The following is a 72089-nucleotide window of genomic DNA, read 5'->3' on the forward strand; positions in this document are numbered from 1 at the left end:
TTGAATGCATGAATGCATGTGAAGTGAAGCTGGTTTGTGAGTGGTTGACCTGGCAACAGAGAAAGTCCAGGGGGTGACAAGTTGGTCCTCGGTGGCGCGATCCTCGCCGTAGACGTCCTCGACGCCACCGCTGACGGTGGATCTCGGGCTGAGGTCGAGGACGGACTCGCCATCTCTGAGGGGCTTGAGTATGCTCTCCATGTCTTCTTGTTCTTCTTGTTCTTGTTCTGCAGTTACTACTCTGTGTGACTGTGAAATCTTCCTCTTTGAGGTTCCAAAGAAGCCACAAATCCTGGATTTGATGGAGAAGCCCTGTCTCTGCTACAAAACAAAGCAAAGCAAAGCACGCCAATTTTTAATAAAGCCGCCAAAGTCAAAGGGAGAGGCAGATTATTATGGATATTATTTTTCCAAAGTGGTGGGTGCATGCGTTTGTCGTTTTCTAATTCTAATATTTCTTTCAAAACAGAGTGAAGTGCTTCTCTTTCTGATCTCTCGTGTTATTGGACACGTCGATGACGGGGTGGTGATTTTTGTAATCACAGCATTAAAATTATAAACAACAAAATATATTCCTATGAGGTGGTGTTAGGGAGAGATAAATACCGTTATGGGGGGGATGTTGAATGAAGTCATTAATTGAAATGAATTTGAAAATGATATGAGAAACAAGTAGAAGTAGTTGATTGAAAAGACAGACTAGAAGATCAATTTGTCTGAGAGAAGAGGACAGCGTGGTGTTGTAGGTGGCGGTCTCTCCTTTCATTTCTCAGTTGGGGAACTTTTGTTGTCGCTTATTCCTTTCTTGTACCTGTAACGTGGTGGTCCATTAGGAAATATATATGCCATTTTTATTTGGATTCAGAAAATTGTGTGTCGCATGAGGTGTTATTCTTGAGTTGTCAAATTATTATTTGATTGATTTAAGAATTATAAAAAAAAAATATTCCGTTCTTGGCCGTTTCAATTGTTTGTCTAATAATATATTGAAGCATATTGCCAACAATGAATGATAAAATATCATTATTGAATGTAATCATTCAATTATATTATTAAAGAGCATCTATTATCGTGCAACGGTATGGATACGATGTATAAAGGAAAACTTTAGTTTTAGCTTTTTTTTATTAAATTCTGTTTTTATATATCCGTAAAAAAATTATTAGCCGAGGAACAGTCGGATATCTCCACTCTTAGTTGAAAGCGATAATATAGAGTTATCACACTTATAATTTGTTGATGACACTATTTTATTCTATCCGCCAGAAGAGGAGACAGTGAGAAATTAGCAGAGACTGTTGAGATGCTTTAAAATAATATTTGGGTTGAACATTAACTTTGAGAAATTCAACTTGATACCAGTGAACTGCAGCCAAAAGTAGGTAAAACGAATGTGTCAGTTACTTGGTTGTTAGGAGCCAACCTTACCGGTGAGATATCTTGGTATTAGTCTAAGAGCAAATTCGCGGCTGGTAAAAATTTGGAAGCCGGTTATAAATAAGGTGGAAGAGAAACTCAGCTTGTGGAAAACAAATGTCTTAAGACTGGAAAGTTGGTACTCATTAAGTCGGTAATCAATAGCCTACTTGTTTATTACTTGAGCTTGTATAAGATGCCGAATGCAGTTGCCCGAAGAATCATTTCTCAAAAGAGGAGGTTCTTCTGGGGAAAGGAGGATAGACGGCCTGGAATGGCTCTTGTGAAGTGGGAGATGATTCAGGCACCTAAGAAGCTACGAGGATTGGGGTGGGTGATGCGGTAATTCGTAATGCGGCTTTATTGTTTAAATGGTGGTTGCGTTTCTCAAAGGAAGATTGTTCCCTATGGAATAAGATTGTATGCTCCTGTAATAGCTTGAACCCAAATCACTTGCTGTCAACTCAGAAACTACCAGAAAGAGGAGGACCGTGGAGAGACATATGTCAAGTACAAATAAAAGAGCAACATGTACGGCAGAAGATGATTGATGGTCTTGCTATGGAAGTAGGGGATGGTAGATCTACCAGATTTTGGGAGGATACATGGCTCCAAGTAGGAAAGTTTAAAAACTCTTTTCTGAGACTCTTCTTGGTTTCAAACCAGAAAGGATCAGTAATTGGAGATTGCGGGTTTTGAGATGAGATTGAGTGGGTTTGGCACTTCCAATGGAGGAGAGAACTACGTCAATGGGAGATAGATACTTTGGACCAGATGCTTCATGTCTTACAATCTGTTAAATTGATAGCAGAAGTGCAGGATAAAGTGGTGTGAAAATTTGATAAGAAAGACGTTTATTCAACTAACTAATTTGTGCAGGTCGTGCAGGAAGAGACTTTGGATGCGAAACTTCTAAGATTCAGATTCACAAAGAAAATTTGGAGAGGTCTAGTTCCACTTCGAGTCGAGTTGATCACTTGGTTTGTTTTGGTAGGCCGGATCAATACGAAGGACCGGTTAAATAGGCTGAAAATCTTGCCACAGAATGATAATATGTGCGTGTTGTGCAAGAAAGATATTGAAAATACACAACACTTGTTTGTTACTTGTGAGTACTCTTGACAGGTGTGGTGTGCATGGATCTGGAATTTGGATAGGTGTGGACTGCCCCTGGTACTCTAAAAGAGCACTTTGAAAGTTGAAGATCAATGCCGATGAGAAAAGAGAGGCGCAAGTTTTGGCTAGTTAAGTTTTTCTAAGTTATATAGAATATTTGGTTACGTCGGAATGATGCTATATTTTAGGGCAAGACAACAAGAGTCATTAATTGTGTGGCTCAAATTTTCTCATGTGCTGCAGCGTGGTGTAGTAAATAATCCATGTTGTTGATGGTTATATCAAAGATGACATCAAAATTATTTTTCTTTTCCTGTTTTGTTTTCTTTACTCCACCTAAGTGTTGAGCTCTTTCATTCAAAAAATTTTTTTAATATTTTAATTAAAAATTACTATCCTCACTATTAATTTTACATTATTATAAGTACATTATAATTAATGATAAATATTATAGTGCCTATACATTATGCATAATTTATTAAAAAGGGCTAATAAATAATATTTAATAAATTTTAAATATTTTATTTTTATTTTATACATTTTAATTTTTACTTATAGAAATAAGTTAATCAATTTAAGTAGTACAATAAAAAACATTGTAGAATTCACCATAATTAATAACATATGCATATTAATTCTCTATAACAATAAATATGATATAATTACAGAAATAAAATTGTATGGATTTTATCATGATCGAAAATGAGCAATAAATGACACTAAAAAAAAATAGTCTCTTAACAAATTTAATATATTCGAATATGAGATAATTAAAAAGGTTATAAATAATTTTAATAAAATTTACAAATTTTAAAATAAATAATTATATATTTTTAACAAAAAATAAAATAAATAAATATAGATAAATCATGTATGTGATATATAGAATATATAACGTTTAGGAATACAATAAAAAATAGATATCCATTGTAAATAATTATTTTTAAATAGAATGACTCACATGTTCAAATAATTATTTCTGAAAAATATTTTTTTAGAAAAACAAAATAAATTTTATTATTCAGTGACTAAACAATACATTTATAATTCATATGAGACCATATAAACATTATCATAAAAATAGTTCTATTTAAAAATAATAATTTATATGAATAAGTGAATTAATAAGGGAGTTTTCATACAGAATCAAATTAAAGGTCTACACTTGGACGGCTCTATCTCTATAGGTAATCTTTTCCTCTTGTATGTTCAAATAGAATAGCAGATCTAATGTGTGATCTATACGTTAGGCTAACAACACCCCTGCTAGTTGGGATCTGAATCAAATGCATTTAAGCTAACGTCATAATCACTGTACGAGCCTCCCAAACTAATTCAAAACATCTAATTTCAAATATAACAAATTTTTCGGTCTTTCAAACATATGAGATATCAAATCAAATCAAATAATACTTTTTCATCCACATCCTTTTCAATCATATTTTATCAATCTTAAGGCATTTCAATCATATTTCATAATTTTAAAATAAGTGAGTACCAACACATAATTCAACACTTCAAAAATACATATTCGAATAAAATTAAATGTTTTAAAATAATATAAAACTTCATCAAACATACATATAGTTTCATAATGTGCATATTAAAATGAACTTAACAAGGATAAATATTTAATTCTAACAAATCGATTATTCAAGCCAATTTAAAATTATATGACAGTAATATTTGTAAGTATAATTATAAGTTCAAAGCACCATATAAATAATTATAGATGCAAAGCCAAACAATTATAAATATAAACCCTACTCACAATTTAGTCCGTCCCAAGAGACCGAAGAAATCGAATCTGAAGTGCCAAGTTAAAAGGTGAAGAGGGTCGATGTATAATGGAATGAAAGGACATAGAATTTGGACCATGACAGCAAAAAGTTACGGTTGCAACAACAGCCGTTTTATACAATGGCGTCGAAGCAATTCTGCGGCATTTTAAAACAGCAAAGGCAGTGATTCTAGCAACCTCAACGGCAAGCTCCAACGACAGCGACGGTAGCAGCAGCGGCAACACCCACCGCCATCGCTTCATCTCTTCCAAATGACGAGCTCCATCACGTTCTCCTTTCCCTTTCTCGAAGTCTTCCTCTTTTTGTGCTCTTCGGTGACGACAGTGACAGAAGATTCAGCGGTGACAACGAGACACGACTTGGTGGCAGCAGAAGCGGCACCTCTCTCGGATGAGGGACGGTCCTACCTCCGTCGGTGCCATCCTCTCCCTTCCCCCCTCTTCTCTTCTTTTCCTTCTCCCTTTGCAACTCTCCCTTTCTTTTTTTTTTTTTTTACTTCTCTTCCGTTTCTTCTTCCTCTTTTTTGAAATGTATAGGCGAGGAGAAGAGTATGAGTTTAATTTGGAAATTAGGATTAGAGTTTGATAAAAGAGATAAGGATAAAATAGATGTTTTGATAAAATTAAAAGATAAAATAATAATAGTTTAAAATTAATTATAATTCATTAAAATTATTTTAAGAATACTGTTTATTCATAAATTCACTAATTAGTTTTAAAATAAGCACTCTAATTTAAAATTAGAGATAATTTAATTAATTTTTCTTTTAGCTCATAAAAATTAATTTAAAGACCCTTAAAATTAAATTGTATAATATTTTTATTATTTTTGAACTCCTAAAATTTTAAATTTTAAATAAAAAATATTTAATTATTATAGAAATTATATATAAGAGTCCTAATAAATTTTTAAATTCAAAGTATCATAAAAGTTGATTTAATTACTACTAATAAAATTAATTTTTGAAAATAAAATTCTAAACAAAGATAATGATTTATTTACTTTGCAAAAAAACTCGGATGTTATAGATTTTATCTATGTAAAAGTTCATATCTATTTTTTTACCATTAACGAATGATATCTTTTTTATTTTATTCTATTATCACATAAGTTTTTTTTGTCAAATTATAACTTTTTTTACAAAATTTTAATTTTATTTTTATTTTTTCTTCATCTAATGATCTTTACTAGCATTATCTCCTAATTAATAATAAATTTAATATCATTATTAGGTTATTTTATAAGAAAAAAAATTGTCATGTTATTTATTTGTTATTAATTATATTTATTAAAATATTATTCTATTCTTATAAATTTTACATTATAGATCAAATAATCTATATATTATATTTTTTATAAATTTTTAAAATAAAATTATAAGTTGTGAAGTCAATTGATATTCAACGATATTAAGAGAAATTATTAAGAAAGTACCTGAATTTATCAAAACCAAATAGAAAAAGATTGACTTTTTTTATACTTTATCAAAAAAATCTTCTTAAACAATATATATATCGACTATATTATATGTACACTAACATCAGTTACCAAAGTCAGTTATCAGTATAAAATATATAGTAGAATATAAATAAACATTAAAAATAAATTAAATTATACATATATTTATATATAAATATATTGGTGATTAATTTTAATATACAAATAGTATTTCTGTGTATATATAAGGAGAGAGATTAATAAAATTAGATTTTATTATACTATAGAATTTATGAGGGGCGAAGCTAGGTTAAAGTTGAGGGAGGGGCCAAAAATTAATCTTGTAATAAAAAAAGAGTAAAATAAATTTTTTAAGGGGGCTAAAATAAAATTCAACTCATAAAAATTGAGTTTATTTTTTAATAAGTTTAGCCCACCAAAAATTCATGAATTAGTTCAAATAATAGGAGCATAATCTATAATTCTATATCAGTAAATTATACCTTATATATTTTAAAAATATTTAAAAAGATCAATTTTATATATTTTCTATCTATCAATAAATTATAAAATTTTTATTTATATTCTACATCAAATTATATATAAAAAAGTTTACAAAATTAAGATCATATATATATATATATATATATATATATATATATATATATATATATATATATATATATATATATATATAATTGAGCCATCTTATGAGCTAGTGAGTTGAACATATCCAAGTTCAAGCTCGACTCATTTAATTTATGAGCTCAATTCCAGACTCAAATTCGACTCATCAGCTCACGATTTTAACTTATTAAGTTATTAACGAGTCAAACACGAGCTGACTCATGAGCTGGCTTGACTCACTTCCAACCCTAACAGCAAGTATTCAATCACGAATGAATTGGTCACCATCGCTGCCACATGGATCTCGTCTCTGCGCTAGGACAAACGAGGCTGACAAATAAACTCTTAAAATATTAGGTGAATACTATGATACCTAAAAAGTAGTGCTTATTTGCTAAAAAAAGTTAAAAATTAATATTTAATTTAAAAGATATAAAAATAAATTATTTTTAAAAAAATTAAAACTTACCATAAAAGGTAAGTTAGGCAATAATTGATAAGCACAATTCTTTACATTATTTAGTTAATTAAAATAAAATTCATAAATTATATATTATCAAATCAAAAATATTAAAAAAACATAAAAAATAATTCAAAAATACATGTTATAGATTTATATAAAAGATCTTATATTTAATAGTGATATTTTAAATCAGCCTTTCGATTATATGGAGGACTGATATGAATTTTAAAAATTCTTAAGTATTATGGTTGTATTAACTAATGATAAAAATTAATTTATCTAACTTTTTACGATATTTGATATGAAAATTAGTTTGTCTAATAAAATAAAATATTAAAAATTAGTTTGGTTATTAAAATTTAGAATTGAACTGTTTGATAAAATATTCCAAGGGTTTAATTTGGAGTATTACTATATATTTATTCTACAAATTTTAAAAAATAATTTGTTAAAATAATAATACAGAACATTCATCACAGCGCCTTAGCAATCTATTTTGGACTTTGAAATTAGAAGGAAAGAAAGAATAGTATCATGGAAGCAGAAGTAAGCATAGATTGTCCCATTGCAATAGTTAACTGTTAACGTCATCCAGTCAGCGACAAGACTTTGACCTATTAGCATTAAGCATTAACTCAATCAAAACACGCCAGAGTTATATAAATAATTAAGCTGCTATGTACAAATTACAATAGAATTTTGTACATGCAGGTGTAGTAATGTAATATGTATTATAGTTTAAAGGATTGAAAAAATTAAAGAAAAGAATGGGATATCACAAGAATGAATTTCTGTACCTAAATCATGTTTTTACGATTTTGATGAAAAAATAAAGCAAGAGATGATGCCATCCCACATTGAGAAAACTCGAGCATGCAGCAGTAACGATTACATGCATTTGCAGGTTAATCTTGAAATGTTAACACCAGATGTAGGGCCTTGAATTTTTTTTTTCCCCATCATAAGATTAGTCATGGTAATTCGGGTCAGAGAGTCCCAAAGATTTTGCAACCTCTCTAACATCCAAATTGTGAGCTTGCTCCTACACAAGGGGAAAAAATAATATACCCGTAGTTAACGGAATTTGATACAAGTAAGTTATTTCGTTAAATTAATGTAGTGTTGTTTAGATCATTGGATTTTAAGATTCTATATTGCGAAATTGCAATTAGCATATGTATTTCTTCTACCTGAAGGCAATGCAAGAGATACATCAAGAAGAGATGTACAAACACCTGCTTGCAAGTTCCCATGGTCAGCAAACAACTCAAAATCCTTTTACGGTTATTTCATCTCAGATATTGGACTTTTAAATGCCCAACGAACTGATCTCACCAGATAGAAAAATAGACCAACTCGAGCCGTTGGATAACGCCAGAGAAATCTTGTGGCCCTTACGGCTCCTGAATCTAATAGTTTCACTGCTTTCTGCAACTGGATGAAGTATTACAAACTAGTGAAACTAATGCTAAAAAAGAAAAAGCATTACCCCCATTATTATAGTGACTGAATACCTTTTTTGTTACCAACATAATACCTGAATACTTGCCCCAACCAAATGGCGATTATGCAAAGGAAGTGGCCTGCAATTCCGTATATGGAAATGAAAACAAGAATAACAGAATAAAAAGCCTATTTATGGTACTAAGTGATTGTCAATGATTTAGTTTTTTAGAAGATTTGGATCCTCTAAAGTTTGAATTTCACTTTAGAGAGTAAAGTGTGATCTTCTACCTTTGAATAGTTTTTCTTTCATAATCTTTTAGGTTCAACTATAATTAATGTAGTAATGATCAAAATGAAGCTTGTGCTAAGTTCCATCAAAACGCGTGCATCATAGACAAAAATGAGAGAAGCTATCGTAAAGAGACGAAACATACTCGAGGGTTTTCATTTCAGTATCTTCTTCCCAAGATGAAGATGGTCGACGAGAAATTCTATTTTTTTCAGTCTCAGCCTATTCAAAAGGAAAATGATGTTAACTCAATCAATGATGGAGTTCACTCAACCATTAATCCAGTTGCTAAAGGATCCCACGCACAACCTGTGCTTCTTGTAGACGCTTATATTCTTTCTGCAATTGAAACTCAGCGGCAGCTTTTTCGCTGCTCATGGCTTCTAATTGTGTCTGTTTATAGTACTGAAACGAAACGATGTATGCGAATAACACAAATTAGTTGAGAGTAAACCATCAAAAATGCATCCGAATTATTTTCGTCCAAACATATTTTTAAATTTTGTTATCGACAAAAATACTTTTAAATAATTTTAAAATATGACAAAAATATCCAACCGTGTTTAGAGATATGTTTGAGAAAAAAATGTAACGCTATTCACTTGTCAATATCAGAATCTCATATGTCACATAGAAAGCTTTGTTTGTTACGTCACTTTTTTTTTATTAATATAGAACATTTTAGTTCACCAATGTGCATTTGTGTTATATTTTTAAATAATTTAAGGATATTTTTATTGATAACAAAATTTGGAGACTTTTTTATCAATGACAATAATTTGAGTGTATTTTACTATTTTTTGTGATTTACACATTCCTTGAACATCAAAATTAATTGCACGAAACATAGGTAATGCAAGAATTACCAAAAGGTCCGTAAGTTCGCGATAGCGTTTCTCCAATTCCACATGCTCCTGCTTAGCAATTATTATGATAGTGGTTAAAATACCAACTTTTCAATAACACACACGTTATTGCAATTTTTATTGTTATTAAGAAAAAAAATTCAACATTATTGCAACAGATGGTCATTAAGAAGCTATACTATTAACCAAGTTGGGTTGGTCTAGTGGTTAGCTCACTAGTCCGCTTAAACAAGTGTCGGGGGTTCGAATCCCGCCTTGTGCATGCAACAACTCATTGGCCAGCGACAAACCCTTAAATGGAGCTCAGTACCGCGACGGATTAGTCCTTGACCTGTCGAGTTGGGGGATACCGTAGGAAACAAAAAAAAAAAAGAAGCTATACTATTGAAATTTTGAAATCTTTTGACAAGATGCAAATAATTTCATTTCAGTACCTGACGGGAGTAATGCTCAGCATCCCTCTTCATGGCTGCCATTTCCACTCTCATCTTTTCCAGCTCAGCCTGAAATTGGAATATAGTAAGTAAAAGAACAATAGAATCAACCTTGACCAGCATTACGTTAGATCATTTTGTCAATTAACATCATTAGAAAGTAAGGTCATGATCACCGGTCATTACACAGTTCATGGTGCTAAGGCTCACTCAAACAATATTCAGGAGATGACTAAAAAACAAAAAAAATGAACAGTTGCCTCTATTGAAGAAATCTTGTTTTCAGCTTCTCTCTGACTCCTATATGCTCGCTCTGTTTCTTCCTGCCATGCCTGCATCTCAATAATTAACACCATCATTAGAGCATTATTTATTTATGTATTTATTTATTTCAAAATGTGACACTTGCTGATAGACTTTACACCTAAAGCTAAAAAAGTTAAGATAAACGTAGTTTTAAACTTCAATCGGAATATGCAAAGAACCAGAAAGAATGCTTCCTTCTTAAATATGTTACACTCATATTCTCACAGTACAATTAAATATAGTGAAAACTCTCCTTTACCCTTGAGACTCAGAGAGTATACCTGAATTACTTGATTTGCCTCTTCTGGTGACTTCTTTTGTTCACGGCGCACGCGATCTCCAATATCTTGCAATTCTTGATTTAGGAATGCACACTCAACCTGATAACAGATGATGTCACACTATTCTTGGTAGAACTTTATTTCAGAATAATAATTAGTCTTCCCATTTAAAATGTGTGTACCTCAAGAAGTACCACCTTCTGCTCCAATTCTGTGGCCTTCAAGGTCCTCTCATCTGCTATTCTCTGCAACAGAAGCAACCAAAAACCAACTAATCAATGCATATGGTCAAGCATGATGTTAAGAAATGATGATTTATACCAAACTGAGGAAGCCCGAATGACAGTTTTTTTGATAATATTTATACATAATTACAAAATTAAAATGTATGATAGCTTACATTACCTGTATCCTTGCAAGAGCTGTAGCTGCCTCAATAGCTCTGTGCTCCAATTTCACTTCTTTTTCCATAAAAGCCTGTTTTACCAAAGACAAACCAGAAATGGTTATATGTTGGAAGAAGAAAAAATTAATGAGAAACTAACAATTTTGACTGCAGACCATTTTGGTAGCATTATGTGCTGCATGCTCTTCTTCTGCTCTTCGCTCAGCAAATGCTAGTTCCTCTCTTAGAGCCTACAAGAGATTTTAATTTATGAATATCAAACTGCATTAAAATAACAGGAATCTTATATACTGGGGAGAACCTACATGCCTGCATCATTCTTGTCTCTATTTGATCTCGGTTTTTCATCATAGACTCCATGTTTGCCTGGTAGTATGTGAAATGTGTTACCAACAGCTTGGAAAGCTAAACATCAAACTCCAATGCATGAATATACTGGTCAAGTACAACGAAAACGCAAATCGCAAATCGTAGAAGAAATTACAAACAAAACTGAAAGATGGTGTTTACTCAATCAAAGATATTTTACCCTAAGTTTTTCCTAGCATCTATCTCACTTAAGGAAAAAAACTCCCTAAATAGACATTAGAGAGGAGTAAATTCTAACCTACAATGTTACAACAAAGATACATGGAGAAATTCACATGTGTAGCTTTTGATAGTTTTCTTATGAATAGGAATTAGATAGGTGAACATGCATTTCTAGAAGCCAGTATCATACATAACCAAAACATTCTTTCAGGGGCTAGTGTTATAGGGCTTAGGTAGTACGAATGAGTTCAGAAAGTCTAGAACTCGTTGCCATTGATGTACCACCAAATAATAATAATAAGATGCAAAACCTTAAAATCCTAAATAAGTTCGCCAAAGGAGAAAGTATCCACGAAAGAATCAACGCAAATAATGCAGACTAAAGCACACGGGCATTCCATAAATTAACTATTCTGAACCTGAAGGGAAGCTATATTTTCTTCTGATAATGCAGCCTGCTTCTTTACTGCATCAATCGAACTAAGAAGTGCCTCAATTTCAGAATTTTTTGCAGCCAAGGCTTCAGCCATGTTTGATTCAACTTTTGCTACTTCCCTTTTATTTTGAGACAAATCCTTCTGTAGCTGTTCTATGCGAACTTCAAATGATTTATTCAGTTCTCTCTGTACATTTAGTATTCGTTTAGCGATATAATTGTGGAATTGTTTCTATGTCAAGATATGATAACACCTGGGAACCCTTACAGTAGTATCAGTAATGGAGTTTCACCTCTGCACTAAGCAGTTTTTCTAACTCTGCATTTCCAGATTTGTATTCCTGAAGACTAGATGATAGTCCAGCACAAACCTAACCATAATAAAAATAAATAAAACAAACACATATCAATCAGACATCTCACTGCAAATGAAATTAGGATTAACTCTCTCAAGGATCCAGACCCAATATACAGGATCTGCCACTAGGATCAGGCTTCTCCCATTTAAAGAGGCTTACGCTGATGAAATAACACTCTTACCCTAGCTAACCTTGCCTCATTGGACTGACCAGTAGATTTTGCTGCTTTGAGTAGTCCTTGAGCCTGATCAAGTTGATCCTGTAGTTTCTTCGGAGAAATGTCAGTTTTATGATTTTCTTGAGTGCTTCTATTGACAAAAGATTCAGCTTTGATATCAGCATCTTGAATTATAGTGTCACCACTACGATTGGAACTTTTGTCATTGGCCACAGATTTAGTTCTCTCTTGATCCATATTCACATCGGAATCCGAATTCTCAATCTTGATAACTTGTTCAGCATTAGTGGGTTTGTCTTCAGTGGAGCCTTCAATTCCTTTGTTATCCGGAGAAGGATTCTCCTTATGCATATCTAAAGCATTCTCTTTTACGGGCTCCCCATTAAATGCCTCTACATTGTCTTTGATTGGTTGATTTGTAGGAGTGAAAGCACTCCCATCGTTTTCTACTACATGATCAGCCGGTGCTTCTGGTGTGTCACCTTTCTCTTTGGTAGTATCAGTATTTGTAGGAGATGAGTTTTTAGATTTTCCCTTTTGAGCCTGAAATTCGCAACATAGTAATTCAACTACCAAGACGAGTGTGATGTGAAACAGAAACATACTATTCAAACAACACCTGTGCATGGTGATGGAAATACCTTGGATTTTGATTTCCTTCTCTTGCCATGTGATCCTTGCCCAGTAGAAGCTAATTTCCAGAAATGTAACAAGTTGCAAATGATTTTGGGAGATTTTACAGAACATATATTGGAAATATAATAATCTAAAAGGAAGAAGGAGACGAAGATACCTGGAGAATTAAAATTAGATTGTTCATCTGATAAATCAGTCACAACAGATTTCGCTCTTCGATCCACAACTTCAAATAAATCTGATCAATCAAAAACAGGAAAAAGAAAAGAATGTAGTTCAGAGAGTCCTAACAATTGAAGAAAAAATGAAGTCCATATATCCATATTCGCCTGGGCAGTTGTAGCAGTGATGAATTTCAGCAAAAGATGCAAATACCTTCAGCCGCTTTGAGCCAGTGTGCCATTGCCAGCGTCGATCAATGGAACTGGATTTGAAAGCTGATAGATGGAATCACTCGGAGAATGGCGATGGCGCCACGCATAATAACGGTTTTCTCTATCGCCTTTCCGTTACGTATTCATTAAGTGATCATCAGCACCCAGCACCATTCTGTTTTTTTTTTTTTTTTTTTTTTTTTTTTTTTTTTTTTTTTCTAAATAAATAAATAAATTTGGCATTGGGATGGAGCAAATGAAGAGATTCAGGTAGTCACCAAAAAAAAAAAAAATGAAGAGATCCAGGCCCTTTTTTTTTTGATAAATACAGACCCACTATTAATCTACACAGCAAGAAAAGAAAATATGTAGGAACCAAGCGGAAATCAACCAACTCTTTTACATAACTAGAGTCCGAAACAATCATTTCCATGTCCAAAAAAAATTAATTTTAATGCATTGTCTATGTATAAAATAATTTTATATGTGTATTTAATTACGTAATATTATATAAAAAAATAACTATTTTTTTATATTGGCCGCATAAATAGTTATCTAAAAGAACGAATACGATTATACGATCATATAAAACATTTTATAAATTAAGTTCGTCTGAAAAACACAACCAACATTTTTATTTATGTGCCAGTTGTACAATTATTAAACTATATTAATAATAGTTTATTAATAGTAAAAAAAATCAAAGATTTAGAACAAAGTTAATTGAGTAAGTGTGGAATTATTCTTATCATGAGTTGTTAGGAAAAAATATTATTACTTAAAAAAAAGAATTATTTTAAACAAATAAATATAAGATAATATTATTGTCAATATATGTTATATTATGGGTTAAGTTTAATTTTGGTCCCTAACGTAGGGGTCAAAAATTTGTTTCGTCTCTAAATTTTTTTTTTTAAACAAAATCGTCCCCGAAATTGACAGTTGTATTAAAATGGTCTTTTCGCACCAAAAAAAATTTAATGACAACTATGCCCTTTGCGGTTTCTCTCCCTTAATTTTTATTCCCGCGGAGTGTACACCTCCTCATGAAGCAACGCCTAAACTTCCTTGTAACACTTGATAACTGTGACGTTGGTGAAACCCTCAGACGTAGGTGAAAACAGAAAGCATTGTCGCCATTGGGGGGTTGGTGGACGAAATTGTGATCATCAATGTTGTATTATTTGTTGTTGTATGGAATAATTATAATAGCTCTTTACTATGTGTGGTCACAACTCCGTTCAACTAACCAGCAAGTGTACTGGGTCGTCCAAGTAATAAACCTTACGTGAGTAAGGGTCGATTCCACAGAGATTGTTGGTATGAAGCAAGCTACGGTCATCTTGTAAATCTCAGTCAGGCGGATTATAATTGATTATGGATTTTCGAATAATAATAAATAATAAGCAGAAAATAAAGATAAATAACATAGGATAGAAATACTTATGTAAATTAATGGTGGGAATTTCAGATAAGCATATGGAGATACTGTGCCCTTTCTTTTTCTACTTTCCTACTTCTTCCTTCAATCCTTCTTACTCCTTTCCATGGCAAGCTGTATGTAGGGCATCACCGTTGTCAATGGCTACATCCCATCCTCTCAGTGAAAAAAGGTCCAAATGCTCTGTCACAGCACCGCTAATCATCTGTCGGTTCTCAATCATGTTGGAATAGAATCCCTTGATTCTTTTGCGTCTGTCACTAACGCCCAGCCTTCAGGAGTTTGAAGCTCGTCACAGTCATTCAATCCCGGAATCCTACTCAGAATACCACAGACAAGGTTAGACTTTCCGGATTTCCATGAATGCCACCATGAATCTAGCTTATACCACGAAGATTCTGTTTAAGGAATCCAAGAGATATGCGCCCGGCCTAAGGTAGAACGGAAGTGGTTGTCAGTCACGCGCGTTCATAGGTGAGAATGATGATGAGTGTCACGGATCATCACATTCATCAAGTTGAAGTGCAACGAATTTCTTAGAATAGGAATAAAGAGAATTGAATAGAAACAGTAGTAATTGTATTAAAACTTGAGGTACAGCAGAGCTCCACACCCTTCATCTATGGTGTGTAGAAACTCCACCGTTGAAAATACATAAGTGAAAGGTTCAGGCATGGCCGAATGGCCAGCCCCCCTAAAACGTGATCAATAGCCTCCTGATGAGCGGATATTTTATACGCTTTTTGGGGGTAATTTCATGTAGATTTTAGTATGTTTTAATCAGTTTTTAATAAAATATTATTAGTTTTTAGGCAAAAATCATATTTCTGGACTTTACGATGAGTTTGTGTGTTTTTCTGTGATTTCAGGTATTTTCTGGCTGAAATTGAGGGAGTTGAGCAAAAATCTGAGTTAGGTTGAAAAAGGGCTGCTGATGCTGTTGGATCCTGACCTCCCTGCACTCGGAATGGATTTTTTGGAGCTACAGAAGTCCAATTGACGCGCTCTCAACGGCGTTCGAAAGTAGACATCTAGGGCTTTCCAGCAATATATAATAGTTCATACTTTGCGCGAAGATAGACGACGTAAACTGGCATTCAACGCCAGTTTCATGCTGCTATCTGGCGTCCAGCGCCAGAAACAGGTTACAAGTTGGAGTTCAGCGCCCAAAACACGTCACAACCTGGCGTTCAACTCCAGAAACAGCCCAAGCACGTGAGAAGCTTTAGTCTCAGCCCCAGCACACACCAAGTGGGCCCCAGAAGTGGATTTCTGCACCAATTATCTTAGTTTACTCATATTCTGTAAACCTAGGTTACTAGTTTACTATTTAAACAACTTTTAGAGACTTATCTTGGACCTCATGACATTTTCAGATCTGAATTATACACTCTTTGGCAGCATGAGTCTCTAAACCCCATTGTTGGGGGTGAGGAGCTCTGCAGCATCTCGATGAATTAATGCAATTACTTTTGTTTTCCATTCAAACACGCCTGTTCTTATCTAAGATGTTCATTCGCGCTTAATTATGGAGAAGGTGATGATCTGTGACACTAATCACCTTCCTCAATCCATGAACGTGTGCCTGACAACCACCTCCGTTCTACATCAGATTGAATGAGTATCTCTTAGATTCCTTAATCAGAATCTTCGTGGTATAAGCGGGATTGATGGCGGCATTCATGAGAATCCGGAAAGTCTAAACCTTGTCTGTGGTATTCCAAGTAGGATTCTGGGATTGAATGACTGTGACGAGCTTCAAACTCCTGAAGGCTGGGCGTTAGTGACAGACGCAAAAGAATCAATGGATTCTATTCCAACCTGATTGAGAACCGATAGATGATTAGCCGTGCTGTGACAGAGCATTTGGACCATTTTCACTGAGAGGATGGGAAGTAACCATTGACAACGGTGACACCCTACATAGAGCTTGCCATGGAAGGAACCTTGCGTGTGGGAAAAGGATTTCAAGGAAAAGTTGAAATTCAGAGGACAAAGCATCTCCAAAACTCCAACATATTCTCCATTATTAAAGTAACAACTATTTATTTTATGCCCTTTTTACTTTATACGAGGCTAAAGAATCCTATTGGTATCCTGACTAAGATTAATAAAATAAACATAGCTTGCTTCAATCCAACAATCTCCGTGGGATTCGACCCTTACTCACGTAAGGTATTACTTGGACGACCCAGTGCACTTGCTGGTTAGTTGTGCGGATTGCAAAAAGTGTGATTGCAATTTCGTGCACCACCTCCTAAGATGAAGAATAAAATAAAACTGAGACCAAAGATGTCTAATACAATAGTAAATTATCCTATTTATACTAGACTAGCTACTAGGGTTTACATGAGTAAGTAATTGATGCATAAATTCACTTCCGGGGCCCACTTGGTGTGTGTTTGGGCTGAGCTTGATCTATCCACGAGCTGAGGCTTCTCTTGGAGTTGAACGCCAAGTTGTAACGTGTTTTGGGCGTTCAACTCCGGGTCGTGACGTGTTTCTGGCGTTTGACTCTAGACAGCAACATGGAACTGGCGTTGTGCACCAGTTTACGTCATCAATTCCCGAATTAATTATGGACTATTATATATTTCTGAAAATATCTGGATGTCTACTTTCAAACGCCGTTGAAAGCGCGCCATTTGGAGTTCTGTAGCTCCAGAAATTCCATTTCGAGTACAGGGAGGTCAGATTCCAACAGCATCAGCAGTCTTTTGTCAGCCTCCTATCAGAGTTTTGCTCAATTCCCTCAATTTCAGCCAGAAATTACCTGAAATCACAGAAAAACACACAAACTCATAGTAAAGTCCAGAAATGTGAATTTAACATAAAAACTAATGAAAACATCCCTAAAAGTAGCTTGAACTTACTAAAAACTACCTAAAAACAATGCCAAAAAGGGTATAAATTATCCGCTCATCACAACACCAAACTTAAATTGTTGCTTGTCCCCAATCAACTAAAAATCAAATAGGATAAAAAGAAGAAATTATACAATAAATTTCAGAATATCAATGAATATTAATTATAATTAGATGAGCGGGACTTGTAGCTTTTTGCTTCTGAACAGTTTTGGCATCTCACTTTTTCCTTTGAAGTTTAGAATGATTGGCTTCTCTAGGAACTTAGAATTTCGGATAGTGTTATTGAATTTCCTAGTTAAGTATGTTGATTCTTGAACACAGCTACTTATGAGTCTTGGCCGTGGCCCTAAGCACTTTGTTTTCCAGTATTACCACCAGATACATAAATGCCACAGACACATGACTGGGTGAACCTTTTCAGATTGTGACTCAGCTTTGCTAAAGTCCCCAGTTAGAGGTGTCCAGAGCTCTTAAGCACACTCTTTTTGCTTTGGATCACGACTTTAACCACTCAGTCTCAAGCTTTTCACTTGGACCTTCATGACACAAGCACATGGTTAGGGACAGCTTAATTTAGCCGCTTAGGCCTGGATTTTATTTCCTTGGGCCCTCCTATCCATTGATGCTCAAAGCCTTGGATCCTTTTTACCCTTGCCTTTTGGTTTTAAGGGCTATTGGCTTTTTCTGCTTGCTTTTTCTTTTTGTTTCTATATATATATATATTCCGCAAGCTTTTCTTTTTTCACTGCTTTTTCTTACTTCAAGAATCAATTTTTTGATTTTTCAAATTATCAATAACATTTCTCTTTGTTCCTCATTCTTTCAAGAGCCAACAGTTTTAACATTCATAAACAACAAGATAAAAAATATGCACTATTTAAGCATTCATTCAGAAAACAAAAAGTATTGTCACCACATCAATATAATTAAACTAAATTCAAGGATAAATTCGAAATTTATGTACTTTTTGTTCTTTTGAATTAAAACATTTTTCATTTAAGAGAGGTGAAGGATTAATGGAGTTATTCATGACTCTAAGACATAGTTACTAACTACTAATGATCATGAAGTAGAGACACAAAACATAGGTAAACATATAATATAAAAACCGAAAAGCAAAAAGAAATAAGAACAAGGAATGAATCCACCTTAGTGGCGTCTTTTTCTTGAAGGACCAACAATGTCCTTAAGCTCTTCTATGTCCCTTCCTTGCCTTTGTTGCTCCTCCTTCATTGCTCTTTGATCTTCTCTTATTTCATGGAGAATGATGGAGTGCTCATGATGTTCCACCCTTAATTGTTCCACATTGTAGCTCAAATCTTCTAGGGAAGTGTTGAGTTGTTCCCAATAGTTGTTGGGAGGAAAGTGTATCCCTTGAGGCATCTCAGGGATTTCTTGATGATGAGCTTCCTCATGCATCTCTTGAGATCCGTGGAGGGTCTCTCTTGCTTGCTCCATCCTCTTCTTGGTGATGGGCTTATCCTCTTCAATGAGGATGTCTCCTTCTATGATAACTCCAGCTGAGTAACATAGATGACAAATAAGGTGAGGAAAAGCTAGCCTTGCCATGGTGGAGGACTTATCGGCTATTTTGTAGATTTCATGGGAGATGACTTCATGAACTTCTACTTTCTCTCCAATCATGATGCTATGAATCATGATGGCCCGATCCACAGTAACTTCAGATCGGTTGCTAGTGGGAATGATGGAGCGTTGAATGAATTCTAACCACCCTCTAGCTACAGGCTTGAGGTCCAGTCTTCTTAGTTGAACCGGCTTGCCTTTGGAGTCTCTTTTCCATTGAGCTCCTTCCACACATATGTCCATAAGGACTTGGTCCAAACTTTGATTAAATTTGACCCTTCTAGTGTAGGGGCGTTCATCTCCTTGCATCATGGGCAAGTGGAATGCCAACCTCACATTTTCCGGACTAAAATCTAAGTATTTCCCCCGAACCATTGTGAGATAATTCTTTGGACTCGGATTCACACTTTGATCATGGTTCCTAGTGATCCATACATTGGCATAGAACTCTTGAACCATTAAGATTCCGACTTGTTGCATGGGGTTGGTTAGGACTTCCCAACCTCTTCTTCGGATTTCATGTCGGATCTCCGGATACTCATTTTTCTTGAGTTTAAAAGGGACCTCAGGGATCACCTTCTTCTTTGCCACAACATCATAGAAGTGGTTTTGATGGCTTTTGGAGATGAATCTTTCCATCTCCCATGACTCGGAGGTGGAAGCTTTTGTCTTCCCTTTTCTTTTTCTAGAGGATTCTCCGGCCTTAGGTGCCATTGATGGTAATGGAAAAACAAAAAGATTATGCTTTGACCACACCAAACTTAAAATATTGCTCGTTCTCGAGCAAGAGAAGAAAGAAGAGAAGAAGAAGAAGAAGAAAATATGGAGGAGAGTGAGGGAAGGTGTTTCGGCCAAGGTGTAGAAGAGGGGGTTTGTGTTATGTGAAAATGAAGTAGAATGGAAGGGTATATATAGGGAGGGGAGTGGGTGTAGTTTCGGTCATATAGGGTGGGTTTGGGTGGGAAAGATTTTTGGATTTTGAAGGTAGGTGGAGTTTATGGGGAAGAGTGGATAAATAGTGAGAAGAGGGGAGAAAATGTTAGGTGGGGATCCTGTGGGGTCCACAGATCCTGAGATGATCCTATGGGATCCACAGATCTTGAGGTATCAAGGATTTACATCCCTGCACCAAGTAGGCATCTAAAATGCCTTTGCACACCATTCTGGCGTTTAAACGCCGAAGTGATGCACACTCTGGGCGTTCAACGCCCATGTATAGCATGTTTCTGGCGTTGAACGCCAGTTCCATGCTTGTTACTGGCGTTCAGTACCAGCTTTCCTCAAGGCACATTCCTAGTGTTCAAACGCCAGGATATTGCTTGTTTCTGGCGTTCAGCGCCAGAAACATGCTCTGTTCTGGCGTTGAACGCCAGCCAGATGCACCTTACTAGCGTTTAAACGCCAGTAAGTCCTTCCTCCAGGGTGTGATTTTTCTTCTGCTATTTTTGATTCTGTTTTTAATTTTAATAATTTTTTCGTGACTCCACATGATCATGAACCTAATAAAACACAAAATAATAATAAAATAAAATCAAAATTAGATAAATAAAAGTTGGGTTGCCTCCTAACAAGCACTATTTTAATGTCACTAGCTTGACAGTGGCCTCTCATGGAGCTACAAAGGTGATCAGGTCAATGTTGTATAATCCCAACACCAAACTTAGAGTTTGGTTGTGGGGATTCAACACCAAACTTAGAGTTTGGTTGTGGCCTCCCAACACCAAACTTAGAGTTTGACTGTGGGGGCTCTTCTTGACTCTGTACTGAGAGAAGCTTTTCATGCTTCCTCTCCATGGTTGCAGAGGAAGGTCTTTGAGCTTTAAACACAAGGTAGTCCCCATTCAATTGAAGGACTAATTCTCCTCTGTTAACATCAATCACAGCTTCTGCTGTGGCTAGGAAGGGTCTTCCAAGGATGATGCATTCATCTTCTTCCTTCCTAGTGTCTAAGACTATGAAATCAGCAGGGATGTAAAGGCCTTCAACCTTTACTGACACATCCTCTACTAATCCATAAGGTTGTCTTACTGACTTGTCTGCCAATTGTAATGAGAATAAGGCAGGCTGTACCTCAATGATCCCTAGTTTCTCCATTATAGAGAGTGGCATAAGATTTATGCCTGACCCCAGGTCACACAGAGCCTTGTTAAAGGTCATGGTGCTTATAGTACAGGGTATTAAGAATTTACCAGGGTCTTGTCTCTTTTGAGGTAAAGTTTTCTGAATCCATGTATCTAGTTCACTAATGAGCAAGGGGGATTCACCTTCCCAAGTCTCATTACCAAACAACTTGGCATTTAGCTTCATGATAGCTCCTAGATATTGAGTAACTTGCTCTCCAGTTACATCTTCATCCTCTTCTGAGGAGGAATAGTCTTCAGAGCTCATGAATGGCAGAAGGAGATTTAGTGAAATCTCTATGATCTCTATATGAGCCTCAGATTCCTTTAGGTCCTCAATGGGGAACTCCTTCTTGTTTGAGAGATGTCCCAGGAGGTCTTCCTCACTAGGATTTTCGTCCTTCCCCTCCCTTGTGCATTCGGCCATATTGATTACATCAATGGCCTTGTACTTTCCTTTTGGATTCTCTTCTGTATTGCTTGGGAGAATACTGGGAGGAGTTTCAATGATTTTCTTACTCAGCTGGCCCACTTGTGCCTCCAGATTCCTAATGGAGGACCTTGTTTCACTCATGAAACTTAAAGTGGCCTTTGACAGATCAGAGACTAAGTTTGCCAAATTAGAGGGGCTCTGTTTAGAATCCTCTGTCTGTTGCTGAGAAGATGATAGAAAAGGCTTGTTATTACTGAGCCTATTTCTTCCACCATTATTAAAGCCTTGTTGAGGCTTTTGTTGATCCTTCCATGAGAAATTTGGATGATTTCTCCATGATGAGTTATAGGTGTTTCCATAAGGTTCACCCATGTAATTAACCTCTGCCATTGCAGGGTTTTCAGGATCATAAGCTTCTTCGGAAGCTGCCTCTTTAGTACTGTTGGATGCATTTTGCCATCCATTCAGACTTTGAGAGATCATGTTGACTTGCTGAGTCAACACTTTGTTCTGAGCCAATATGGCATTCAGAGCATCAATTTCAAGAACTTCCTTCCTCTGAGGCGTACATGAATTGGTTATTTGCAACCATGTCAATAAGTTCTTGAGCTTCTGCAGGTGTTTTCTTTAGGTGAATGGATCCACCTGCAGAATGGTCCAATGACATTTTTGAAAGTTCAGATAGACCATAATAAAATATATCTAATATGGTCCATTCTGAAAACATGTCAGATGGACACCTTTTGGTCAGCTGCTTGTATCTTTCCCAAGCTTCATAGAGGGATTCACCATCTTTTTGCTTGAAGGTCTGAACATCCACTCTAAGCTTGCTCAGCTTTTGAGGAGGAAAGAATTTATCCAAGAAGGCCATGACTAGCTTATCCCAGGAGTCCAGGCTATCTTTAGATTGTGAGTCCAACCATGTTCTAGCTCTGTCTCTTACAGCAAAAGAGAAAAGCATGAGCCTGTAGACTTCAGGATCTACTCCATTCGTCTTAACAGTCTCACAAATCTGCAAGAACTCAGTTAAAAACTGGTAAGGATCTTCAGATGGAAGTCCATAAAACTTGCAGTTCTGTTGCATTAAAGCAACTAGTTGAGGTTTAAGCTCAAAATTGTTGGCTCCAATGGCAGGAATGGAGATGCTTCTTCCATCAAATTTGGACGTTGGTTTTGTGAAGTCACCAAGCATCCTCCTTGCATTATTGTTGTTGGGTTCGGCTGCCATCTCCTTCTCTTGTTCAAAAATTTCAGAAAGGTTGCCTCTGGATTGTTGTAATTTAGCTTCTCTTAGTTTCCTCTTCAGAGTCCTTTCAGGTTCAGGATCAGCTTCAACAAGAGTGCCTTTTTCCTTGTTCCTGCTCATATAGGAAAGAAGAGAACAAGAAAAGAAAGAGGAATCCTCTATGTCACAGTAAAGAGGATCCTTATTGTTAGTAGAAGAAGAAAGGGAAGAAGAGTGAAGAAGAATGGGTAAGAATAGAGGTGGTGATCTGAGATGAAGAGAGATGAAGAGAGATGTTAGTGAAAAAATAAATAAATAGAAGGAGAAGAGAGATAGAATTTCGAAAATAATTTTGAAAAAGTGGTTAGTGATTTTTGAAAATAAAAGATAAGATATAATTCAAATTAAAATTTAAAACAATTAAAAAGAATTTTTGAAAAAGAGAGAGATATTTTCGAAAATTAGAGAGGGATAGGTAGTTAGTTGGTTTTGAAAAAGATAGAAACAAACAAAAAGTCAAATAGTTAGTTTGAAAAAGATATTAAAATTAAATTTGAAAAGATAAGAAGATAAGAAGTTAGATAAGATATACGGATAAGATTTTTAAGAAAAAGATATTTTGAAAAAGATTTAATTTTTTTTAAATTAAAATTAATTACTTAACTAACAAGAAACTAAAAGATAGGATTCTAGAATTTAAAGATTGAACCTTTCTTAACAAGAAAGTAACAAACCTCAAATTTTTGAATCAATCACATTAATTGTTAGTGTAATTTCGAAAATTTGATATAAAGATAAGAAAAAGATTTTGAAAATATTTTGAAAAAGATTTTTAAAATTTTCGAAAAAAAGAAAAAGAAAAAATAGAAAAGGTATGATTTTTGAAAAAGATTTTTGAAAAGATAGGATTTTTAAAATTGAAAATTTGACTTGACTTGTAAGAAACAACTAATTTTAAAAATTTTTGACCAAGTCAACCCAAAATTTTCGAAAATTTGGAGGAAAATAAGGAAAAGATATTTTTTTATTTTTTTGAATTTTTAATTATGAGAGAGAAAAACAACAAAAATGACTCACAACATGAAAATTATGAATCAAAACTCATGATGCATGCAAGAACACTATGAATGTCAAGATGAACACCAAGAACACTTTGAAGATCATGATGAATATCAAGAACATAATTTTGAAAAAAATTTGATGCAAAGAAAATATGCAAGACACGAAACTTAGAATTCTTTAATGCATGGACTCTAACAAACGAAGAATGCATATGGAAAACAACAAACAACACAAAACAAGAAAACATCAAGATCAAACAAGAAGACTTACCAAGAACAACTTGATGATCATGAAGAACACTATGAATGCATGAAATTTCAAAAAATGCAAGAAAAAATTTTTAAAGCATGTAATTGACACCAAACTTAAAAATTGACTCAAGACTCAAACAAGAACACAAAATATGTTTGGTTTTTATGATTTTATGATTTTTTTGTATTTTTATTAATTTTTTTCGAAAATATTCTTTAGAAAAACGAAAATAAAGAAAAATTTTTGAAAACTTTTTGAAAAGAAAATTACCTAATCTGAGCAACAAGATGAACCGTCAGTTGTCCATACTCGAACAATCCCCGGCAACGGCGCCAAAAACTTGGTGGACGAAATTGTGATCATCAATGTTGTATTCTTTGTTGTTGTATGGAATAATTATAATAGCTCTTTACTATGTGTGGTCACAACTCTGTTCAACTAACCAGCAAGTGTACTAGGTCGTCCAAGTAATAAACCTTACGTGAGTAAGGGTCGATCCCACAGAGATTGTTGGTATGAAGCAAGCTATGGTCATCTTGTAAATCTCAGTCAGGCGGATTATAATTGATTATGGATTTTCGAATAATAATAAATAATAAGCAGAAAATAAAGATAAATAACATAGGATAGAAATACTTATGTAAATTAATGGTGAGAATTTCAGATAAGCATATGGAGATACTGTGCCCTTTCTTTTTCTACTTTCCTACTTCTTCCTTCAATCCTTCTTACTCCTTTCTATGGCAAGCTGTATGTAGGGCATCACCGTTGTCAATGGCTACATCCCATCCTCTCAGTGAAAAAGGTCCAAATGCTCTGTCACAGCACGGCTAATCATCTGTTGGTTCTCAATTAGGTTGGAATAGAATCCCTTGATTCTTTTGCGTCTGTCACTAACGCCCAGCCTTCAGGAGTTTAAAGCTCGTCACAGTCATTCAATCCCGGAATCCTACTCGGAATACCACAGACAAGGTTAGACTTTCCGGATTCCCATGAATGCCGCCATCAATCTAGCTTATACCACGAAGATTCTGTTTAAGGAGTCCAAGAGATATGCGCCCGGCCTAAGGTAGAATGGAAGTGGTTGTTAGTCACGCGCGTTCATAGGTGAGAATGATGATGAGTGTCACAGATCATCACATTCATCAAGTTGAAGTGCAACGAATATCTTAGAATAGGAATAAAGAGAATTGAATAGAAACAGTAGTAATTGTATTAAAACTTGAGGTACAGCAGAGCTCCACACCCTTCATCTATGGTGTGTAGAAACTCCACCGTTGAAAATACATAAGTGAAAGGTTCAGGCATGGCCGAATGGCCAGCCCCCCAAAACGTGATCAATAGCCTCCTAAGATGAAGAATAAAATAAAACTGAGACCAAAGATGTCTAATACAATAGTAAATTATCTTATTTATACTAGACTAGCTACTAGGGTTTACATGAGTAAGTAATTGATGCATAAATCCACTTCCGGGCCCACTTGATGTGTGTTTGGGCTGAGCTTGATCTATCCACGAGCTAAAACTTCTCTTGGAGTTAAACGCCAAGTTGTAAAGTGTTTTGGGCGTTCAACTCCGGGTCGTGACGTGTTTTTGGCGTTTGACTCCAAACAGCAACATGGAACTGGCGTTGTGTACCGGTTTATGTCGTCAATTTCCGAATAAAGTATGGACTATTATATATTGCTGGAAAGCTCTGGATGTCTACTTTCCAACGCCGTTGAGAGCGCGCCATTTGAAGTTCTGTAGCTCCAGAAATTTCATTTCGAGTGCAGGAAGGTCAGATTCCAACAACATCAGCAGTCTTTTGTCAGCCTCCTATCAGAGTTTGGCTCAATTTCCTCAATTTCAGCCAGAAATTACCTGAAATCACAGAAAAACACACAAACTCATAGTAAAGTCTAGAAATGTAAATTTAACATAAAAACTAATGAAAACATCCCTAAAAGTAGCTTGAACTTACTAAAAACTACCTAAAAACAATGCCAAAAAGCGTATAAATTATCCGCTCATCAGGGGTTAAGGTTGAGAATCAGTGTGCTGAGACATTGGTGAGTGATCGTCATCCCTGCAGCAGCTGATTGTTCAAGTACGATTACTTTCCATCCCTCAAGCAATCACGTCAACTGTTCACAACATATTGTGGGTTTGGTTTTGATCACGATGTTGCTCTGTCTGAGTATTTAGGGGTTGAATGCAGGCTTTTGAGTCTGCTGCTATAACTAGGATTTGTGAGTAATGTATTCTGCTGTATATGTGTTTGTGAGTAATGTATTATGCTGTATTACAGGGTTGACTGAGCAGAAGATGGTGTATATGAACGTAAGGGTGCATCATGGGGGTGCTTTCGGATATGAGGAGGGGGTTTTTAAGTACCTAAAGGGTCAAAGTACCATCATCGAGGACATTGACAGTGATCGTTGGTCTTTGTTTGAGGCCTATGAAGAACTAAGGCAGTTTGGGTACTTGCAGGCCAACATTGTTGCGTTGTGGTATAAAGATCCAAGCTTTGATTATTTGGAGACTTCCCTGAAGATGCTGAAGGGTGACGCAGAAGCAATCGAGATGTGCAACATTGCTGGGTTACGGGGCTTGGTAGAGTTGTATGTGGTCCACGATGTTGGCGATGCCGAGCCGTTTCCAGAAGTGGGTTACGTTGACGTTGGGGGAGTTGCAGAAGAGGGAACAGATGATGGGCTGGGTTTGGTTGTTTTCGAAGGGCACGGGGCTGAGGCAGCAGGGGCCAGTGCCGAACCTAATAAGGCAACCAAGGGTGGAGATGTGGGGGATGAGTTTCAGGTAGATGGAAGTGAGTCTAATAACGAAGACAGTGAGGACCCTGAGTACATGCCATCTGATGAGGAAGGGGACAGTGTAGGAGAGGTGCATTTCGCTAATAGTGATGAGGATTTTGAGGGTGATAATGGATTTGATGATGGTAATTCTGTGCCGGAAGAAGTTACTGCTTGCAAGGAAAAGGGTAAAGGTATAAATCAACTTAGTGATGAGGATAGAGTAGATAGTGATGAGTTGGAGATGGACCACATGATTAGTGGGGATGAGGGGGATGAGGACGAAGCTACCAACATTAAAGGTTCTGGTCCCGTTCTCGCTTTTCATTTAATTCAAAGTGTGACTCCCTTGTTAACAACATGAGTGAGAGTTTTAATGCTGTGATAGTTGAGGCTAGAGAAAAACCAATTGTCACTATGTTAGAGGACAGTAGGGTGTATATCATGACTAGGTGGGCTGCCAATAGAGCTAGGATTCAGGTTTACCAGGGTAACATTATGCTAATGATATTGAAGAAGCTAGAGAAAAGAGTAAAGCATTCTAGGGACTGGAGGCCATTTTGGTCGGCTGCTAGTAAGTATGAGGTTATGTGTGGGTTAGACAAATTTGTTGTAGATCTGGCTGCTTCTGAGTGTTCATATAGGAGGTGGCAGATGAGCGGGCTACCCTGTCCTCATGCCATTAGCTGCATAACATTCAAAGGTTTGGACTTGGAGTCATTTGTGGATGACCATTACAAGAAGGATGCTTACCTGAGGTGCTACCAGGAAGTGATACATCCTCTGAATGGGCCAAATTTGTGGGAGAGATCCCAGTATGATGATGTCATGCCACCATCATATCGGAAGCCAAGTCACCGGCCAGTCAAGAAGAGGAAGAGAGGACCTGGGGATGATGATAACAGAAGCCAAAAGAGTAGTGCAGCAACTTCCTCCACTAGCAAGAAGCCATCACACAGTCAACCAATTCAGAGGAAGAGGCCTTTCTCTGTTATCCAGACTGGTGCACCTCATATCCCAATGCAGAAACTCAAGCTAATGGCAAAATTGCCTCCTAGTGCATGGGGCAATCTTTAAAGAGGATTAGTTATGTGTTTTGGCTGTTATGCTGTTTCATTAGGTCTGAAACAATGTTATGTTGGTGTTTTGTTATTTTATTATTTTGTTCCATGTGGTGGACAAATTTTAAGTTTGTTTATGCACTATGCTGGTCTGTGTTTTTTCTGTTTAAGTGCTAACTATAACTCTGTAATTGGCCATTTTGGCTTATGGATGTTGTTGTGAACTTTTATTGTCAGTGTTTTAAGAATCATTACTTAATGTTTTATCCTGGTGCACATAAGTGTTCTTTCCATGTTTTCAACACATTTTCACTGCCTCATGGTTGGAAATTTGCACAACACATTTTCACTGCTTCAACACTTTCATTCATTCATTCAAACATCTTAATAGGGAATACATCACATTACATCATTGTAGCAATAAAAGTTACAGCATTAAATAACCAAAACAACACACAAAAATCCTACAAATGATGTTTTAATCATCTCTTGATTAGATGCATTCCATTTGTGTGCCTCCCACTGTGTGGATTATGCAGCAACAAATAGAGAAACCTAATCCACCCAACTACCCCTAAAGCAGCTACAATCCTCAGCTTCCATTCGACATCCTTCAACCTTGTCTTCAACGTTGTAATCTTTTTCCTGCATCTTGCAATCTCAAAATCCCCCAGCGCTCCTCGAGCTTCTGGGTCTGCCCACCTAAAAAAATCACAGCCATCCTGAACCTATCACCACCCAGAACTCATCAGATGAAGGAAACCCAGATGGAAAACCTCAATTTCATAAATTACAGGCCAAGAAAATACCTCATAGTAGACACAACCCAAAAATCGTCGGCCTGGGTTGTCCTTCGTCATTGAGGTTCGCAGAATCGGCCTCTCCCCATGCCCACATACCATCTCCTTCACAGGTGAGTTCGAATTCTGCCCGATCTTGAACCCTGGGAAGCCATCCAATCGGCGTCTCTGTCCCCGTCCTCCACTTCGTCGAACCCTAGCGCGGCTTTCTTCCTCGTAGCCTTCGACCCAACATCTTCTCCTCCTTCTCCCACCGCGTTCTCTTTTATTATTATTATTATTATTATTATTATTATTATTATTATTATTATTATTATTATTATTATTATTATTATTATTATTATTATTAACAAACAGTTAAGGAGAGTAACGAACTCAGGGGCATAATTGTCCGTCGGACCATTTTAATACAACTGTCAATTTCGGGGACGATTTTGTTTTAAAAAAAAACTTAGGGACGAAACAAATTTTTGACCCCTACGTTAGGGACCAAAATTGAACTTAACCCTTATATTATTTATAAAGAAAAAAAATATATTTTTGTTTATAAAGTTTGTTAAAAATTTTAAAAATATCTCTAAAATTTTTTTTAAGTTTGTCTCAAAATTTTTTTATTTATATTAAATATACCATTGATAATTAAATTTTAAAAAAATTTAGGACTAATTCAATAATAATAATACGTACATGATAAATATATTTGATGTATTTGTATTAAAAGTTGTTCTTATGAAGTTATTTCTGAATTGATCATAATTTTTTTTAAAAATTAGTCATTAAGGATAAATTTGATGCAAATAAAAATTTTTTAGACTAAAATTAAAATAAAATAAAATTTAATTATATTTTTAAAATCTTTAACAAATTTTTTAAAAAAATATACTTTATTCCATTTTAAAAGTTATTTAAACTTTTAATATATTAGAAGAACCTTTCAATTGGCATTAATAAAAAAGTAGTTTTAATTAAAATTTGAAATACGCCTGAAGTATGGGACATGTTATGTCAAAGATGTGAGTGTCAATGGTAACAATAGAACGTCAAGATAGAAAGTGTGGAAGCGATTGTGAACGATAGCAATAGAGCATCAAGGGACAAAAAGTGCACTAATAGTTACTAATTCAAGTTTGAAAATTAGCGAAGATATTATAAGAGTAATTCTGAATTGACATTAGTTTAGTTTATAAACAGAAATTTTGACAAATATTATAATCAGTTGAATTATTTTTGAAAAACATCTATAAACTTAAAAATAATACTCTTAAATTTTTTGGCATCGCAAAGTCAAATTAAAAATCTTAAATAATTTTCTGAAGTCTAAATTTAAATTTATATTTTATTTTCTACTTTTAATTAAAATTCTTTACTTTTATTTATTGTTATTTATCTTCATCCTTTCTCTTTAGTTTCTACATTTTATTTTATCTTACATTTTGCATGTTTTTTTATCTTTAAAATTTACTTCTTTAATTTATAACACTATAATTAAGACACTAAAACACTTACAACAGAAGTTATTTTTGTTCTTTAAATTAAGATTATAAAACAAAATTTAAAAATTATTAATTTATTTATTGTTAATGATAAAAAAAATCGAATAAAACATGCCATGAGATAGAGTTATACAATTTGTCAACTCGCTCGTTACATTACATACCTATCATATCGTTGTTTCTACTTGTTCGATTGAATGAACAAGCTCTTCCTTTTATTTTTTCTTTTATTTAAGTAAATATTCTATCTATTTGATACTTATCAATTATCATCATGCGCTTTCGCCCTGCTGCTATGCCAAGTGTCGTTAAAAATTAAATGAAAAATAATACTCTAAATAGATTTTTAAAAAATTTACGATCTAATAAAATTTATTTCTAAAACAATTTAACTAAAATTTTAGGTCTGACTTTTTATTATACATCAGATACATTATCAGTCCATTTTGAATCAATTAAGATTAACAACGATATTTTACGTGTCCGTTATAATTAGTATCACATGTAAGACACTTCGATTTTTGACCATTTTAAAATGGACAAATTAGTTCTTAGAGTAGCCAACACTTTGTCGTTGCATCATCTTCTTCTTCTTCTCTTCTCTACTAATCTCTCTCGTTTGGCTCAACATCTTCGTCCTTCTCCATGCCTCCACCAGCATATTAACATCGCCATCATAGCATGCACCTAAATACCTCATCTTCTCCTTCATGGACCTCTTAACAAACTCATTTCTCCATCTAATCTGCATTTACGTTTGTGCACAGGGCATCACCTACCCTCTCACGCAAGCCTCCCTCATTTGCACCCTTCTCTACCTCTCTTTCAGCTACATCCTTGTCACGCACCTCTGCCTCAGGGTCGTCGGTGTTATCGTTGCTTCCGTCGCCTCTAACATCTCCATCTTCCTCTCCTTCATCGAACGTGTCTGGCTCTCCGGTCTCCACTACCCCACGTGCTCATTCAAATCACTTCATTTATCTATGTGTTTCCTTCTTCCTTTAGAGTTTGTAATCTCCACTTGGGTGGAAAATGAGTTTGGCACCAACCGTCCCTTTAGAGCTGAGCCCTTTATAATGGTTTTTGTCTTCTTCACCGTCATGATGAGCTTTTCGTTGAAGGAGTTGGTCCCTTTTAAAATATCATCATTTCGCTTTTTTAACTTCTAAACTAGAGACTAATTTGTGCACTTCAAAAACGATATCGTTCTATTTTCATATGATACGACGTCTTTTTGTTCACGTGCCCAGAGATCAAATTATCCTGTGCGTGACACGTTAGCTAGTCAGCTGACACATAGGATGTTGTCGTTAGTCTTAACCGTTTTAAATTATGTTAAAAATGTATCTGGCATATCATGAAAAAAGTTAAGCCCAAAATTCTAGTTAAATTTTCTTGGGAACAAATTTATCGAATCGTAAATTTTTTGGAGACCTATTTAAAGTATACTCATTAAATTAATAAAAACTTTATACATAGCAAAATAAAAACAATAATATTAAATATCAAAAGTATTATTTATACACTAAAATCAATTATAAAAAATAATTATCATATATTTATATATAAATATATATTATTTAATTTATTTTTAATATATATTTTATATTAGTGATTGATTTTGACAATTAATTTCAAGATAACTACTTAAATAAAGATGTCAGAAATATCTTGTTATCATGATCTTGATTTAAAAAGTGTGATTTATTTATTTTGTCATATTTTAAACAAAGATAACATTTTTATAGCATATGAAAATTAAGTCTTAAAATCTATCATCTAACGATAAAAGTAAAATATCTTTATATAAAGACAATTATAAAATCTTCATTGGAGTATCACCTCATTTCAATGTACCCATGCCATAATTGATTTAAGGGAGCCACTCATATAAAGACACTTAAAACGTCTTTTTTTAAAGATGTTTTTTAATTATTAAAATTTAATATATATAATCAATTAAACTGTGTTATTTTTGTCAAAATTAGACCAAACAAACTGATTTGACCAAAAAATCGATAAATCAAATCTTGAATCGATCTAAATTAATATTCTTTTTTTTTTTATATAGAAAATGGCTAAATGACTAAAATATTCTTGAATCGATCTAAATTAATATTCTTTTTTATAGAAAATGGCTAAATGACTACAATATTCTTATTATATATATTAATTTTAAAAATTTTAAATTCTAATTCAATGATGGTATAAAAAAAATTAGGATTTAGAATTTTTAAAATATATAATAGAAATATTTTAAGTCATTTTTTATAATAGAAATATTATAATCATTTTTATAAAAAATATTAATTTAAATTGATTCAAGATTTGGTTTATTAATTTTTCGGTCAAATCAATTTATTTTGTTTAATTTTGACAAAAATAACACAATTTAATCGATTATATTAATTAAATTTTAATTATTAAAAAATATTAAAAAAAAAGACGTTTTAAAAGCCTTTGTTCATGTGAGTGGTTCCTTATTTAATATATAATCTGAACTCGTGCAAAGCGCCCTCCGGAACTTCAATCTTTAATCTTCTACTATATATAAACAGAGCAAACCATAGCCAAAGGAAAAGTCTTGGGGGCCAGCAGTTTTTTGAAAACTTGGCCAGCATTTAACCATTAAGAGAAAATTGAATGATCCCACACCATTGGATTTAATCTCACACCATTAAAAACATTCTTGATGGCTACTTGATGGTTAAAAAACACAAAAAATGCTGCCCCCTAGCATTGCTCATAGCCAAATTCTATAGTAAAATTACCATAATTGATTTAATATTTAACCTGAACTCGTGCAAAACGCGCGCTCCGGAACTTCAATATTTTAATCTCCTACTATATATAAACAGAACAAACCATAGCCAAATTCTATAGTAAAATTACCAACATTGCAACAACAATGAGCAAGGAGAACCGCGAACTCCATGTTCTTTTCTTCCCGTTCTTTGCTAACGGTCACATAATCCCATGCGTTGACTTAGCCAGAGTCTTCGCCGCAAGAGGAGTGACATCCACCATAGTCACCACCACACACAACGCACCCTTCGTCTCAAGAACCATCGGAAAATCCCAAATTACCCTCAGAACCATCAAGTTCCCGCCACCGGAGGAAACTGGCTTGCCTGAAGGATGCGAGAATTCAGAATCGGCATTGGCACCGGATAAGCTCATCAAGTTCATGAAAGCCACCGTGCTCCTTCAACACCCATTCGAGCAAGTGCTGCAAGAACTGCATCCAAACTGTGTTGTTGCAGACATGTTCTTCCCTTGGACCACAGACTCCGCCGCCAAATTCGGGATTCCAAGGATCGTGTTCCATGGGTTGGGCTTCTTCCCCTTGTGCGTTTCCGCTTGCATCAGAACTTACAAGCCACAAGACAAGGTTTCATCCTACACAGAACCTTTCTTGGTTCCTAACCTTCCCGGCGACATAACTCTGACCAAGATGCAGTTGCCACAAGTCCCTCGAGATGACGAGGTCTCTTATTATGCGTCGAATACAACAGTATTAGAATTCAACGTATTAGAATAAATTATCATCTAACGGTTTTAACTATCATCTTGATATGAAAATAACTCTACATAGTTTCTACCTATCTTCACCTTCTTAAATTAGCAAGTTGTTTAATATATTGTATTTAGTATTCAGTACTCAGTAGTTGTATTTGTGCAACATAGGTATTTTGCAAGTTGCTTGATGATTCTAACGAATCGGAGTTGAAGAGCTTCGGTGTGATCGCCAACAGCTTCTACGAACTGGAACCAGTTTACGCCGATCATTACACCAAGGTGCTTGGTAGAAGAGCATGGTCGTTGGGTCCAGTTTCTCTATGCAAGAGGGAGACAGAGGAAAAAGCAAGCAGAGGAAACGAAGCAGGGATCGACAAGCAGGAATGCTTGAAGTGGCTTGAGACAAAGAAACCAAACTCCGTTATTTATGTGTGCTTTGGAAGCATGACAACGTTCCCAGACGCTCAGCTTAAAGAGATTGCTATGGGTCTAGAAGCTTCGAATCATCCATTCATCTGGGTAGTGAGTAAAGGATCAAAAAAGAACCAAGAAGAAGATGAGAAGTTAGAGTGGCTCCCAGAAGGGTTTGAAGAGAGAATGGAAGGGAAGGGGATGATCACAAGAGGTTGGGCGCCGCAACTGATGATTCTTGAGCACGAAGCAGTTGGCGGGTTTATTACGCATTGCGGTTGGAATTCGACGCTGGAAGGTGTTTGTGCCGGGGTGCCGATGGTGACGTGGCCGATGTATGCAGAGCAGTTTTATAATGCGATGTTTCTGAGGGACATAGCGAGGATTGGGGTTGGTGTTGGGGTTCAAACGTGGGTGGGGATGATGGGGGGCGAGCCGGTGAAGAAGGAGGTGATAGAGAAGGCGGTGAAGAGGGTAATGGAAGGTGAGGAAACAGAGGAGACGAGGAGAAGGGCGAAGGAGCTTGGGAAGAAGGCTAAAGAAGCTGTGGAGGAAGGTGGATCGTCTTATTCGCAATTCAACTCTTTGATTGAGGATTTAAGATCGCGTGCTCAATGAGGTAGTCAAATATCTGCAATCATGCATTCATTAAGTCATTTGAGAGATGCAATTGGAATATCCCTGTGGCCTTAAGTCTATCATACATGCTTGTATTGTATGTATTCACCATTTTGAAATAATAATAATTTTTCTTTTGGCCTTTTTCATATATATTTCTTATCGATTTCAAAAAAAAAAAAAAGGTTCTAAAATAATTAAATAATTACTGTGGAGAAACAAATCCAATCCTTTCAAATTATAATTCTTATGAATTATTTAATTACTAAATTATATTTTTTTTGTGAATTGAATTATTAGAAAGTTTTAAAAACTATTTTTTTAAACTTTTGACTTATAAAAAGTCATATTAATGTTGTTTGGTAAAGTTTTTAAAATATATTTAAGAGCTTTTGAAGAAATAAAAAAAATAATTTTTCTACATTTCAAAAACTATTTTAACTCTCTTATTTATTAAAACAACTTTAAAACAAGTACTTTTAGGATAAAAATTTAAATATAAAATAATTTATTTATAAGCTACTTTTAATATAAGTTCTTATGTTTTAAATTCTTTTTTCAAAAAAATCTAATTAAATTGTATACCAAAACTGACTATATACAAAAAATAAGAGTTAATAGTCAAAATCCTCCCTGAAAGATACCCCGATCTTCATTTTAGTCCTCAAAAGATAAAGTTAATCGAAATCGTCTCCGAAAGATACACGACTTGGTCACGTTAATCCTTCCGTTAGTTGGATGATGATGTGTCACGTTAAGTGTCATGTGACATATGATGACGTGGTGGGTTAATGTCACGTGTCAGATTAGTGACACATGTAAAAAAGTTATTTATAATCAAAATAGTTCTTGAAAATTTAGACGTAACTAATTTTCATCCTTAAAATTTTAAAAATTAATCAAATTAGTCCTTATATATATTTTTTAATTTTTTGATAATATTAAATTTAAAATATTTTTTGATATTACTAATTTTAAAAGAAATCTAATTGACAAACAAAAAATTAATAATGTATCTTTTTTTCTTAAAAAATTTTCAATAAAATTATCTCTCTCCTTTAATTCTTATCAAAATCTTTCTTTTTTTTTTCTATTCTAAAACTTTTTTCTTACATTATTACATTTTGCTGGAATATATATATATACTCAAAATTAAAATGTATGTATTTGTTAACCTAAACAAAGTTATATGATCAAAATCAAAATTTATGTACATTAACCTAAACAAAGTTATGTATACCACTATTTTTTTTCTACTACATCTTTTTTTTTTCATTACGGTATTACTTACATATAGAATGTAATGGTAGTGATATTAAAAGTCAAACTTCAAGAAGATCCACAAATTTTGCTTCAATTTCAAACTTTACAAAATATTGAAAAATTGTTTCTTAATTATTATTATTATTATTATTATTATTATTATTATTATTATTATTATTATTATACGCTAAACGAATAGCGTACTACATGCAAAAATCATAATAAATTTTTGTGTGTTTCATATGTTTGAGATAGATTATATAATTTTCTTTTAATATCACTACCATTACATCCTATATGTAAGTAATACCGTAATGGAAAAAAAAGATGTAGTAAAAAAAATAGTGGAATAATTTTGTTTAGGTTAACAAAGTTAACATACATATATGATTTTTTAGCTTTTATATATATATATATATATAAGCTCTCCAGCTCTTCTTCTTCTCCCTTCTTCTTTTCAATCATATTTCCAATCAATAAAATATAATTTTATATCAAAAAGCAAAAAGAGTTATAATCCTAGATTCAAAAATTTGAGTGATAGTTTAGTGATAATATAAATATTCTATCTGAACCAAAGGAGGACAATGATATCAGATATTTTTTTGATATGTCTAACCTCTTCCTTTCACTCTCTAGACATCTCTCCATTAGAAGATCTTTTCCGTCTTTTTCATGCACCTCTTCACCACATTCTTCTTCCAATCATCTTACTGAGAAAGTAACTCGGCTTGAGGAACTTTCTCCCAAACAGAATACGAAGAAGAAGTTTGCTTCGAAGATATCAATCAAGCCATAGACAATTGAAAAATACACAAAATCCCTCAAGATGAGTTATATGTCCCTGATGACAACAAAAGAAAATCGGACTATATTATCAAAACCGCTAAAAATAATATTCCTTTAAGACCAGACTCCGGCGAGGAATTCCATCTTTTAACCAAGCAATCTGTTAGAGAATATACCCGTTGGTGCACGAAATTGTGATCATCAATGGTGCCATCAACATGGTACGCTTAATTGCAATCTCAACTCTTTATCACAACTTCGCACAACTAACCAGCAAGTGCACTGGGTCGTCCAAGTAATAAACCTTACGCGAGTAAGGGTCGATCCCACGGAGATTGTTGGTATGAAGCAAGCTATGGTCATCTTGTAAATCTCAGTCAGGCAAATTCAAATGGTTATGAATGATTTGTGAATAAAGCATAAAATAAAGATAGAGATACTTATGTAATTCATTGGTGAGAATTTCAGATAAGTGTATGGAGACAAATTCCTGAATCACTTTTACCCTCCAAAGAGGATGACACAGCTAAGGCTGGACATCCAAGGCTTTAAACAAGAAAATAATGTATCCCTTTATAATGCCTGGGAGAGGTATAGAGGTATGCTAAGAAAATGCCCCTCTGAAATGTTTTCAGAGTGGGTACAGTTAGACATCTTCTACTATGGGCTCAGAGAAAAAGCTCAGATGTCTTTAAACCACTCAGCTGGTGGATCTATCCACATGAGGAAGACAATTGAAGAAGCTCAAGAGCTTATAGACACTGTTGCTAGAAATCAATATTTGTACTCTAGCAATGAGTTCTCTCCAAAAGAGGAGGTCACGACAGTAGTCACTGATCCTAATCCTCAAGAACAGATGATTGAGCTTAATCAACAATTGCTCCTGATGACAGAACAGTTAGCAGAATTTAAAGAGATGCTCCATGAAACTAAAGTTGCTAACAAGAGCATAGAACTGCAGTTGAAGCAAGCAAAACAGCAAATATCCAAACAGATAACAGAGGAATGTCAAGCAGTTCAACTGAGGAGTGGGAAGACACTGAATAACACTGCTCAGAAGAGCAAAAAGCCAAACAAGGAACAATTGACAGAGGACAACCAAACCACTGTTCAAAATCCCTCTGAGGACAGTAAGAGCCCAGAGAGGAATGTTATTGGCGTTCAAACGCCAGAAAGGGAAGGAAAGCTGGCGTTAAACGCCCATTCCTTGCCCAGTTCTGGCGTTCAAACGCCAGAAAAGGGGGAAAAGTTGGCGTTAAACGCCCATTTTCCACCCAATCCTGGCGTTCATACGCCAAGGGATGATCAGACACCTGAAAGTGCTGACAGTAATCCCTCTAACAAGGCTTCTTCAACCACTTCTGTAAGGAATAAACCTGCAGCATCTAAGGTTGAAGAATATAAAGCCAAGATGCCTTATCCTCAGAAACTCCGCCAAGTGGAGCAGGATAAGCAATTTGCCCGCTTTGCAGACTATCTAAGGACTCTTGAAATAAAGATTCCGTTTGCAGAGGCACTTGAGCAAATACCTTCTTATGCTAAGTTCATGAAAGAAATCTTAAGCCATAAGAAGGATTGGAGAGAAACTGAAAAAGTGTTTCTCACTGAAGAATGCAGTGCAGTCATATTAAGGAGCTTACCAGAAAAGCTTCAAGATCCAGGAAGCTTTATGATACCATGCACATTAGAAGGTGCTTGCACCAAGACAGCCCTATGTGATCTTGGAGCAAGCATCAATCTAATACCTGCATCCACTATCAGAAAGCTTGGGTTGACTGGAGAAGTCAAACCAACCCGGATATGCCTCCAACTTGCTGATGGCTCCATTAAACACCCATCAGGCATAATTGAGGACATGATTGTCAAGGTTGGGCCATTTGCCTTTCCAACTGACTTTGTGGTGCTGGAAATGGAGGAGCACAAGAGTGCAACTCTCATTCTAGGAAGACCTTTCCTAGCAACTGGATGAACTCTCATTGATGTACAAAAAGGGGAAGTAACCTTGAGAGTCAATGAGGATGAGTTCAAGTTGAATGCTGTAAAAGCTATGCAGCATCCAGACACACCAAATGACTGCATGGGCGCTGACATTATTGACTCTCTAGTAGAAGAGATCAATATGACTGAAAGCCTAGAATCAGAGCTTGAAGACATCTTCAAAGATGCTCAACCTGATCAAGAAGAACCAGAGGAAACAAAGGAATTTTCGAAAATTCCTCAGGAGGAGGATAAGCCTCCCAAACCTGAATTCAAACCACTACCACCATCCCTGAAATATGCATTTCTGGGAGGGGGTGAAACTTTTCCAGTGATTATAAGCTCTGCTTTAAATTCACAGGAAGAGGAAGCACTGATTCAAGTGCTAAGGACACACAAGACAGCTCTTGGGTGGTCCATAAGTGATCTTAAGGGCATTAGCCCAGCTAGATGCATGCACAAGATCCTATTGGAGGATAATGCCAAACCAGTGGTCCAACCACAGAGGAGGCTAAATCCAGCCATGAAGGAGGTGGTGCAGAAAGAGGTCACTAAATTACTAGAGGCTTGGATTATTTATCCTATTTCTGATAGCCCCTGGGTGAGCCCTGTCCAAGTTGTCCCCAAAAAGGGAGGCATGACAGTGGTTCATAATGAAAAAAATGAACTGGTTCCTACAAGAACAGTCACACGGTGGCGTATGTGTATTGACTACAGAAGGCTCAATACAGCCACCAGAAAGGATCATTTTCCTTTACCATTCATAGACCAAATGCTAGAAAGATTAGCTGGTCATGACTATTACTGCTTTTTGGATGGCTATTCAGGCTACAACCAAATTGCAGTAGATCCTCAGGACCAAGAGAAAACAGCATTCACTTGCCCTTCTGGCGTGTTTGCCTACAGGAGGATGCCTTTTGGTCTATGCAATGCACCTGCAACCTTTCAGAGGTGCATGCTCTCTATCTTCTCAGATATGGTAGAAAAATTTATGAAAGTCTTCATGGATGACTTTTCAGTATATGGAGATTCATTTAGCTCCTGTCTTAATCACCTAGCACTTGTCCTGAAAAGGTGCCAAGAGACTAACTTGGTTTTAAACTGGGAGAAATGTCACTTTATGGTGACTGAAGGAATTGTCCTTGGGCACAAAATTTCAAGCAAGGGAATAGAGGTGGATAAGGCAAAGGTAGAGGTAATTGAAAAATTACCACCACCTGCCAATGTTAAGGCAATCAGAAGCTTTCTGGGGCATGCAGGATTCTACAGAAGGTTTATAAAGGATTTTTCGAAAATTGCAAAACCTTTGAGTAACCTGCTAGCTGCTGACACACCATTTGTGTTTGACACATAGTGTCTGCAGGCATTTGAGACCCTGAAAGCTAAGTTGGTCACAGCACTAGTCATCTCTGCACCAGATTGGACATTGCCATTTGAACTAATGTGTGATGCCAGTGACCATGCCATTGGTGCAGTGTTGGGACAGAGGCATAACAAGCTTCTGCACGTCATTTACTATGCCAGCCGTGTTCTGAATGACGCACATAAGAACTACACAACCACAGAAAAAGAGTTACTTGCAGTGGTCTATGCCATTGACAAGTTTAGATCCTATCTAGTGGGGTCCAAAGTGGTTGTGTATACTGACCATGCTGCTCTTAAATACTTACTCACAAAGCAGGATTCAAAACCCAGGCTTATAAGATGGGTGTTGCTTCTGCAAGAGTTTGATATAGAAATAAGAGACAGAAAAGGGACAGAGAACCAAGTAGCTGATCATCTGTCCCGAATAGAACCAGTAGCTGGGGCGTCCCTCCCTTCTACTGAGATCTCTGAGACTTTCCCAGATGAGCAACTCTTTGCCATCCAGGAAGCTCCATGGTTTGCAGATATTGCAAATTATAAAGCTGTGAGGTTCATACCCCAGGAGTACAGCAGCGTGCAAAGAAAGAAATTAATTTCAGATGCCAAGTACTACCTCTGGGATGAACCATATCTCTTTAAGAGATGTGCTGACGGAGTGATCCGCAGATGTGTACCCAGAGAAGAAGCACAAAGGATCCTATGGCATTGCCATGGATCACAGTATGGAGGACACTTTGGAAGTGAGAGAACAGCCACTAAGGTCCTCCAATGTGGCTTCTACTGGCCTACTCTCTATAAAGATTCCCGAGAGTTTGTGCGTAACTGTGACAGTTGCCAAAGAGCTGGTAACTTGCCTCACGGATATGCCATGCCTCAACAAGGGATACTAGAGATAGAATTGTTTGATGTATGGGGAATTGACTTCATGGGGCCATTCCCACCATCATACTCAAACACTTACATTCTGGTGGCAGTGGACTATGTATCTAAGTGGGTAGAAGCAATTGCTACACCCACTAATGATACCAAAACTGTGCTGAAATTCCTCCAGAAACACATCTTCAGCAGATTTGGTGTTCCCAGAGTACTAATCAGTGACGGGGCACTCATTTCTGCAACAGACAGCTATACGCTGCTATGGTTAGATATGGAATTAGCCACAAAGTGGCAACTCCGTATCATCCACAGACAAATGGGCAAGCTGAAGTCTCTAACAGAGAGCTAAAAAGAATCCTGGAACGGACTGTGATAGCCCGAAGAAAGGATTGGGCAAAGAGCTTGGATGATGCTCTGTGGGCATACAGAACAGCATTCAAGACTCCTATAGGAACCTCTCCATACCAACTGGTGTATGGGAAGGCTTGTCACCTGCCCGTGGAGCTGGAACATAAAGCCTACTGGGCAACCAGATTCCTAAACATGGATGCTCAGTTAGCTGGTGAAAAAAGATTGCTCCAGCTAAATGAACTAGAGGAGTTCAGACTCAATGCCTTTGAAAATGTAAAAATTTATAAGGAAAAGGCAAAGAAATGGCATGACAAGAAGTTGTCAACCAGAGTCTTTGAGCCAGGACAAAAAGTTCTGCTCTTCAACTCTAGGCTCAGACTGTTTCCAGGAAAACTCAAATCCCGATGGAGGGGTCCGTATGTGATTACAGGAGTGTCACCATATGGATATGTTGAGCTTCAGGATATTGATTCTGACAAAAAGTTCATTGTTAATGGACAGAGAATCAAGCATTATCTTGAAAGCAATTTTGAGCAGGAATGCTCAAAACTGAGACTTGAGTAATTCTCAGTAAAGGTCCAGCTAAAGACAGTAAAGAAGCGCTTGCTGGGAGGCAACCCAGTCATTAGGAGATTATATGTTTTGTTTTTACAAAGGCAAGTATCAAAAATGAAGGAATTCACAGAGTTACAGAAGGATTCAGCTCAAAAAGCAGAGAAAAAGAGCTTACTGGCGAAAAAACGCCAGTAAGGGGCATTTTGGGCGTTAAACGCCAGAATGGGTATCATTCTGGGCGTTTAACGCCAGGAATGGTGCCATTTTGGGCGTTAAACGCCAGAATGGGCACCATTCTGGGCGTTTAACGCCAGGTGTGCAGCATCCTGGGCGTTCAGAAAAACGCCCAGTGATAAAGGAATTCTGGCATTTAACGCCAGCCAGGGCACCTGGTTGGGCGTTAAACGCCCAAAAGGGGCATCAAATGGGCGTTAAACGCTAGAATGGGTGCCATTCTGGGCGTTTAACGCCAGAAAGGTGGGGGGACCACAATTTTGTTTTCAAATCAAATTTTTTTTCAAACTTTCCTTTTCTTACCCATATTTTTCTACAAAAATACATTTCAATCTCTCATCATTCACTTTCAAATTTTCAAAAATCTAAAATCACTCTTCAAATCTCTCAAAATCATTCCCAAATTTTGTTCAAAAAAATTCACCCTTTTCTCAATTTCTTTCCATATCTTCTCAAATCTCCTTTCAAATTTCTCTTTTTTTTCGAAAATTTCCCTCCCCACCTTATAAATACACGTTTGGCTCCCTCTTTCCACCACACCATTCAAATTTCCTCTTCCTCTCTCTCTCTTCTTTCCTTTCTTTTGCTTGAGGACAAGCAAACCTCTAAGTTTGGTGTGCTTTTCCGTGATCACTAAGCCAAGATTCATCAAGATCATGGCTCCTAAGGGAAAACAAACCAATTTAAGAGGAAAGAAAGAGAATAATCCAAAGAATCTTTGGAATCAAGAGAAGTTCTTAACCAAAGAACATGAAGACCATTATCACAAAATAATGGGTCTGAGGTCAGTGATCCCGGAAGTTAAATTTGATCTGAAAGAAGATGAATATCCGGGGATCCAAGAGCAAATTCGAAACAGAGGATGGGAAGTTCTAACCAATCCTGAAATAAAGGTTGGAAGGAACATGGTTCAGGAATTCTACTCTAATCTGTGGCTAACAGATAAGCAGAGAATGACTGGAACTGCTTACCATACCTACAGAACCATGGTCAGAGGGAAAGTTATGTACTTCCATCTGGACAAAATAAGAGAAATCTTCAAACTACCTCAACTGCAAGATGATCCTGAATCCTTTAATAGGAGGATGGTGAGAGCAGATAAAGGGTTGGATCAAGTTCTAGAGGACATATGCCTCCCTGGAACTAAGTGGATAACCAATTCAAAGGGTGTCCCAAACCAACTCAAGAGGGGAGACCTCAAACCAATTGCAAGAGGTTGGCTAGACTTTATTGGGCGTTCCATATTGCCCACTAGCAACCGTTCTGAGGTCACCATCAAGAGAGCAGTGATGATTCATTGCATTATGCTTGGAAAAGAAGTGGAGGTCCATCATGTGATTGCTTGTGAGATCTACACAATTGCAAATAAGAATTCCACTGAAGCCAAATTGGCTTACCCAAGCTTGATCTCCTTGCTCTGTAAAGAGGCTGGGGTGAAGATGGGAGTAGATGAGTTCATACCCATTGAACACCCAATCACCAAGAAGTCAATGGAAGGACAAATGCAAGACAACTCTATCAAGAGGAGGGCGCAGGAATTCCTCCCTGAATTCCCAAGAATTGACTACTGGACCAGCCTAGAAGCATCTATCACCAAGTTGAAAGAGACTATGGAGCATCTGAAGGAAGAACAGCAGAATCAGAACTGCATGCTCTGCAAATTGCTGAAGGAACAAGAGAAGCAGGGGCGTGAACTCCAAGAGTTGAAACGCCAAAAGCTCTCCTCTCAAGTTGAGGGAGCATCCACTTCTCAAAATCAAGGTTATTGAGTCCTAACTCTGTGAAAACCTCTATCATTAGGAGCCTATTTTTTTTGCGTTTTTTTTCTTTTGTTTTGTTTTCTATTTTTTTATTTTTAGTCTCATCTTATATCTATCTTTGAGTCTTGTTCTTAATTCATAATTAATAAAATTGAAACTTTATGCCTTAAAGCTATGAATGTCCTATGAATCCATCACCTCTCTTAAATGAAAAATGCTTTAATCACAAAAGAACAAGAAGTACAGGATTTCGAAATTTATCCTTGAAACTAGTTGAATTAGTTTGATGTGGTGACAATACTTTTTGTTTTCTGAATGAATGCTTGAACAGTGCATATGTCTTTTGAATTTGTTGTTTTGAGAATGTTAAAATTGTTGGCTCTTGAAAGAATGAGGAAAAAGAGAACTGTTATTGAGGATCTAAAAATCATTAGATTGATTCTTGAAGCAAGAAAAAGCAGTGGATACAAAAAAAAATTTCGAAAAAAAAAGAGAAAAGAAAAAGAAAAAGAAAGAAATAAAGTTGTGATCCAAGGCAACAAGAGTGTGCTTAAGAACCCTGGACACCTCTAATTGAGGACTTTAGCAAAGCTGAGTCACAATCTGAAAAGGTTCACCCAATTATGTATCTGTGGCATGTATGTATCTGGTGGTAATACTGGAAGACAGAGTGCTTTGGGCCACAGCCAAGACTCATACACTAGCTATGTTCAAGAATCATTATACTCAACTAAGAGAATCAATAACACTATCTGAGTTCTGAGTTCTTATAGATGCCAATCATTCTGAACTTCAAGGGATAGAGTGAGATGCCAAAACTGTTCGGAGACAAAAAGCTACTAGTCCCGCTCATCTAATTAGGGCTAAGTTTCCTTGATATTTTGGAGTCTATAGTATATTCTCTTCTTTTTATCCTATTTTGATTTTCAGTTGCTTGGGGACAAGCAACAATTTAAGTTTGGTGTTGTGATGAGCGGATAATTTGTACGCTTTTTGGCATTGTTTTTAGTATGTTTTTAGTATATTTTAGTTAGTTTTTAATATATTTTTATTAGTTTTTAGTTAAAATTCACTTTTCTGGACTTTACTATGAGTTTGTGTGTTTTTCTGTGATTTCAGGTATTTTCTGGCTGAAATTGAGGGTCCTGAGCAAAAATCTGATTCAGAGACTGAAATGGACTGCAGATGCTGTTGGATTCTGACCTCCCTGCACTCGAAGTGGATTTTCTGGAGCTACAGAAGCCCAATTGGCGCGCTCTCAACGGCGTTGGAAAGTAGACATCCTGGGCTTTCCAGAAATATATGATAGTCTATACTTTGCCCAAGATTTGATGGCCCAAACCGGCGTGGCAAATCAGCCTCAGAAATTCCAGCGTTTAACGCTGGAACTGGCATAAAACTTGGAGTTAAACGCCCAAACTGGCATAAAAGCTGGCGTTTAACTCCAGAAAAGGTCTCTACACGAAAATGCTTCATTGTTCAGCCCAAACACACACCAAGTGGACCCAGAAGTGGATTTTTACGTCATTTACTCATTTTTGTATACCCTAGGCTACTAGTTTACTATTAATAGGAGCTTTTAACATTGTATCAGTACCTGATGACACTTTACACGTTTTCTTTGTGTATTTTCCACGGCATGAGTCTCTAAACCCCATGGTTGGGGGTGAGGAGCTCTGCTGTGTCTTGATGGATTAATGCAATTACTACTGTTTCTCATTCAATCATGCTTGCTTCCATTCTAAGATAATACTTGTTCTTAACCCGGATGAATGTGATGATCCGTGACAATCATCATCATTCTCAACTATGAACGCGTGCCTGACAACCACCTCCGTTCTACCTTAGATTAAGTAGTTATCTCTTGGATTCTTTAATCGGAATCTTCGTGGTATAAGCTAGAACTGATGGCGGCATTCAAGAGAATCCGGAAGGTCTAAACCTTGTCTGTGGTATTCTGAGTAGGATTCAATGATTGAATGACTGTGACGAGCTTCAAACTCCTGAAGGCGGGGCGTTAGTGACAGACGCAAAAGAATCACTGGATTCTATTCCGGCCTGATCGAGAACCGACAGATGATTAGCCATGCTGTGACAGAGCATAGGAACATTTTCACTGAGAGGATGGGAGGTAGCCATTGACAACGGTGAAACCCTACATACAGCTTGCCATGGAAGGAGCCTTGCGTGTTTGATGAAGAAGACAGTAGGAAAGCAGAGATTCAGAAGATGGAGCATCTCCAAAACCTCAACCTCTTCTCCATTACTGCAAAACAAGTAATCATTTCATGTTCTTTTGTTTTTCACAATCAATTCTGATAATTTATGATATCCTGACTAAGATTTACAAGATAACCATAGCTTGCTTCAGGCCGACAATCTCCGTGGGATCGATCCTTGCTCACGCAAGGTATTACTTGGACGACCCAGTGCACTTGCTGGTTAGTTGTGCGGAGTTGCAAAAGTGTGATTGCAATTTCGTGCACCAGCCACCACATCAAAATAATTAATCTGCTATAAAATTCAAAATTCATGCAATTCTTCTCTTTTTCAATTAAGAACATTTTTTTATTTAAGAAAGGTGATGGATTCATAGGACATTCATAACTTTAAGGCATAGACACTAAGACACTAATGATCATAAGACAGAAACATAGATAAACATAAGCATGAAAATTCGAAAAATAGGAAAATAAAGAACAAGGAAGTTAAAGAACGGGTCCACCTTAGTGATGGCGGCTTGTTCTTCCTCTTGAAGATCTTATGGAGTGCTTGAGCTCCTCAATGTCTCTTCCTTGCCTTTGTTGCTCCTCTCTCATGATTCTTTGATCTTCTCTAATTTCCATGGAGGGGAATGGAATGTTCTTGGTGCTCCACCCTTAGTTGTCCCATGTTGGAACTCAATTCTCCTAGGGAGGTGTTGATTTGCTCCCAATAGTTTTGTGGAGGAAAGTGCATCCCTTGAGGCATCTCAGGGATTTCATGATGAGTGGGATCTATTGTTTGCTCCATCCTCTTCTTAGTGATGGGCTTGTCTTCATCAATGAGGATGTCTCCCTCTATGTCAATTCCGACTGAATAACAGAGGTGACAAATGAGATGAGGGAAGGCTAACCTTGCCAAGGTAGAGGACTTGTCCGCCACCTTATAAAGTTCTTGGGATATAACCTCATGAACTTCTACTTCCTCTCCAATCATGATGATATGAATCATGATAGCCCGGTCTATAGTACCTTCGGACCGGTTGCTAGTGGGAATGATTGAGCATTGGGTAAACTCCAACCATCTCCTAGTCAATGGCTTGAGGTCATGCCTTCTCAGTTGAACCAGCTTCCCTCTTGAATCTATCTTCCATTGAGCGCCCTCTTCACAAATGTCTATGAGGACTTGGTCCAACCTTTGATCAAAGTTGACCCTTCTAGTGTAGGGGTGTTCATCTCCTTGCATCATGGGCAAGTTAAATGCCAACCTTACATTTTCCGGACTAAAATCTAAGCATTTTCCCCGAACCATTGTAAGCCAATTCTTTGGGTCCGGGTTCACACTTTGATCATGGTTCTTGGTGATCCATGCATTGGCATAGAACTCTTGAACCATTAAGATTCCGACTTGTTGAATGGGGTTGGTAAGAACTTCCCAACTTCTTCTTCGGATCTCATGTCGGATCTCCGGATATTCACTCTTTTTGAGTTTGAAAGGGACCTCGGGGATCACCTTCTTCATGGCCACAACTTCATAGAAGTGGTCTTGATGCACCCTTGAGATGAATCTCTCCATCTCCCATGACTCGGAGGTGGAAGCTTTTGCTTTCCCCTTTCTAGAGGTTTCTCCGGCCTTAGATGCCATAAATGGTTATGGAAAAACAAAAAGCAATGCTTTTACCACACCAAACTTAGAAGGTTTGCTCGTCCTCGAGCAAAAAAAGAAAGAAGAGAGTAGAAGAAGAAGAAATAGAGGAGATGGAGGTTGCTTTGTGGTTCGGCCAAGGGGGAGAAGTAGTGTTTAGGTTGTGTGAAAATGAAGGAGTGAAGATGGGTTTATATAGGAGTGGAGAGGGGTTGTATGGTTCGGCCATTATGGGTGGGTTTGAGAGGGAAAGTGGTTTGAATTTGAATAGTGAGGTAGGTGGGGTTTTATGAAGGATGGATGTGAGTGGTGAAGAGAATAGTGGGATTTGATAGGTGAGGGGTTTTTTTGGGGAAGAGGTGTTGAGGTGATTGGTGAATGGGTGAAGAAGAGAGAGAGTGGTGGGGTAGGTGGGGATCCTGTGGGGTCCACAGATCCTGAGGTGTTAAGGAAAATTCATCCCTACACCAAGTGGCGAGCAAAAATGCTCCTTCTGCCAATTCTGGCGTTAAATGCCGGGCTGGTGCCCATTTCTGGCATTTAACGCCAGCTTCTTGCCCCTTCCTGGCGTTTAACGCCAGTCTGGTGCCCCTTTCTGGCGTTAAACGCCCAGAATGGTGCCAGACTGGGCGTTAAATGCCCATTTGCTGCCCTTACTGGCGTTTAAACGCCAGCATGTTTTTCTCCAGGGTGTGCTATTTTTCTTTCTATTTTTCATTCTGTTTTTGCTTTTTCAATTGATTTTGTGACTTCCCATGATCATCAACCTATAAAAGACATAAAATAGCAAAAGAAAAATAGATAAATATAACATTGGGTTGCCTCCCAACAAGCGCTTCTTTAATGTCACTAGCTTGACAGTGGGCCCTTATGGAGCCTCACAGATACTCAGAGCAATGTTGGAACCTCCCAACACCAAACTTAGAGTTTGAATGTGGGGGTTCAACACCAAACTTAGAAGTTGGTTGTGGCCTCCCAACACCAAACTTAGAGTTTAATTGTGGGGGCTCTGTTTGACTCTGTTTTGAGAGAAACTCTTCATGCTTCCTCTCCATGGTTACAGAGGGATATCCTTGAGCCTTAAACACAAGGGATTCTTCATTCACTTGAATGATCAATTCTCCTCTGTCAACATCAATCACAGCCTTTGCTGTGGCTAGGAAGGGTCTGCCAAGGATGATGGATTCATCCATGCACTTCCCAGTCTCTAGGACTATGAAATCAACAGGGATGTAATGGTCTTCAACCTTTACCAGAACATCCTCTACAAGTCCATAAGCTTATTTTCTTGAATTGTCTGCCATCTCTAGTGAGATTCTTGCAGCTTGCACCTCAAAGATCCCTAGCTTCTCCATTATAGAGAGAGGCATGAGGTTTATGCTTGACCCTAGGTCACACAGAGCCTTCTTGAAGGTCATGGTGCCTACTGTACAAGGTATTGAGAACTTCTCAGGGTCCTGTCTTTTTTGAGATAATTTCTACCTAGTCAAGTTATCCAATTATTTGGTGAGCAAAGGGGGTTCATCCTCCCAAGTCTCATTACCAAATAACTTGTCATTTAGCTTCATGATTGCTCCAAGGTATTTAGCAACTTGCTCTTCAGTGACATCTTCATCCTCTTCAGAGAAAAAATACTCATCAGAGCTCATGAATGGCAGAAGTAAATCCAATGGAATATCTATGGTCTCAGTGTGAGCCTCAGATTCCCATGGTTCCTTATTAGGGAACTCATTGGAGCCCAGTGGACGTCCATTGAGGTCTTCCTCAGTGGCGCTCACTGCCTCTTTCTCCTATCCAAATTCGGCCATGTTGATGGCCTTGCACTCTCCTTTTGGATTCTCTTCTGTATTGCTTGGAAGAGTACTAGGAGGGAGTTCATTAACTTTCTTACTCAGCTGACCCACTTGTGCCTCCAAGTTTCTAATGGAGGACCTTGTTTCAGTCATAAAACATTGAGTGGTTTTGATTAGATCAGAGACCATGGTTGCTAAGTCAGAGTGGCTCTGCTTAGAATTCTCTGTCTGTTGCTGAGAAGATGATGGAAAAGGCTTGCCATTGCTAAACCTGTTTCTTCCACCATTATTGTTGTTGAAACCTTGTTGAGGTCTCTGTTGATCCTTCCATGAGAGATTTGGGTGATTTCTCCATGAAGGATTATAGGTGTTTCCATAGGATTCTCCCATGTAATTCACCTCTTCCATTGATGGGTTCTCAGGATCATAAGCTTCTTCTTCAGATGAAGCGTCCTTAGTACTGCCTGGTGCAGCTTGCATTCCAAACAGACTTTGAGAAATCATATTGACTTGCTGAGTCAATATTTTGTTCTGAGCCAGTATGGCATTCAGAGTATCAATCTCAATAACTCCTTTCTTCTGATTCGTCCCATTGTTCACAGGATTCCGTTCAGAAGTGTACATGAATTGGTTATTTGCAACCATTTCAATGAGTTCTTGAGCTTCTGCAGGCATCTTCTTCAGATGAAGAGATCCTCTAGCAGAGCTGTCCAATGACATCTTGGACAGTTCAGATAGACCATCATAGAAGATACCTATGATGCTCCATTCAGAAAGCATGTCAGAAGGACACTTTCTGATCAATTGTTTGCATCTTTCCCAAGCTTCATAGAGAGATTCACCTTCCTTCTGTCTGAAGGTTTGGACTTCCACTCTAAGCTTACTCAATTTTGAGGTGGAAAGAACTTTGCCAAGAAGGCATTGACTAGCTTTTCCCAAGAGTTCAGGCTTTCTTTAGGTTGTGAGTCCAATCATATCCTAGCTCAGTCTCTTACAGCAAAAGGGAATAGCATAAGTCTGTAGACCTCAGGGTCAACCCCATTGGTCTTGACAGTGTCACAGATTTGCAAGAATTCAGCTAAAAACTGATGAGGATCTTCTAATGGAAGTCCATGGAACTTGCAATTCTGTTGCATTAGAGAAACTAATTGAGGTTTAAGCTCAAAGTTGTTTGCTCCAATGGCAGGGATAGAGATGCTTCTCCCATAGAAGTCGGGAGTAGGTGCAGTAAAGTCACCCAGCACCTTCCTTGCATTGTTGGCATTGATGTTGTTTTCGGATGCCATGTCTTCTTCTTTGAAGAATTCTGTTAGGTCCTCTACAGAGAGTTGTGCTTTAGCTTCTCTTAGCTTTCGCTTCAAGGTCCTTTCAGGTTCAGGGTCAGCCTCAACAAGAATGCTTTTGTCTTTGCTCCTGCTTATATGAAAGAGAAGAGAACAAGAAAATATGGAATTCTCTATGTCACAGTATAGAGATTCCTTGAGGTGTCAAAGGAAAAGAAAAATAGAAGGAAGAGGTAGAAGAATTCAAACTTAGAAAGATAGAGTTCGAATTGTGCATTGAGGAGGAGTGTTAGTCCATAAATAGAAGGATGTGAGAAGAGGGGAAGAAATTTTCAAAAATTAAAGTGAATTAATTAAAAGAAATTTTGAAAAAAATAGTAATTGATTTTCAAAAACTAAGATTGAGAAAGAAATAAAGTGATTTTGAAAAAGATTTTGAAATTGGAAATCAAAGAGATATGATTGAAAACTATTTTGAAAAAGATGTGATTAAAAAGATATGATTGAAAAGTTATGGTTTTAAAGAGATATGATTGAAAAGATATGATTGAAAAACAATTTAAAAAAAGATTTGATTTTGAAAATTAATGACTTGGCTAACAAGAAAAGATATGATTCAAATATTAAACCTTTCTCAACTGAAAAGGCAACACACTTGAAATGTTGAATCAAATCATTAATTGTTAGCAAGTATTTTTGAAAATGGAAAGAAATTGATTTTGAAAATATATGATTGAAAAGATATGATTTGAAAAAGATTTGATTTTGAAAAATTATGGAAACTTGAAAAAAATTTGCATTAAAAATAAAATCTTCCCTCTTGTGCCATCCTGGCGTTAAATGCCCAGAATGGTATCCATTATGGCATTTAACACCCAAAATGCTACCCTTTTGGGCGTTAAACGCCCAGCCAGGCACCCTAGCTGGCATTTAAATGCCGGTTTTCCTTTCTCACTGGGCATTTTGAACGCCCATCTTTTTCTGTGTAATTCCTCTGCTGTATGTTCTGAATCTTCAATTCTCTGTATTATTGACTTGAAAAGACAAAAATTAAAATTTTTTTTTGGATTTTTAATAATGAGGAATAATCAAAATGAAACTAAGATCAACTAAACAATGCATGCAAGACACCAAACTTAAAATGAGACACTAGACTCAACAAGAAACATAAAATATTTTTGGTTTTTTATGATTTTGTAAATTTTTTTTTTATTTTTCGAAAATTATATGGAGAAGAAAATAAAGAGATTCAAAATTTTTAATAAGAATTCCAGGAATCATACAATGTTAGTCTAAAGCTTCAGTCTAAAGAAATTAGACATGGCTAGCCAAGCTTCAGCAGGACATTGCATTCAAGAGCTAAATTGATGAGAATCAATCAGCTTTGGTGATGATAAGAACATCACCTTGAAACTCTAGAATTCATTCTTAAAAATTTTGAAAAATACCTAATCTAAGCAACAAGATGAACCGTCAGTTGTCCAAACTCAAACAATCCCCGGCAACGGCGCCAAAAACTTGGTGCACGAAATTGTGATCATCAATGGCGTCATCAACATGGTACGCACAATTGCAATCTCAACTCTTTATCACAACTTCGCACAACTAACCAGCAAGTGCACTGGGTCGTCCAAGTAATAAACCTTACGTGAGTAAGGGTCGATCCCACGGAGATTGTTGGTATGAAGCAAGCTATGGTCATCTTGTAGATCTCAGTTAGGCTGATTCAAATGATTATGGAGTTTTCGAAAGTAATAATAAATAAAACATAAAACAAAGATAGAAATACTTATGTAAATCATTGGTGGAAATTCAGATAAGTGTATGGAGATGCTTTGTCCATGTTGAATCGCTGCAACATACTGCTTTCTTACTTTCAATCCTTCATACTCCTTTCCATGGCAAGCTGTATGTAGGGCATCACCGTTGTCAATGGCTACTTCCCATCTTCTCAGTGAAAAAGGTCCAAATGCTCTTGTCATAGCACAGCTAATCATCTGTTGGTTTTCGATCATGTCGGAATAGAATCCATTGATTCTTTTGTGTTTGTCATCACGCCCAACAATCGTGAGTTTGAAGCTCGTCACAGTCATTCAATCCCTGAATCCTACTCGGAATACAACAGACAAGGTTTAGACTTTCCGGATTCTAAAGAATGGCCGCCAATAATTCTAGCTTATACCACGAAGATTCTGATCAAGGAATCCAAGAGATATGCGCTCGTTCTAAGGTAGAACGGAAGTGGTTATCAATCACGCGTTCATAAGGATGGATGATGATGAGTGTCACGGATCATCACATCCATCAGGTTGAAGTGCAACGGACATCCTGGAACAAGAATATAGTAGTAGTTGCATTAAAACTTGAGGTACAGCAGAGCTCCACACTCTTAATCTATGGTGTGTAGAAACTCCACCGTTGAAAATACATAAGTGATGAAGGTCCAGGCATGGCCGAATGGCCAACCCCCCTGAATGATCAAAAGACCGAATGGTCAAGAGACTATACTGTCAAAGACACCTAGTACAATAGTAGAAAGTTCTATTTATACTAAAACGAGTTACTGGGGTTTACAGAAATAAGTAATTGATGCAGAAATCCACTTCCGGGGCCACTTGGTGTGTGCTTGGGCTGAGCTTGAGCTTTACACGTGCAGAGGCTTCTCTTGGAGTTAAACACCAAGTTGTAATGTGTTTTTGGCGTTTAATTCTGGTTTATGACGTGTTTCTGGCGTTTGACTCCAGAATGCAGCATGGAACTGGCGTTGAACACCAGTTTACGTCATCTAATCTCGATTAAAGTATAAACTATTATATATTGCTGGAAAGCTCTGGATGTCTACTTTCCAACGCCGTTGAGAGCGTGCCATTTGAAGTTCTATAGCTCCAGAAAATCCATTTCGAGTGCAGGGAGGTCAAAATCCAACAGCATCAGCAGTCCTTTGTCAGCCTCCTTATCAGAGTTTTGTTCAGGTCCCTCAATTTCAGCCAGAAAATACCTGAAATCATAGAAAAACACACAAACTCATAGTAAAGTCCAGAAATATAAATTTTACATAAAAACTAATGAAAACATCCCTAAAAATAGCTAGATCCTACTAAAAACTACCTAAAAACAATGCCAAAAAGCATATAAATTATCCGCTCATCACAACACCAAACTTAAATTGTTGCTTGTTTCCAAGCAACTGAAAATCAAATAGGATCAAAAGAAGTGAATATGCTATAAATCCCAAAATATCAATGAATATTAGTTCTAATTAGATGAGCGGGACTTGTAGCTTTTTGCTTCTGAACAGTTTTGGCATCTCACTTTATCCTTTGAAGTTCAGAATGATTGGCTTCTATAGGAACTCAGAGTTTAGATAGTGATCCTATCCTTAGTTGCTCCCAATAGTTGTGTGGAGGAAAATTTATCCCTTGAGGCATCTCAGAGATTTCTTGATGAGGTCCATGAGTGGGCTCTCTTAATGTGCAGTCAAATGCTCTATTACTGAGCTATAGACCCTTGAGATGAATCTCTCCATCTCCCATGACTCAGAGGTGGAAGCAATTGCCTTTCCTTTCCTCTTTCTTGAGGTTTCTCTGGCCTTAGGTGCCATAAATGGTTATGGAAAAACAAAAAGCTATGCTTTTACTACACCAAACTTAGAATGTTGCTCGCCCTCGAGCAAAAGAAGAAAGAATAGAAGAAGAAGATATAGAGGAGAGGGAGAGATGTTTGTGTTTCGGCCATTTAGGGTGGGTTTGGGTGGGAAGGATGGATGGATGTGAGTGGCGAAGAGGTGATGGGGAAGAGAGATTGAGGTGATTGGTGAAGGAGAGAGAAGGTGAGTTGAGGTAGGTGGAGATCCTGTGGGGTCCACAGATCCTGAGGTGTCAAAGATTTACATTCCTGCACCAATGAGGCGTGTAAAACGCCCTCTGCATGCAATCCTGGCGTTTAACGCTAGATTGATGCTTGTTTCTGGCATTAAACGCCAGTTCTATGCTTGTTTTGGGTGTTCAACGCCAGTCTGCAGCATGTTTCTGGCGTTGAACGCCAGCTTTCCTCAGTGTGCAATCCTGGCATTTGAACGCCAGATTGCTGCATGTTTCTGGCATTCAACGCCAGATCCATGCTCTGTTCTGGCGTTGAACGCCAGCCAGATGCTCCTTATTGGCGTTTAAATGCCAGTAAGCTCTTCCTCCAGGGTGTGCTGTTTCTTCTGCTGTTTTTGATTCTATTTTTAATTTTAGTATTTGTTTTATGACTCCACATGATCATGAACCTAATAAAACATAAAAGAATAATAAAAATAAAATTAGATAAATAAAAATTGGGTTGCCTCCCAATAAGCACTTCTTTAATGTTACTAGCTTGACAGTGGGCTCTCATGGAGCCTCACAGGTGATCAGGTCAATATTGTAGACTCCCAACACTAAACTTAGAGTTTGAATGTGGGAGTTTAACACCAAACTTAGAGTTTGGTTGTGGCCTCCCAACACCAAACTTAGAGTTTGATTATGGGGGCTTTGTTTAACTCTGTATTGAGAGAGGCTTTGCATGCTTCCTTTCCATGGTTGCAGAAGAAGATCCTTGAGCTTTAAACACAAGGTAGTCCCCATTTAATTGAAGGACTAGCTCTCCTCTGTCAACATCAATCACAGCTCCTGCTGTGGCTAGGAATGGTCTTCCAAGGATGATGTATTCATCCTCCTCCTTCCTAGTGTCTAAGATTATGAAATCAGCAGGGATGTAGAGGCATTTAACCTTCACTAACACGTCCTCTACTAATCCATAAGCTTGTCTTTGTGATCTGTCTGCCATCTCTAATGAGAATATGGCAGGCTGTACCTCAATGATCCCCAGCTTCTCTATTACAGAGAGTGGCATAAGATTTATGCCTGACCTTAGGTCACACAAAGCCTTCTCAAAGGTTATGGTGCCCATGGTACATGGTATTAAGAATTTACCATGATCTTGTCTCTTTTGAGGTAGAGTTTGCTGAACCCAAGTATCTAGTTCACTAATGAGCAAGGGAGGTTCACCTTCCCAAGTCTCATTACCAAACAACTTGGCATTCAGCTTCATGATGGCTCCTAGATATTGAGCAACTTGCTCTCCAGTTACATCTTCATCCTCTTCAGAGGAAGAATAGTCTTCAGAGCTCATGAATAGAAGAAGGAGGTTTAAAGGAATCTCTACGGTCTCTATATGAGCCTCAGATTCCTTTAGGTCCTCAATAGGGAACTCCTTCTTATCTGGGAGACATCTCATGAGGTCTTCCTCATTGGGATTCACGTCCTCCCCTTCCTCTCTAGGTTCGGCCATGTTGATTATGTTAATAGCCTTGCACTCTCTTTTTGGATTCTCTTCAGTATTGCTTGGGAGAGTACTAGGAGGAGTTTCAATGATTTTCTTACTCAGCTGGCCCACTTGTGCCTCCAAATTTCTGATGGAGGACCTTGTTTCACTCATGAAACTTAAAGTGGCCTTAGACAGATCAGAGACTATGTTTGCTAAGTTAGAGGTGCTCTGTTCATAATTCTCTTTCTGTTGTTGAGAAGATGATGGAAAAGGTTTGTTATTGCTGAGCCTATTTCTTCCACCATTATTAAAGCCTTATTGAGGCTTTTGTTGATCCTTCCATGAAAAATTTGGATGATTTCTCCATGATGAATTATAGGTGTTTCCATAAGGTTCACCCATGTAATTTACCTCTGCCATTGCAGGGTTTTCAGGATCATAAGCTTCTTCTTCAGAAGATGTCTCTTTAGTACTGTTGGATGCATTTTGCCATCCATTCAGACTTTGAGAAATCATGTTGACTTACTGAGACAACATTTTGTTCTGAGCCAATATGGCATTTAGAGCATCAATCTCAAGAACTCCCTTCCTCTGAGGTGTCCCATTATTCACAGAATTCCTCTCAGAAGTGTACATGAATTGATTATTTGCAACCATGTTAAGAAGTTCTTAAGCTTCTGCTGGCGTTTTCTTTAGGTGAATGGATCCACCTGCAGAATGGTCCATTGACATCTTAGAGAATTCAGATAGACCATAATAGAATATATCCAGAATGGTCCACTCTGAAAGCATGTCAGAAGGACACCTTTTGGTCATCTGCTTGTATCTTTTCCAAGCTTCATAGAGGGATTCACCATCTTTTTGTTTGAAGGTCTAAACATCCGCTCTAAGCTTGCTCAGTTTTTGAGGAGGAAAGAACTTAGCCAAGAAGGCCGTGACCAGCTTATCCCAAGAGTCCAGGCTATTTTTAGGTTGTGAGTCCAACCATGTTCTAGCTCTGTCTCTTACAGCAAAAGGGAAAAGCATGAGCCTGTAGACTTCAGGATCCACTCCATTAGTCTTAACAGTCTCACAGATATGCAAGAACTCAGTTAAAAACTGATAGGGATCTTTTGATGGAAGTCCATGAAACTTGCAGTTCTATTGCATTAGAGCAACTAGTTGAGGTTTCAGCTCAAAATTGTTTGCTCCAATGGCAGGGATTGAGATGCTTCTTCCGTCAAACTTGGAAGTAGGTGTAGTATAATCACCAAGCATCCTCCTTGCATTATTATTTTCGGCTGCTATCTCCTCTTCCTTTTCGAAAATTTCTGTAAGGTTGTCTCTGAATTGTTGTAATTTAGCTTCTCTTAGTTTTCTCTTCAGAGTCCTTTCAGGTTCAGGATCTGCTTCAACAAGAATATTCTTATCCTTGCTCCTGCTCATATGAAAAAGAAGGGAACAAAAAATAATAATAGGGATCCTCTTTACCACAGCAGAGAGATTCCTTTATGTTAGTAGAAGAAGAAAGGGATAAAAGAAGGAAAAGAGTTAAGAATCCAAACACAAGGGGGAAGATAGGTTCAAATTCTTGAGATGAAGAGAAGTGTTAGTAAATAAATAAATAAATAGAAAAAGAAGAGAGAGAGGAGTTTTCGAAAATTAATTTTGAAAAATAAGTTAGTGATTTTCGAGAATTAAAGGAAGAAATAAAATTAAAATTAAAATTTGAAACAATTAGTTAATTAAGAGAATTTTGAAAAAGAGGGAGGAATTTTCAAAAATTAGAAAGAGAAAAGTAGTTAGGTGGTTTTGGAAAAGATAAGAAACAAACAAAAAGTCAATGAGTTAGTTGAAAAAGATTTGAAATTCAATTTTGAAAAGATAAGAAGGTAGAAAAGATATTTTGAAATTAAAATTTTTTTGAAAAAGATATTATTTGAAAAGATATAGTTGAAAAAGATTTGAATCTTAAAATTTAAAATTAATTACTTGACTAACTAGAAACTAAGAGATATGATTCTAGAATTTAAAGATTGAACCTTTCTTAACAAGAAAGTAACAAACTTCAAATTTTTTGAATCAATCACATTAATTGTTAGTAAAGTTTTCGAAATTTTGAAATAAAGATAAGAAAAAGATTTTGAAAATAAATTTTAAAAATTTTTGAAAATGATAAAAAAATGAAAAAGATTTGATTTTTGAAAAAGATTTTGAAAAGATAGTGTTCCGAGGGTTACCTGAAAACTGTAGGTCGATCTCGGACGAGATCTTCTGTACTGGTCGGAGCTGTTGTGTCCGACTTGTTGGACTGGCTGAACTGCTGATCCTTCGTCACTGGAGGGTGGGGGGTACCTGCAAGAGACTTCGATGCTTAAGTTAACATGGGTATTAAACAGGTTTTATGTAGAATCAGAGTATGAGTTATACCTGGGTGCTCCAGTGTATTTATAATGGTGAGATGTGGCCTCCTGTAGATAAGATAAGTTAGTTATCTTATCTTATCTTTATCTTATCTTTGAGTGAGGCCATCTTTAAGGGAACCGCCTTTATCTCTATGGGCTTGGGCTGCCCTTGGATTTTGGGACGTGTCCCTCATATTTGGGCCCTTTGCTTGGGCTTTCCTGTGACTTGTCCGAGCTCTTTGAGAAGAGGTCGGGTTGTCCTGACCTGAAGAGGTTGGTCGCTTTGTCTGTAGAACATCCCGGATCGGACAGCTCGATCCAGGGTATGAACTGTGCCCCTGTTTGAGCTCGGTCTTCTTTTTTCGAGGCCGAGTCTTTTGACTTCGGTCCTTTCTTCAGTGAAGTCGAACTCAAGCATTTTGTCGATTCCTTTCTTTGTAGAGTCTTTTTTGAATGTAGAACATTTTCCTCTAAAAGCGCGCGCTTTTTGTATTAGCGCTTTTTTGGGAACGCAAGCGGTTTTAACATCCGCATTTAATTGGCATTAATTGCCCCATTCTCTCTTGGCTTTTATTTTGAATCTCTCAATCAAAAAACGGTTTCTCTTCTTCACTTCTTCTCCGTAACTCCTCCCTTTACTCTCTCATTTTCTGTTTCTTGCCCAGAGTTTGTAGTTTCTTCTTTGTGACGTCTGTTCTGCTACTGCGTTTTCGGAAGAGGGCTGATTCCACATTTTCTCCGTCTGTCTTTGCATTCTTTCCACTTCGAGGGGGTGGCTTTGTTGCTTCTTCTCTTCAGCTTTCTTCGAGGTTTTCTTCTATTCTCCAGGTTAGTCCCATTTCGTGTTTCCTCGTTTATTTCTGATTTTGCGATGGAGTTTTCCTTTTGATCTTCCTTTTGGAGAAAGTTTGGATCTTTCTGTTTTTATCGTGTTTGACTTGTTGCATGCTATGGTTTTTTCTCTTTTTCGGTGCGAATCTTTTGTTTGCTTGAATCTTTTTCTTTTGCATGTTGCCGCTGTTTTTGTTTGTGCCTTGGATGGTGATTTTTGCTTGATTTTGAAAAGTTTGTGCCTTTGCTGTTTTACCATTGGCCTTTTTGGTGTTCTGATGAATTGTAGCAGTAGTGTTGGCAAACTGTAGGAGCAATGCTTTTCCTGATAAACTGTAGAAGGGTGGATTTTTTGCGTTTTTTTGCTTCCTTTGCTTTCTTTTCTGGACTTTATTCTGATGAGTGCCGAGATGTAGATTGTAGAAATGATTTTGAGGACCCTTCTTGTTTACTGCCTCCAAGGGATGCTCCAAGACTTCTTCTCTTGAGTCTTGGGGTTTTTCCCTTTTTGGTTAATCCGTTCGTTTGAGATGTTTTGACCCATGTCCGAGATGTTTTTAAGTAATCCACTCTTCTTTTCTTTTTGTAGGATTTAGTTGGCCTCATGTCTTCCTGAAATAACATTGTAGATATGCCTTCCCAGGTTCCTGCGGGTATGGCCGATTGGGTGGACTCCATGGTTCTCCTGTGTGTCTCGCTGGCTGATTCTGAGTTTTGTGCTCAGCTTAGGCAGTTTCATAGTGTCTGTAGCAATTCTGGTGATGAGAAGAACTATGAACTTGTCCCTCCTTCTTCTGACAAGAGAGTCTATTTTTCAACTCGGGTTGTTGATGGTCGCCCTTTCTTTTATGTTTATGACTTTTTCTTTGGTCCGCTGGGTATTACCCTTCCTTTTACTCAATTTGAAACCGACCTGTTATGGTCTTGTAATATTGCCCCCTCTCAACTTCACCCTAATTCTTGGGGTTTTATAAATATTTTTCAATTGTTGTGCAATAGTTTTGGTATCCCTGCTTCCCAATCTCTCTTTTTCTATCTGTTTGTCTTGACTAAGCCCGGAGTGGTAAAAAAGAAGGCAGCTTGGGTCTCCTTTCGCTCTACCCAAGGAAAGAAGGTCTTTTCCATGTTTGACGAGTCATTCCGTGATTTTAAAAACTACTTTTTCAAGGTCCGAGCTGTTGAAGGAGCTCGGCCCTTTTTTCTGGACGAAAATGATGAGCCTGCCTTTCCCCTGGAATGGCAAAACGATGTGAGGGTCTCCAGGTTTTCTTGGGACATGTTGGATGAGGCTGAGCGGGCCTTTGTGACTGTTTTGGAAGAGTGCTGGGGTCAGCCTCCCCATCTTGATACAAAGAAACTTCTAACCAATCCTTCTCTTCTTCAAACTGAACTGGGTATATTGTGTTTTCTTTGCTATCTGTTTATGTTTACTTGTAGTTGTATTTCCGACTTGTTCGATTTGTAGCTTGACTTCTTATTTTATTTGCAGAGGCAATGAAGAATAACGAATCCATGAAACCTTTTAAGAGGGTGCAGAAGGCGACTGCTGCCAGGAATATTGCCGCCAAGGCGGCTGGGGAGGGGTCCTCCCAAGTGCGCGAGAAGCCATCAGTGTCGAGTTCCCCCATAGTGAAGAAAGCGATTCCGACACCTCGGGTCCGCTTGGTGGATCCTCATCCTGTTTCTGCCGTTCCATCTGCTACCCCTCCAAGTAAGAAGCAAAAGACGGTTGAGCCCTTCGACCTTAATGCCCCTGACTTCAATGCCATCGAGTTCATAGATCAACAAATTGGGCCCTATACCCTTTCGATGGACGATGTGTCCATCCTCCATCATTTGAAATTTATGGCCCGGAATCACGTGCAGATGGCGTTTATGGCGGCCGCTATACACCGGACTACTCAAAGTCTCCCTCTTCATGCCACTAAGGCATTTATGGAGGAGGCAAAGCAAGAGTTTGACCGGATGAAGGGGCTGAAGGAAGAGCTCGAATTAAAGGTGACCAAGTTAGAGAAGAATGAGAAGGCGAGTTCCCTTTCATTGGCGGCTTCTTTGAGGTTGGCCGAGGACACAGCCCTGATGCATAAAGATAGTTATGTTACAACTTATTGGGAGGTGATGCGTCTGAGGGGGGAGTTGGACAGTGCTCGGGAGGATTATTCTGAGCTCCAAGGTCATCTTGTCGGCAGCGTGACTGCTGCTTACGAGAACTTGAAGGAGCAAGTTCGGGTCATTGCTCCCGAGGCCGATCTCACCCTTTTCAGTTTAGACAATGTTGTCAGAGATGGCAAGATTGTCCCTGATGACGAGGTGATGATGATGCTGATCCTCCTCCTGTGTCCTCTGCCAAAGTATCGACTACCTCTGCTCCTCTGGTTGCACCTGATTCGGATTGCCAAGTTCTGAACCGGGAGGATGGAACTATAGATGCCGTGCCTATTCAGACTCGTCCTCCTTCTCCTTGTCCTGATACTGCCAAGGATGCTCCTGATGTTTGCTGATCTTTTTCTGGATTCTCATGTTAGTTGGCCCGACTTGTGGGCTCTTAAAACTTTTTATTTATTTGCTGACGTTTTCTGGTTGTTTTGTCTGGCAACCTTTTGAAAAACAAAAGTAGCTCGTTATCCTTTTTTGATGGCCTCCGAGGCTTTAAAACTTTGTAGATCATATCAAGGTTTTTGATATTTTCTTCTGTTTTCTGAGAATGTTGGACCTTGCAGTTTGACCTTTTTGGATTGCCTCGTGCTTATCGTTTGTAGCTTGGGTCCTCTGTAATTGTGTGGATCCGACTTGTTTTCTCGTTTTTGTAGGTATTTTTGGTGTTTTTCCAACTGATTTCTTTGCGTTGATTCCCTTTATTTCTGTAATCCTCTTTCCTGGACCTTCGTCAGGTCTCTTTCAGGGATTATGATGACATGTCATCATATACCTATTTTTCTATGCTTTTTCATACAAGAAATTGATGATTTGTGCTTAAATATTGAATGCTCTTATACTTAATTGGTATATTTCCTTGATCTTTTAATTTTATAAATCTTGTAGGAAATAAGAAGAAAAAGAAGCAACGAAGCACAAAAAAAGGAGAAAAAAGAGCTTTGGGACACACTTTAAAGTTGGAGCACACTTTGGAGCCTTAGGCCACGCTTTTAAAAGCGTGGCCCATGACCAAATTAAAGGAGAATAGGCAATCAGCACACACTGCCCTGCTCTTGCCAAGGGCAGGGCAGAATCGTGATGCAAAGTGAGGTTGGAAGCAAGAATTTTCGCTAAGGTAAAATCTGGGCGCTCACAGCATGACCATGCCTTCTTCAAAGGGCTATAACTTGAGCTACAGACGTCCAATTGATGTGCTTCCAGTTGTGTTAGAAAGCTGACATTCAGAGCTTTCCAACGATATATAGCAATCTATATTTGACGTATAATTGAGGCAGGAACGAAAGGCATCTTTAAGGGTAAAAAATAAGCGAAAATAAACCAATGTGCTTCCACCAAGGCTCGAAGCTAGAGCCTCACTCCAAAGCAAAATAGCGCTCAATTTTCTGCTCTGCCCTCTTGGAGAGAAGAGCAATGTCGTGCTCCCTTTATGGAAAATCAAGGAAAAATTGCTCCTCAAGTGCTTTCACCAAGGTTCAAACTTGGGAACACTCCTTGGCGCACACAAGCATGAGTGCATGACACGGCCAGGGACTTGTTGCACACACAATTTGGCACGAGCAGGAAGGCAAGGCCGCACCATGACAACATTGCCCTGCCCTCCACAAGGGCAGGGTAGCATCCTAACGCACCAAGCACGCACGCAACGAGGGCCGCATGCACCATTTCCTGCTCTGCCCTCCACAAGGGCAGGGCAGCCTCCTGGGAGCAACATGGGCCAAAATTCAACCAAAATTTCAATTAAATTCAATTCCTCTCCAAATTGAATCAAGGCCAACCAAACCCATTTCTCCTCAAATCCAAAGCAAGCAAAGCCCACATCATCACTCAAAGGCACATGGATCAATTAAATTAGGATTTTCATTTTTTTAATTTGTTTTAATTTCATTTTCATTTTTCATTTTGTAAAGCCTATATAAAGGCATCAATAGGAGCTGAATCAGGGAGGCTGGCTCCATTAGGGAGTAGTAGTAGTAGTAGTAGTAGATAGCTTTCTCTCTTTTAATTTTCCTTGTTAAATTTGAATCTTGGATTGAGAAGTGAAGGAATTCTGTTTCCTTCTTGGTCTAAGATCTCTCTTGGTTGTTCTTCTGCATAATTTCAGAGAATTGATAGTTGAATTTGAGTTTTCATTTGTTGCTTCATTTCTTCTTTCTTTTGCAAACTTGTTTTCTGTTGAATCAAGGAAGGGCTTGAGATCTAGACTTGTTCTCTAGTCTCATTGATTCCCTGAGATCTTCAACATTCTTTTAAATTGCTGCAATTTAAGCATCACTTTCTATTTTTAATTCTTCAAGCAATTTTTCATTTCTGTATGAATCTGCTGCACTTACTTCATCTTTTACTTCTTTGCTTGATTGCACTTTACATTTTCTTGTTGAAGTTTTAATTCCCTGCACCCAATCCCCTTTACATTTGATGCAATTTACATTTCTTGTCATTTAAGATTTTGCCAATTTACTTTTCTTGCTCTTTAAGTTTCTATGCAAGTTACTTTCTGCACTTTATAATTCCTGCAAATTTACATTCTGTCGGCTACAGTTCATCCAATATCCCTTCAATGTTAGCTTGACTAAACTAATCACCCACTAAAGTTGCTTGATCCATCAATCCCTGTGGGATCGACCTCACTCTTGTGAGTTATTACTACTTGATGCGACCCGGTATACTTGCCGGTTGGATTTGTGTGTTGGAAATTCATTTTTCCATAAAAACACCATCAAGTTTTTGGCGCCGTTGCCGGGGATTGATTAGATCAACAATGATTAAGTGGGTGAAAAGTCTAGATCAAGCATTTTTTTTGTTTTTGTTCTCTGTTTTAAATTGATAGCAAGGTGTTTGAGTTATTGCCTCACTAAGAAATTCTTTCTCTGTGACATGAATTTCAAATTTCATTGATGTTTACAAAATACAAATGGAGTTCAACTCATCTTATGGTCAAACAAAATTTTATGGGATATCACCCACCATCACCGATCTCTAATGGTGTTTGGGAATATCACCAAGAAAATACAAATTCTAAGCACTCCAATCCATGGAGATTTGCTTCACAGACACAAGATGAGCAAGAAAACCATATGGGATACTTCCCTCCACCACAAAATGATGCAAGTCATAATTCCAATGGTGGCTGGGAAAGGAATTCTAATGCTCCATATGATATTCATCCAAAGTTATCATCACTTGACCATGCTTCAACAAAAAGCCCCTTTCAAAACTTACCACTCACACAAACTTCCAATAGCCAAAGAATCTCAAAGCTTGAGTCCATGCTAAAAAGATTTGCGGAGGAGAAAGAGAAGTACCAGAAAGAACAAGAGAACTCCCTCAAAAATATGGAAGTGCAGTTAGGCCAATTGTCGAAATCTTGGAAGGAGAAAATGGAAAAACAAAAACAAAAGGTCCCTATATCAAGTGAAATTCCAAAGAAGGAAGAGGTGGTGGAAACATTTGAACCTAAAACTGCACTTGAGATGACAAGAGAACCTGAACACTCACAACCTCCTCAAACTCCCCTAGACCAAAGATGCTCAACACTGATCAAAAAATATGAAGAGGAGATGAAGAAATGTTGGGAAGATCAACAAACCTCCTCAATGAAAAAGCTATTAAGTCAAATGTTGAGTGCAAGAGAGGAAGTGGGAGAGCGAGAAAGTGAGGAAGACACTCAAGAGAAGTCAAACTCAAGTGAAGCAGAGAAGTACATAGAGGAAAAGCTCATGGAACCACCAATGCAAAAGGCCCTGGATGAATACAAAACTCCAAAAATCACACAGCAACCATGTCTTAACATCCAAGAAGTGAAGGCAACTAACAAAAGGACCAATCCTGTCCCTAAAAGCAAGCTCAATCAAGCCAAATTCAAAAGGAAGCTTGCTGAGAGGAAACCAAGAAAGGGGACAATAGCTGAAACTTCTCCCCCCTTTGAGTCATTCCTCTTAACAAACTGGAAGAAGAGGAAGAAAGTGAAGAATAGGTAAACAGTAGGTAACATTCCCTCTCCTTGCCTTGTTTAAATTTCAATAAATTGGCATATGATTACATTCTAAGTTTGGTGTTGCCCTGCAACAAATTGTCTTCAATTCCTTTGGATGATTGCATCAATTCTACATGAAAGTGTCACACTAAGATTCTAAGTTTGGTGTGCCACTTATTTTTCTATGCAACTCATCCAGCAACATCACTTGTCTGCATAATCATATTGCCTTTGCATTGTTATTTTTCTTTTGTTTTTGACATTTCGTTTGCATTCTCTTTGTTTTAGTTTTTTTTTTATTTTCTTTTATTAACTGTTTTTGTAAATACATCACCAAGACATCCTTATTCATGACAGACTATTCATTTGGTGATTGTATTTAACAAATAACAGTTTTTTTTGTTTAGTTTTATTTCAAATAAATTGACATTTGGTTGCATTCTAAGTTTGGTGTTGCTATGCAACAAAATTTGGTTCCAATGCTTACTAGATACTTGCATTAATTTCAAGTGAAAGTGTCACACTAAGTTTGGTGTGCCACTTATCTTTTATGCAATGTATTGTGCACACCTTCTTATCTATGCAATCAAAATGTCTCTGTCTCTTATGCCTTGATTGTTATCTTTAATTTTGCTTGCTTAAAACACATGTGCTACTAACATATCATTGTGTAAGACATTCATGATCCATTTTAGACCCCACCACCATTGTCCTAACTGTTGCTTAAGGATAAGCAAGCATTCTGAGTTGGTATGGGAAGGAGAAGAATGGGAGGAAAATGACAACATTAGAGAAGATGGACTACAAGGTTGTAAAGTTCCTTTTCCTCTCCTTTGTTTCCAGCACTTTAAATTGCATGATTGTCTTTATATTCTCTGTATGCATGTGTGGTATGACTAAGCATAGCTTGAATTTTGATTGAAACATGGTGCTGTGACATTATAACTACCAACTTGAATCCTGTGAATTCAAAAGCAAAAAAGCATCATGATCATAAACAAACAAGGAATTAAAGAAGAATTTAGCATGTGCATACAAGTATTGGAAAGCTAGTATGATTGATTGTTGCTCAATTGCATTGGATTTTATTTAATTGAAGTTTTTCATCTAGTACATTTTGTGAAATCTTTTGAAATCATGAAAACCTTGAAGAAGCAAATACAATTAAGGCAAGAAAAGAAAAAGGGAAAGAATGAGAAAGCTGAAGGCTCTGAGTACCAATGGCAATTCATTTGCTACGTGCTTGTGGTGTTTATGTATCAAGCCAAATGCTTGAAAACAAAACACTTAGAAGTCAAGGCTAGGCTCAAGTGCAAAAGCACTCCCTCAAAGCTCAAGGCTCTGAGCATCAATGATTAGAGAGTCAAGAAAAGAAAAGAAAAATGAGCTTAATGAAGTCCTCTAATTAAATGCTTGTGGTGCTTATGTATCAAGTGGTAATACTTGAAAACAAAGCATTTAGAAGTCGTAGCTTTGTTATCAACTCATGGGGCAAAGCACCCAAAAGGAGAAGCTAAAAAAAAAATCAAAAGCTTGTTTCAAGGAAGAATTATAAGAAAAAGATTTCATAAAATGAGCTAGATAGAAGCATTAATCATTTACATCTCTTTTGTGATTGTAGCATGCATAGAAAACTAGCTTGCCATGAACATTAACTTGCTACTCTTCTTACCTTGGATTGTCAATCTTTATTGCATGACTCTTTTCTTGCTTGGGGACAAGCAAGGTTTAAGTTTGGTGTTGTGATGACATGTCATCATATACCTATTTTTCTATGCTTTTTCATACAAGAAATTGATGATTTGTGCTTAAATATTGAATGCTCTTATACTTAATTGGTATATTTTCTTGATCTTTTAATTTTATAAATCTTGTAGGAAATAAGAAGAAAAAGAAGCAAAGAAGCACAAAAAAGGAGAAAAAAGAGCTTTGGGACACACTTTGAAGTTGGAGCACACTTTGGAGCCTTAGGCCACGCTTTTAAAAGCGTGGCCCATGACCAAATTAAAGGAGAATAGGCAATCAGCACACACTGCCCTGCTCTTGCCAAGGGCAGGGCAGAATCGTGATGCAAAGTGAGGTTGGAAGCAAGAATTTTCGCTAAGGTAAAATCTGGGCGCTCACAGCATGACCATGCCTCCTTCAAAGGGCTATAACTTGAGCTACAGACGTCCAATTGATGTGCTTCTAGTTGCGTTGGAAAGCTGACATTCAGAGCTTTCCAACGATATATAGCAATCCATATTTGGCGTACAATTGAGGTAGGAACGAAAGGCATCTTTAAGGGCAAAAAATAAACAAAAATAAACCAATGTGCTTCCACCAAGGCTCGAAGCTGGAGCCTCACTCCAAAGCAAAATAGCGCTCAATTTTCTGCTCTGCCCTCTTGGAGAGCAGGGCAATGTCGTGCTCCCTTCATGGAAAATCAAGGAAAAATTGCTCCTCAAGTGCTTTCACCAACGTTCGAACTTGGGAACACTCCTTGGCGCACACAAGCATGAGCGCATGACACGGCCAGGGACTTGTTGCACACACAATTTGGCACGGGCAGGAAGGCAAGGCCGCACCATGACAACATTGCCCTGCCCTCCACAAGGGCAGGGCAGCATCCTGATGCACTAAGCACGCACGCAACGAGGGCCGCATGCACCATTTCCTGCTCTGCCCTCCACAAGGGCAGGGCAGCCTCCTGGGAGCAACATGGGCCAAAATTCAACCAAAATTTCAATTAAATTCAATTCCTCTCCAAATTGAATCAAGGCCAACCAAACCCATTTCTCCTCAAATCCAAAGCAAGCAAAGCCCACATCATCACTCAAAGGCACATGGATCAATTAAATTAGGATTTTCATTTTTTAATTTGTTTTAATTTCATTTTCATTTTTCATTTTGTAAAGCCTATATAAAGGCATCAATAGGAGCTGAATCAGGGAGGCTGGCTCCATTAGGGAGTAGTAGTAGTAGATAGCTCTCTCTCTCTTAATTTTCCTTGTTAAATCTGAATCTTGGATTGAGAAGTGAAGGAATTATGTTTCCTTCTTGGTCTAAGATCTCTCTTGGTTGTTCTTCTGCATAATTTCAGAGAATTGATAGTTGAATTTGAGTTTTCATTTGCTGCTTCATTTCTTCTTTCTTCTGCAAACTTGTTTTCTGTTGAATCAAGGAAAGGCTTGAGATCTAGACTTGTTCTCTAGTCTCATTGATTCCCTGAGATCTTCAACATTCTTTTAAATTGCTGCAATTTAAGCATCGCTTTCTATTTTTAATTCTTCAAGCAATTTTTCATTTCTGTATGAATCTGCTGCACTTACTTCATCTTTTACTTCTTTGCTTGATTGCACTTTACATTTTCTTGTTGAAGTTTTAATTCCCTGCACCCAATCCCCTTTACATTTGATGCAATTTACATTTCTTGTCATTTAAGATTTTGCCAATTTACTTTTCTTGCTCTTTAAGTTTCTATGCAAGTTACTTTCTGCACTTTATAATTCCTGCAAATTTACATTCTGTTGGCTACAGTTCATCCAATATCCCTTCAATGTTAGCTTGACTAAACTAATCACCCACTAAAGTTGCTTGATCCATCAATCCCTGTGGGATCGACCTCACTCTTGTGTGTTATTACTACTTGATGCGACCCGGTATACTTGCCGGTTGGATTTGTGTGTTGGAAATTCATTTTTCCATAAAAATACCATCAGATTACTTTTGTTCGTAGGAGTCCGAGTTCATTTAAGTCGGTCTCTTATGAGTTATATCTGTAATCCTCTTTCTTGGATCTTTATCAGATCTCTTTCAGGGGTTACTTGTATAACTTTTCAGTAGCAGGAGTCCGACTTCGTTATGTCGGTCTCCTTTAAGTTATAGCATAATCCTCTTTCTTGAATCTTTATCAGATCTCTTTCAGGGATTACTTGTATAACTTTTTAGTGGTAGGAGTCCGACTTGGTTGTGTCGGTCTCCTTTAAGTTATTTTTTGTAGTCCTCTTTCTTGGATCTTTATCAGATCTCTTTCAGGGACTACTTGTATAACTTTTTAGTGATAGGAGTCCGACTTGGTTGTGTCGGTCTCCTTTAAGTTATTTTTCGTAGTCCTCTTTCTTGGATCTTTGTCAGATCTCTTTCAGGGACTACTTGTATAACTTTTTAGTTTTGGGATGATTTTGTTATGTCAGGCCCTTCTAAGTTAAAGTAATCCTCTTTAATAGGGTTGGCCAGACCTCTTTCCAGGGTTTACTTATAACTTGGGTTGACTTGGTCCGACTTTTGAACGTTGGCCAGTCTTTAAGTTATTATATTAAATATCCGTAAGACCTCGTCAGGTTCTTTTTGGATTGCTTTCGATAACCTCTTACATTATTCTGTGTTCATCTTTGCCGATTTGTAGAAAATGGTTGGGGTCTTTAGATCGTCCTTTGGGTGAATCGCGTTTTCACCTTTATCGGACGATTGTCTTTATCGTGGTCGCATAGTGAATTTGTTTTTCACTTTCTACCGACCTGTTGCTTTATAATCGGACGATGAATACTTCAGATTAATGCGTCTTGGAATTTTGTAGAATATCTAAATAAACTTTATTCAAAGAAAAAATGCAAATATATACATGTGGGAGTTTCCTTGTCCCTTTAAGTCGGGTATGATCTAGGTCTCTACATGGTGCCTCATTAAAAAACCTTTTCAGGAAAAAGAGCGCATCCGTTTAGTGAGATCCTTTAAATTTTCTAACTGTAGAACCTTCTTAGGTTGCAGGCGTGCCATGATCGGGGAAACTCTCGTCCATCAAGCTCGGACAGTCTGTAGTAGCCCTTCCCCAGTACTTCAATGACTCGGTAGGGTCCTTTCCAGTTTGCTGCCAGCTTTCCTTCTCCAGGTCGAGTTGTTCCAATGTCATTTCTGATTAGGATGAGATCATTCTCTGCAAAACTTCTCGGCACTACCTTTTGATTAATCTGGAAGCCATTCGTCGCTTTAGAGCTTATTCCCTGATCCGAGCTCTTTATTGGATTTCGGGTAACAAGTCGAGCTCTTCTCTCTGAAGTTGGGAGTTTGCTTGTTCATTGTAGTGGACTACTCGGGGAGATCCTTCTTCGATTTCTATTGGAATCATTGCCTCCGCTCCGTATGCCAGTCGGAATGGTGATTCGTTTGTAGTAGAATGGGGGGTTGTTCGATACGCCCATAGGACTTATGGAAGTTCCTCGGCCCAAGCTCCCTTTGCTTCTTGTAGCCTCCACTTTAGTCCAGCCAATATGACTTTGTTGGCCGCTTCGGCTTGTCCATTGGCTTGGGGGTGTTCGACGGAGGTGAACTGGTGTTTTATGTTCAAGTCGGTCACCAATTTTCTGAAGCCTGCCTCTGTAAATTGGGTACCGTTGTCCGTGGTGATGGAGTATGGTACCCCAAACCTCGTAATAATGTTCCTATATAGGAATTTTCGACTTCTTTGAGCGGTGGCGTTGGCTAGGGGTTCTGCCTCGATCCATTTTGTGAAATAGTCTACTCCTACTATGAGGAATTTTACTTGTCCCGATCCCTGTGGGAAGGGTCTGAGAAGGTCGAGTCCCCATTTCGCAAATGGCCAGGGTGAGGTCATGCTGATGAGCTTTTCTGGTGGGGCAATGTGAAAATTGGCATGCTTCTGGCATGGTGGGCATGTCCTCACAAATTCTGTAGCCTCCTTTTGTAGAGTTGGCCAATAAAATCCCGCCCGGAATATCTTTTTGGTGAGAGCTTGTGCTCCGAGATGATTACCACAAATGCCGCTGTGCACTTCCTCCAAGACATCCTTTGTGTTGGAAGTCAGTACGCATTTTAGTAAAGGTGTTGATATCCCTCTTTTGTATAGTGTGTTGTTTATGATAGTGTAGTACTGTGCCTCCCTTTTCAGCCTCTTTGCCTCCTTTTCATCTGTAGGGAGTGCTTCTGTTTTGAGGTAGTTTATTATGGGGGTCATCCATCCTTGATCCCGACCTATTATGGCTAGGACTTTTTCTTCTTCCGCTATTGACGGGTTCTGTAGTATCTCCTAGATGAGGCTTCTGTTGTTGCCCCCTAGTTTGGTGCTGGCTAATTTTGAAAGGGCGTCAGCTCGGGCATTTTGTTCACGAGGTATGTGATAGATCCTATATTCCCCGAGTTGTCTGAGCTGTTCTTTGGTTTTATCCAAATATTTTTTCATGGTCGGATCTTTGGCTTGGTAGCTTCCTGTTATTTGTGAGGTGACGACTTGTGAGTCACTGTAGATGTTGAGTTTCCGAGCTCCAACCTCCATAGCCAGCTTCA

At 37.4% G+C, this 72089-nt stretch overlaps 4 protein-coding genes and 1 non-coding gene across 6 annotated transcripts in view; 3 read left to right on the forward strand and 2 right to left on the reverse strand.

Annotated features, from left to right (window-relative positions):
* Positions 1 to 823, reverse strand: part of LOC112790189 (NADP-dependent malic enzyme) — a 4538-nt gene extending 3715 nt beyond the window's left edge. The window contains exons 1-2 of one of the 2 annotated variants that reach the window (XM_025832464.3): positions 607 to 823; positions 50 to 318 (exon numbers count right to left, since the gene is read on the reverse strand). In XM_025832464.3, coding sequence (XP_025688249.1) covers positions 50 to 318; positions 607 to 636 — 299 coding nt within the window. In that variant the 5' untranslated portion in view covers positions 637 to 823. Of the gene's footprint in view, positions 1 to 49; positions 322 to 606 lie in introns of both variants that reach the window. The other variant, XM_025832463.3, reaches the window with a different exon arrangement.
* Positions 824 to 7496: 6673 nt separating this feature from the next.
* On the reverse strand, positions 7497 to 13548 carry LOC112790190 (golgin candidate 1-like). Its single transcript, XM_072229703.1, has 20 exons — positions 13405 to 13548; positions 13187 to 13267; positions 13035 to 13084; positions 12397 to 12936; positions 12150 to 12227; positions 11840 to 12043; positions 11199 to 11255; positions 11045 to 11119; positions 10889 to 10960; positions 10666 to 10728; positions 10484 to 10582; positions 10157 to 10234; positions 9897 to 9965; positions 9463 to 9510; positions 8906 to 9001; positions 8742 to 8818; positions 8399 to 8444; positions 8197 to 8295; positions 8052 to 8096; positions 7497 to 7903 (listed from the first exon to the last, which is right to left on the reverse strand). The coding sequence occupies exons 1-20, from the start codon at positions 13430 to 13432 to the stop codon at positions 7829 to 7831; spliced, it is 1980 nt and encodes a 659-aa protein (XP_072085804.1). The 5' UTR covers positions 13433 to 13548; the 3' UTR covers positions 7497 to 7828.
* Positions 13549 to 27539: 13991 nt separating this feature from the next.
* On the forward strand, positions 27540 to 28256 carry LOC114927464 (uncharacterized). The gene has a single exon (XM_029297412.1). It carries the CDS (start codon positions 27540 to 27542, stop codon positions 28254 to 28256), a length of 717 nt encoding a protein of 238 aa, XP_029153245.1.
* Positions 28257 to 33418: 5162 nt separating this feature from the next.
* Positions 33419 to 35230, forward strand: LOC112790191 (probable UDP-glucosyl transferase 73B6). The gene is made up of 2 exons (XM_025832466.3): positions 33419 to 34020; positions 34221 to 35230. The coding sequence occupies exons 1-2, from the start codon at positions 33442 to 33444 to the stop codon at positions 35079 to 35081; spliced, it is 1440 nt and encodes a 479-aa protein (XP_025688251.1). The 5' UTR covers positions 33419 to 33441; the 3' UTR covers positions 35082 to 35230.
* Positions 35231 to 57248: 22018 nt separating this feature from the next.
* On the forward strand, positions 57249 to 57356 carry LOC112792962 (small nucleolar RNA R71). The gene has a single exon (XR_003197678.1). It is a non-coding gene; the product is annotated as a small nucleolar RNA R71 (small nucleolar RNA).
* Positions 57357 to 72089: the final 14733 nt, after the last annotated feature.

Source organism: Arachis hypogaea, chromosome 3 (assembly GCF_003086295.3).
Source record: "Arachis hypogaea cultivar Tifrunner chromosome 3, arahy.Tifrunner.gnm2.J5K5, whole genome shotgun sequence".
Lineage (NCBI taxonomy): Eukaryota > Viridiplantae > Streptophyta > Magnoliopsida > Fabales > Fabaceae > Arachis > Arachis hypogaea.

What these genes read in the sequence shown, in the direction of transcription:
- LOC112790190 (XM_072229703.1), bottom strand. Translation starts at nt 13,432, where the DNA reads ATGGCACACTGGCTCAAAGCGGCTGAAG. An exon ending in AAAAACTGCTTAGTGCAGAG is followed by an intron (nt 12,044 to 12,149) that starts GTGAAACTCCAT and finishes CTAAATGTACAG; the next exon opens with AGAGAACTGAATAAATCATT. An exon ending in AAAATATAGCTTCCCTTCAG is followed by an intron (nt 11,256 to 11,839) that starts GTTCAGAATAGT and finishes ACATACTACCAG; the next exon opens with GCAAACATGGAGTCTATGAT.
- LOC114927464 (XM_029297412.1), top strand. Translation starts at nt 27,540, where the DNA reads ATGAGTGAGAGTTTTAATGCTGTGATAGTTGAGGCTAGAGAAAAACCA.
- LOC112790191 (XM_025832466.3), top strand. Translation starts at nt 33,442, where the DNA reads ATGAGCAAGGAGAACCGCGAACTCCATGTTCTTTTCTTCCCGTTCTTT. An exon ending in AAGTCCCTCGAGATGACGAG is followed by an intron (nt 34,021 to 34,220) that starts GTCTCTTATTAT and finishes TGTGCAACATAG; the next exon opens with GTATTTTGCAAGTTGCTTGA.